This window comes from Talpa europaea, assembly GCF_964194135.1.
Source record: "Talpa europaea genome assembly, chromosome: 7".
Classification (NCBI taxonomy): Eukaryota; Metazoa; Chordata; class Mammalia; order Eulipotyphla; family Talpidae; genus Talpa; species Talpa europaea.
Genome location: NC_140074.1, coordinates 54,615,103 through 54,667,751, shown reverse-complemented (window position 1 = coordinate 54,667,751; position 52,649 = coordinate 54,615,103). Strand labels below are relative to the sequence as shown.

The 52,649-nt window shown below is 37.6% G+C and overlaps 1 protein-coding gene across 1 annotated transcript; it reads right to left on the bottom strand.

Annotated features, from left to right (window-relative positions):
• Positions 1 to 3,721: 3,721 nt before the first annotated feature.
• On the bottom strand, positions 3,722 to 32,219 carry STX17 (syntaxin 17; the record flags this gene model as incomplete). The annotated part of the gene is made up of 7 exons (XM_084237498.1): positions 32,062 to 32,219; positions 28,211 to 28,276; positions 18,881 to 19,106; positions 10,451 to 10,566; positions 10,322 to 10,372; positions 4,669 to 4,755; positions 3,722 to 3,961 (listed from the first exon to the last, which is right to left on the bottom strand). Exons 1-7 carry the CDS (start codon positions 32,182 to 32,184, stop codon positions 3,722 to 3,724), a joined length of 909 nt encoding a protein of 302 aa, XP_084093624.1. The 5' UTR covers positions 32,185 to 32,219.
• Positions 32,220 to 52,649: the final 20,430 nt, after the last annotated feature.

Here is a 52,649-nt window from a genome sequence, read left to right as displayed (position 1 = left end):
GTAGACTCACAGGATTCTCCCTTCATCACACTAAGCTTTAGCATAACCTAAAAGTTCTTCCTCCAGGAACTCTGGCCAGCAAACCCCACTCTTAGGCATCCTCAATTTTCTGGCACCAGCATAAATAAGAATTAAGTTAGCAAAATAAAAGCAAAACTGAGGAAGGAAGGGAGGAGAGGTCATAAGGACAGGAGCATAGTCTGTGACAACTTAACACTGAGATGGCTTTTTCATGTGGTTTGGAAAAGATCTTTGGCAGCAGCTCCAAAAGAGAAGTTTCAAAAACGTTCTAAGAAATACCAGTGTCACTACAGTAAGTGTATGGCCACCTCCGGTTACCATTTTAAAGGGTAATAATTTGATTCTGTGACTTAGGATGAATTTGTTTTTAAAAGCACTTCTTTAATCTTTCAATTAAATATAAAAAGCACTACTGAAGTGATGGCTATAAACCAGAAATACTATCTATATTACATATAATACAGGAATATCAATAATAAATTAAGGTATGTGGGTAAGATGGAAACATCTTAAATTTTATAATCTATTGACTGAATTCAGCTCTATATACTTCCGCATTGGCCACCATTAAAAACTGAAGCCATTGGATTTGGTGAACAAAGAGGATTCTTTAAAAAGTGCAAATGAATGCATGTGCAATCTCAAAGTAAGCTTGCCTTAAAGAATGGGTGGATGAAGCAAATTGAGTGGCACACTTCAATTTTGTGTAGAGAAGCAGCATTCTATGAGAGTAGTAAGTTTTGTAGTTCAGCAGACCTGGTTGACATTTTAGCTTCACTCTTTTGTAACTGAATAACCCTTTACTCTGTGACTCAGTTTCCTTACCTGTAAAAGGACTAATGAGCTCCTGGCAAACAGAAGGTACTAGTACCAGTTCTTCTCAAACTGAGGGCAGTAACCCATTGGTAAATCATGAAAGCAAATGTAATAAGTTGCAACCAACACATTTTTGAAACTGGAAAAAATCAAAGTGTACTAAGCACAACAGTAAGCATTCTGTTATGCATGTGCTGAGTTTTACGAAAACATTTTTTTCGCTATGGGTTACAACCAAAAAGATTCAAGTTCTCAGCTCTAAAAATTCTCAGGTCATTATACCAAAAGTCTTTAGATGTGCTGCCTTTCTCCAAAATGAGCCTCTGTAAATTTTAAGACCTTAAAAGAGTTCCTTACCGTCAACTTGTTGCAGTAAAAATGAGACATGAATCTAGAGAAGATGAATTTAATTTGATACTGCAGGGTATTTTAAGATTGGTTTCTATGTCACATTGACTAATTTCTACTTTTAAATACTTTATCACTTATATGTATAATTTGCAGTTGATTAAACACCTAGAAATTTCTACAAAATTTGGTGACTGGGATCTATTATTGGGAAATTAAATATCATTTCTAAATTTTAAATCATAAAACTTAAAAAAAAATCATGTAACTTGCCTAAGCATGAAGACTGCTGGGGTAACATTTCAGTCCTGATGAGTAGTAAAAATAAAGGCCTCGATGAACGCACATAATGGTGCCCCACTCTGGCTCAGTAGAAAGCAGAGATCCCAAAACAAAACATGAGCTTCAACTACAGGCCTCCTCCATCGGGTGCTGACATAAAACCAGCCTGACGTTCTAATGAGTCCCTACTGCTGCGTGGATGCAGGCTAAAAGCACAGTCAGTCGGGTGGGCAGCGTGGGGGTGATATACAGTGAAGATTGGACCACACCGAAGGGTGGAATATTAGCAATCTCTGACATCAATGATACAGCTAATCTTGATGTGGCTACATCTCAAATTTATCATTTCAACAGACTGGGCTGGACGGGCCATTATTAGGATCTTACCTATTGGACTGACTTTAGGAATCCTGTTTTAAATAAGCATCCTGGGTGATTGTGATCCTCATTCAGCTTTGAGCACCCTTTGTTAGAGGTTCAGAAAACAGAAAAAAAGTTGAGTTCAAAAGTAATTGTTGTAACCTTACAGGTAATCTAATATCAAACACTGGATCAAAATGTGACACTTAACTCAAAATACTTCCTTCTTAGTATTATATTAAAGATACAAGTCCACATGTAGCAATACTTTGATATTTTCCAGTTATTAAATGACAATAAGAAATGCTGCTTTCTCTCATTGAAATTCATTGGTGAGAGTCAAAAAGTATGAAAGAGAAAGGTCTTTTTAGATTAGACACAGAAGTAAAAGGTAGCAATCAATAAAAGTTGTTAACAGTAAACTCAGCAAGAGAGAAGTGATAAGCCATTCAAATGCCTGATGAGTCTGTGTGGCTCCTGCTCAGAGATAGTTCATACCTTTTGTGGTGCGGGTGCCTATTCCAAGTGTCCTCAAAAGAGTAAAGAGTAAGGCAGAAGGTGGTTCCTTCCTATTTCGAGGTTATGGGATGATTCTGCCTGTAAATTATTTTTTTTTCCCCCTAAATTTAAAAGCTTTCTGCTGTTTAAGTAGACATTGTGTTGGCTGGACCATGCTTGCTGTCAATGTCAAGTGTTGGGATTAGTACCACAAATCCTTCATCAGCACTGAGTCACGGCACCAGGCTTTGTTTATCATCATCTTGAATATAAGAAAAGGCATGAACGTCTTCACATTTCACAGCAGCTGTGAAAAGTGAAGGAAAACACAGGAGATAGCAAAATCGGGGGATAAAGGGTGGTAGTAACAGAAATGAGGTAGTTCTTAGCTCCTGCCAGGGGCAGCTGAAAGAATTTAGGATCAGAAACACCCAGTGTGGGGAGGAAGATGCCCCAAGAAATGACCTCATGGTCCCCCCCTCACCTGCTTAACTTTTCATTCGAACTCTAACGATGCTGGAAATAATTGTAGCTTTGTTCCTTCCTTCTTTCTTCCTTTCCTTTCCTCTCCTTTTTTTCCCTACAGATTTCAGGAAAGGAAAGGGTGAACATAGATGGGAGATAACAGAAGGAAATTGATTATGAGGAAAATCCTCATTCCACACGGGTAGAACTCACCCCACAAATCAAAGAACTAAAAATTACAAGGGAGGGAAGGCAAAGGACATTGGATCTTTGAGGCATCAGGAGACAGGCTGACAGAGCAACCTTAACGACTGGCTTAATAAATCTTCTACCACTTGAGGTTCTGTGTCCTTTATTTAGAGGGGCAGAAGAGCTCAGAAAACAAGCCAGTGTCACAAATTAAGATATCTGAAAGATGGGCCTCGCTTTTCATTTTCTTACTAATTTCCTTCACCAGAAAATATGGCTGGACCAAACTGTTCACCAAATGGACTCCATTATGCAGTTCACCTGTCCCCTTACAAAATACGAATTTCACTATCTGATAAGAAAGGCTCCTGCACCCCCATTCTTTTCCTTGCTGACAAGCCTAAGTAATCTCTTAGAAATATGGTTAGTTTTAGGGTGTCCAAGTCCACATTTCCACACTCACGTCTTTATCAAAGTTATGGGTCAGTCTTCACGTTTCCAGGCAGAAAATCAGCTCCCTGGCAGTCTTTAAACTTTACCTGATAAACATCATATATCCTCAATCTCTAACACCCCAGCACACAACAAAATATATCCACTCGTCACAGTTCAATCCTACTTGAGTGTCTCTAGCCACTATCTTGATATAATCATGTTGCAAGGGCTGACTGAGTGTCCAACAGCAGCACAGGTCCTCCTTAGGACAGACATGTTGGTGCCATTAAAAATGAAGTTTGGTTTTTTAACTGCATTTTTTGTCAGTCTGGCTGGAGAGATCTGGACAGCTGGAAGTGAGCTTCTCCATCATTTTCTGTTTCTTTCTTTGTATCAATTTTCCACCTGTGAAGCCCAACACCCCACCACCAAGTGCAGCTGCAATTCCTGCCACTTTGAAGCCTGCAAGGAGGCCAATCGGACCCCCTACCACTCCTCCGATGAGTGCACCTGCCACAGGCAGAGCTGCCAGCTTGTATTTTGCAGCCTGTAAAAAAAAAAAAAAAATTCAATTTAGAAATTGAGTTGAGAATATCTGCCTGTGGTGATGTGCATTTTCCTCTCATTACTCCTGGCAATGCCTCTTTAACTCTTGGTACATAATTAACCTTAGAGACTGTACTGGGGGAGGGAGGATGACAGGGTGGGGGAAGAAAGTATTCCACAGGTAGTACAATTGCTCCAGATCTCAGAAATGAGAAAAGAGGGGTACGAAGAGCAGGCTGCAAATTGATTTTACTTGCAAAACAATCAATCCACTAACTATCTAGCTGGCTTATTTAAACAGGTTCAGCAGCCACAGATACCTCAAGCTTTTATGTTGGACAGAGATCATTCCATGCTATGTACCTGGTGTTAAAAACAACATTCTATGGAAAATAGCTGGTCCCACTGCACATGTGCTGTCACTTTTGCTCCTACTGGATTTTACCCACATTCTCTTGTAACATGAAATGCTTTATAGTGGGTTTTGGTTTACTGTCTCTTTGAAAAAATTTCTCTCCCGACAGAATGAATCTTAGAGTAGAATATTACAACAGCCATTGATTTCTTGCACTACCTATGTGTCATTTCTTCCTTATTTCCTTAATTGCTGGTTCCCTCAACATTAAAGAGAGCAGATCAATTGGGTTAATACTAGAGATTCCTGGGAGCCAGAGTACCATTGATTTGTCAGCGGGAGCAGAATCTTACCTTCCCCAAGTTTTTGGTTCCCTCTTCAACATTCACAGCAGCACTGTTGACATGGTCTTCAATGCTGTCAATCTTCTCCTGCTGAGACTAGATGCAAAGGAATTATGAGTGAGCGGTCCTGCTGGGGAGCAGCAGTCAGCCAATACACACTATTTTAATTCCTGTAATCAGGGCTCCGTGTACTGCAGTCTTGCAGTCTTAATAGCAGTTCATTAATAGCAGCTGATAAACCATGTCGAAAGTACAAATTCACTTGCGTGAAGAAAAAGGAGGGCAACTTAATTATTAGGTAATAAAAGGGTGGCACCTTTATAGTGAAAAGCATCTCACACTAAAATTCATTCAAACATACAAACATAGTATTCTCCAAATGAATGTACTTTCTAGGAGGAAAAAAAATGCAAAAAGGCTTTTACATGTCACATTGGGGCTGACGGACAATAAGAAAAACAAATACAAAACCAACCAACCAACCAAAAATCTTTCTAACTTTACTTCTTTGAAGATTCTATTTAATACAGGCAAATTTGCCTTCGGAACAAAATGTCCTTGATCCTGTAAATACGAATTACTGTGTTTCAGGAATAAGAACACAATATGGTTTGATATACCAAGAGATCTTTCCACTTCTGATATGCAGTGAATGAATTTACTGTATTTCACACCTGTACATTTTAATAGGCTTTAAAATCACAAGTTACAGTGTTCCAGATGAAATATATTAATAAAACATTCTACATAAAACAACACCTGCACTGATACAGCAGCTACTGTGGCTCTGACTACAAGGAGTGTGTAGGTGGTTAGTGTGATTCCCCCTCAGATGTGTGACGCTCCACCACTACTGTTCTGAAGTGGCTCCTGAACTTCTGCTCAATACCTTCAGCGACAGGAACTCGTTACTCACCACAGGTTCACATTCCCATTTTAAAATAAGTTTATTTAGCCAGAATTTTATAGAATTTATATACAGTGATATGCATTCACTTTTAGGGTACAGTCTGAGGAGTTCTGACAAACGTATATGCCTGCGTGACCATCATCACATCAATACATAGAGTACTTTTTCAATTCACAGAAAAAAAAGAGGAGACTCTCTCTTTGACCCCAGCTAAATGCCAGCTTCTACAATGATTGTGAAATAACTCAACTTCGATTCTGAAATATCTGATTGTCCTTATATAACTGACCTCTTTGCTTACAGTGAAGCAGATAACACTAACACTCATTCTAATGCCAGTTACATCTTGTTTGGGAATATGAAGCCTACACAACACCATTCATTTCCCCCCAGTTGCTTCCTATCCGCAGCACTGACATTGCTTCCCTCCCCACATGTCCAGTGGGCACCTTTCTCTGTTAGCCCTTTCGCGGTATTCCTTCACTTCTGTGTTCTCTATCATATCTTGCCATCTACACACAATTCCTCAAGCAGTCCTTTATCAGTTTTCCTTCCAACTCCAACAGAGGTTCTCTGTTGAGTGGGCACCAGAATCACTTTGAGGACTTCTTAAAAACACTGATTTCTGTATCCCACTCTTAGATTTTCTGATTCAGCCGAGATGGGATGAGGCCTGAGAATCTGCATTATTTCTATTGAGTTCCGGGGGATGCTGATGCTGCCTGTTCATGATTCTTACACTTTGAGAACCACAAGTATATGTCATATATACGAGATAGGTTGATGGGCACAGTCTCTGGTCAGATGTCCTGCTTCTTGAATAAGGAGGACTCAAAGGCATGACAGTGATAGTTAGGCAGCAAGCTGGTGTTAAGTGCTGTGCATCGGGCCTCCCCTGGTGGCGCAGTGGTTGAGCGCTGGGTTGCGAAGCTGCCTGCAGCCTCTGCAGCACTGGTTCGACCCCTGGCCACTGATGAGGGTCCCACATGGTGTGCAGACCTCTCCTGCCGCAGCTGCTCCCCTCAGCAATGTATTTCGTCAGTCTGCCTGTTCTGCTCCCCGCTCTGGCTCTGGTGAATTCTCTCACCCTCCCGTGCTTCTGACTGTACCCAGTGCTTGTATAAATAAATAAATATATAAATAAATCTTTAAAAAAAAAAAAAAGAGCTGTGCATCATTGGCAGCAGCACGCCAAACTAGATCCCATCCAGAGCTGAATCTGGTCACCACTTGTCTAGTCTTGGCTAGAATGCTGGCTCTGAATGCTGGGCCAAACCACACACACAGCCTGACCCCAGCACAGGACACCAAGTCAACAATAATAGCACCAAAGAGCCGCCTCAACTCTACCTTTCTTTTACTCCTATTTGCTTATGCTTGTTTTCACCTACCTGGGCATCCCATGTTCAACAATCTTCAAACTCCCTGACACTTTATGCTCTGACGCTTCATATGTGATCTCGGTATCCCTTTAACAAAGAGTCAAGCCATTTATGAGGGACGCACAGTGTTTCTCAAGCTAGAGTAATGTACACTTTTTTTAAAGGAAAAGAATTCTCAAGACTCTAAAAATGTGTGTATGGATTTCATTTTAAGAAACATTGATCCCTTTATCTGCCTGAAAAATAAATGAATCCTAGTGAGCAGTTATAAGAACACCTAAGATTCTGAAGACAATGTGATTCATTAAATTAGTATTTGTCAGATAGAAAGCAATTTGGGCATGTGAAGTGAAGCTAATGAAGAATTGTTTTCCCCTTGCATGTAAATGGAAGAAGCAGACATGCAGTTGAGGTTAGTGGAAAGGAAGGGGGTGGGAAGTAACAGACATCATTTCATTTAGTCCTGTCATGATTTTTACAAAGCTCATTGTAGTCAAATAACAGCCTAAGATCACATAGGTAAAAGATGGAGGAATTGGATATAATACATTACAACTCAATATTGATGCATACAGAGTAAAACTGAGTTCTAAAAACCAAAGGGAATAGAGTCAGAGACAAAACGGGACCAGCAGCAAGGGTGGCGTTCTGTCGAGCAACTAGTTCAGAGTTAAGTTTCCCTGGATTAGAAGTAAGGCTGGCTCTAGTTATAGGAAGAGTGTACTTTAAAAAATGGAAGAAAATTGCCACAAAGTGCCTAGCAGATGGTAATTCATTGATATCTACTGGATTACACCCGGACTTTCAATGGCTTTGTAGATTCTACTACTAGCGTGGTAAAACATACATACCATAAAATTTACAACTTTAACCATTTTTGAAGTTTGTAATTTAGCGACATTAAGTACATTCACAATGTTGTACAACTATCACCACTGTCCTACAGGTTGTTTTATACTGTTCTTCATTCTTCATTGATTTGACTTAGCATGGTATCATGCTCCATAAATACATGGTTAATTTGTCTAGTTGCTATCGTGTCCATGTGATGGTAATGAGAGGATGTGGTGATTCTAGTTATGTTCCCAAGTCATTCGGTGCCTAAATGGAGCTTCTGTGAGTCCCTGACCATGTGGTCATGAGAACACAGTCACCCCGGAATAATAATCAGGGGTTCTCCTTTGAGCTTTTGCCTGATAGCATTGTTTCATGTCCTGACACAGATTATTATAAATAGGACATTTGTATATAGCTATGGCTATATCTAAAGTTCTCCTGCATGAATCTTTCTTAGGTTAAATGTTAGAAGCTGCTTACAAAACTCAATCAGATAATAAACTGCTAAATAAACATAAACACTTAATTTTCTTTTCACATACCTATCCCATTGGAAGGGAAATGTGTTTGTCTTGAATGAAAAGAATGCTGTACATATCTTATTTTTAAATCAATTTTATTGAAGTGTACTTTACATGCATTATTAGCGCATATATTTTGAAGTGTACAACGTATATATTTGTGTAACCATACATGATGAGTTACAATAATTGAATAAATTTTGAAGCTACTTTGGGATTCTGATTCTTATTGTTTCATTCCTTTTTCATGTAAATAGATTAACAGGCTATACAGATAGCTAATCCAGAAACTTCAAGCATTTTACTTTCTCTGACTTAGAGGTGTCAAAAAAGAAAATGCTTCAAATAATTTACTGCATTCAGTGTTAGTTATTACACTTCAACAAAAAGAATCCACAAACTAGAAAACAGAGTAAGGAAGTAAGGAGCTAGTACTGAAAAGCCTAGAAATAATGAATTCCAGAAGGAATGAAAACATTAGAGAATCAAAGGTTTGTAATAGAAGGAAATATGGTAAGGTGGAATAGGGTGACTAGAACTGACGTTTACAGTGAACTTAATGCAGAATATGCACATGTTGATTCTCAATGATGTACTCCTGAAACTTACATAATGTTGTAATGCAATGTTACCTCAATAAAAAAAAGTTGAGGAAAAAACAACTTTTATATGGAAAACAGACAAAACTTGTCAGCATTTAGTTTCCACAAGGAAGAATGTGTAAGAGTTAGAGTCTTCAAATGGAACTTCAACATTAAAGTATGAATTATGCTCTGTAAATGTTAAAGAGGCAAAAGACATACTAGAGATCTATATGAGAAGTTGGGGAAAGAGGATTAGATTAGCCAGCTTCTTAAATCCTTTCTAATCCCAATTTTGAGGTTTTATGATCTAGGAACTTGCCAGGTGTATAGCTCCCAAATGGCTTGATCAAGAACAAAACCTAGATAGAAGTATAAACAGAAACAGGTTTGTGCCTGTATGTACACTACATATCTAACTTTCTCACAATTCCTGGGAGGGAAAAATAAAAATAATTAAAAAAAATGACAGAATATTTTATCTTCCCTACTAACACTACTTTGTGTTCCCTAATCTATGTTAACCTTATCTCTGGTTCCCCAATTATATGAAATAAAGCCTTAATGTTTCCTAGCTGTGGCTCTTCCATATTTCTACTAAGTGTACCCCATAAATAACTCTCAGCTCTCCTTTACACTTGTTGGCATTGCTTTCAGTTAAACTCTTGCAATTAATTTCTAACTAGTTGTCTTGCTTATAATCTCCCCTTCCCCAAAGCCCATTTTTCACACTGTGATCATTCTGAAGCACAAACTGCATCACATTACTCTAACCTGCTCAAAAATTTGTATTGGCTCCTTAATGTCTGCAAAATGAAGTTCAAATTAGTATGGCCTCCAATTCCATCATAATCTGACCCTCACGCTCTTTGCTTTGCTTTTCCGTGGTATCTTATGCTGTGGACACACTGTGGTACTTGTCATTTCTGAGAGCCCATATATACTCTTCTCTATAGTAAGTCTTGTTTACCTGCTCTCAAATGCACCTGTGGACATTTCACTCATTTTTCAAGGCTCAAGCAAATACTATCTATTTTTTGACACTATCCTTAATGTTTCTACCTCATAACTCCTGTCTCCCTCTCCTGGAATTAAAAGCATCTCCTTGGAGCTGATAATATTTTAGATCCAAGCTTACTTTTACTGACTCTAAATTCTTGAAGGCAAAAAGCAGGCTTCATTTATTTCCATATCTAACCTCAGCAGACCACAAATACCAGGGATCTAACACTGTACATTTTTATATAATACATGTTTAATAAATATTTATTAAACTGATCTGCAAATTGAGAACAATCAGACTTCCATCTATGACTCAATAGCAGTCTGAGAAAGCATAACTTCTATTAAAGTTCTAATTAAAGCCCAGTGATTGATGAAAGTCTTTTATCCTATTAACCCAACAGTTCTGAGCCCAAAACAGACACTTACCATCACTAGTACGGAGAAATCAGTGACCAGTTGACTAAGTTCAATTAAGTCCTTAAAAAAATAAGAGAAAGGAGTTACTCACTTCTATGCCTTTTATTTTTCCAAAAGTAAAAAAAATTTCTCACATACCGCTTCTAAGTTTTCCCATGATTCTGCAGCATTTTGGTCTCGGGGAATTTCGGGCAAGGCATACACCTGAGTCAAACTCTGGGTATCAGCTTCAGTTTCAGTGGTGTGAAGTACTCCTGGATGAACACAGCCCCATATTTGGAGTTTATTTGCTTTGTTAGAAAGTCAATAGCATGAATCAATTTCATAAAACAACTGCTATGCAAAATGCTTACCAGCTAAATTCAGACTAAAAGCAAATTGATTGTTCTGCAAAAATAAATTCATCCACAGGCAGACTGTTTTGAGGTTAACAAATATTTTTTCCTTAATTATTCTACAAAGTCAACTCAAAAAAATGGCTACAAATACTATCTGTTCATTCTGAATAATTCAAGGTATATGTAGAAGAAATACCACCAAAAGAGAACTATTCTGTCTGGCTAATGTAAAGAAATGTTCAGTAGAAATAGGGTTAACACTTTTCTTTGCTAAATCATTAACCTCTCCTCTGACTATTTTAGTCATAAATATCAGCTTTACAAGTTGTTTAAAGTAGGAAGTGATAGGTTTTTATCTATGAAAGTAAGTACTAGTAACAATTTGTTATCAAAGTAGCTCCTCTGGCCCTGTATCTTTCTGTACACATTGTCACCCTTTTTCTGGTCCATGCCTCCACTGCTTCACTGTCTTTTGAGTTCAACCCAACAGGGCTTTCCTCATTAAACACTGCCTTAATGATGAATTAATTATGCTCCAAACTCTACCTTCAAGCATTTCTTATTTTCTTGTACTGACTTTATCAATCATTCATTTATCAAACTGATAGTTACTAAATGCCTACTCCATTGCCAAGAAATATTCTAAAGTGTTGGGGACACTATGGCAAACCATAAAAACAGTTCCAAGGAGTCAGCTCTGCATACTGATTAGTAGCATAAGCCTAGTCAGAAACCAGACTTAGAATCCTCGTTTGGTTATTTAACTAGCTCTTTAACTCAGCCATGGATTCAAGGTCAAAGACCTCCTTGACTTATTTTTCCTCATTTTTAAATAAAGTGATACTTACTTTGCACTGTGCCTCGCTTACATATCAAGTGAACTTGTTAGATAAATAATTACTACTGCTGCCATTGCTTTGAGAATTGAGAATAAATTTGAATTTCAATTTATCTGAAAACATTTCTTTATCTTAAATACCAGATACAGAGTAAGTTTCATATTACAACATTATGGCAAATATCCAACTTTTTTTTTTTAAGATTTTTTATGCATACAAGAGCTGGGGTGTAGGCCAGAGGTGTGGGAGGTGAGAGGATTCACCAGACACAGAGTAGGGAGCAGAAAAGGTGGAATGACTGAAATACACTGCTGAGGGGAGCAGCAGGCGAGACAGAAGAGGTCTGCTGTGCCATGTGGGTAGCTCCCTGGCTGGGGATGGAACTTGCTGCAGTGGATGCAGATAGCTTCACAGTGCTGAAATTTAACCCCTTGTGCCACCAGGGAAGCCCAAGTATCCAACATTTTATTTATTTATTTATTTATAGATTTATTTATTTATTTGTTTGTTTGTTTGTTTATTTATTTATTTATACAAGCACTGGGTACAGTCAGAAGCGCGGGAGGGTGAGAGAATTCACCAGAGCCAGAGCAGGGAGCAGAGCAGGCAAAAGGACCCAAGTACACTGCTGAGGGGAGCAGCGGGCGGCAGGAGAGGTCTGCGCGCCATGTGGGACCCTCCTCTGGTAGCCGGGGAGCACCGGGGATGGAACCGACTGGCGCTGCAGAGGCTGCGGGCAGCTTCGCAACCCAGTGCTCAACCGCTGCACCACCGGGGAGGCCCAGTAGCCAACATTTTAAAAGCTCGCTCTGATTTTAAAAAATGCTTAAAAGTGTTGTTTACCCTATGTCCTAAGTTAACACAGAAGAACTTTCATTCTTGCTTTATTCAAAATTAATATTCTGATTATAGAAAGAATTCCAGCATCTTTAATATGATGGTTAATAATGATAACTTTGCTAATTGTTATCATAAACAGAAGCTTTATAATGGCTACATCCATAAACTTTATAATGGCTACATCCACCTGAAGATTTTTTATATCATAATCTTAGTACTATTAAAGAGAATCTGAATGAAGTATGACAGGGAATATAACAAAATAAACAGAGATTGCCATGCATAAATTCTTGATCTGAAAAATAAAAGGATGGGAAATGTTTGACATTTTAAGCAAACATAAAAGATTTTCCTCAGTCAAAATTAAGAAATGTTTTAAGTCATTCACATCTCACTTGAAACCAAACTACGTCTGCATCTTAGTTCAAATGGAGTCTTAAGACAAAGAGATCTATTCTCTTGCATGGAAAGTCTTGCTGTAAACTTACAACTCTGAACATCACTAATCAATTCAAGGCATGACTAATAACTAAGAAAGGAAACTCTTTAATTTCTACAACTTTCATAAATAATATATTCCAGCCCATATTATCAATTGACTCTAAACTTTCATATACTGCTACAGACATGAGGTGGCAAAACACTGAAACAGATTAGAGATGCAGGAAACAAGGCTGAAGAATTCTTATCCTGTCTATATTAGTCAAAGTTGCCATTGTTTTACAAGACATATTTTCAGATAATTCTATCCATATGCAAATAGTCTAATCACTATGAAATGACTTTTAAGTCAGAAAACTTAATTTTGCTGCAAAAGAGGACATTTATGAAAACTAAAGTTAAAAGAAAATACATTTTCTGAATAATACACAAAACCTTCTACATGTTTCACAAACTGTTCAGCACATGTATATACTTGTGATATAATCTAATATTTCATCAAACTCAATATTCTAGACTGAAATTCCCAGCAGTTTTAAGATTGGATTCTCTATTCTTTTGTGAATATTTGTTTAAAATGTAATAAGATTCTGCTCCTATTGTGCTGGTGAAGTGTGTGTGCTGGATGGCGAGTAAGAAAGACAAAGCTGAAGAGAAGCACTGACTCACTCTGTATGACTTTATATACCTTTCTAAACACAAATCAAATTTGTAGGCTCATCACTTCTCTTGGTGGGAAGCAATATGCTAAAAATGAAACTAGATACACAAGTGAGACAGAAGGGAGTTTCTCAGATCAAACAAGATTGGCAGAGAAGATTTACTTCAGGAACTCTCAGAATCTGTACAAAAGAAACAGCAAAATCATCACAGCTTCCCCCCCCCCCAAGTTTAATAAGCTTCTTTCATTCTCCAGAGAACATAAACCATCCTATTCCATTTGTTATTTCTATCTGTAAATGAAAAACTATTTTTGTATTTTGATTTCACTCATGGAAATCTGGCAACACTGCTTCTGAATCTTTGCTGATGTTTCCAATCAATTTATTTAGAATCAGATTGAATTTTTAAAGGAGAAAAGTATTTTAAGGTACCTCTATGCAAATAAAACACTTTTTTCTGTGTAGGCTGTCACTACTATAATGAATGCCTAAAGTAAAAATAGGGAAGACCAGAGTGCATAGGATAAGAACGACAGAGAAGTCCACAGCTTAGAAAAATACATATGGAGCAAGCCCAATGCCTATCCTACTATTAAAGTCTTTTGAAAATTAGTTACTTTCTTTTTATTGTTCTTCTTTACCATTCTCTCAATTATTTGTTACTAAAAATATTTTAGAATTTAAGGCACCCGAGAAGAAACTTTCACCCTTGGAAAAATACTTAGGCACATAGGTTCAAAGTCAAAGCACAATCTAACCAGCATGTTATCTGGAATATGAAATTATACCCACTGTTTTAGGGGTAACTTAGGTAGGTGATTTTATAAATGAAATAACTATCTTACTAAAAATCAGCACTAGTGTTAAAGATTTGATTTTGTAGCTTTCTCCCGGTGTCAGCTGCTTAGGTCTTTAGCCAATTTGGTGTTATAGGAGCCAAGAAGTATGAGATGAAATAGTTGTAAAATTAAGTACACCTGCTATTTCTTCTGCCTTATCCCCTGGTTCTGACCCGATATATATTTTTATTTCCTTTTTACATGTGTCCTCAAATTTTCCTGACATCTTTGTCATAGCAGTCAGCTTCTTACAGAGAAAACTGCCAGCAGAATGGGTAACTGCCTCCTTCTAATAACCTTATAGCCCCCGCCCCTGAAGATATATAAACCCAAGTTAGCTGAGCCCAAACTGTTCTGTTGGTGGAAACACAATTTTAAAAAGCAAGTATTAGATATCACAATATTGTAATAAAACTCTCAGAACACAAATTTTTTGTTTGCTAGGGTACTAGTGATGATGGGCAATTCAAGGCTAAATAGCAAAAGAGTGATGCTAGAGATTCTTTTTTTTTTTAAAAGATTTATTTTTTTTTATACAAGAACTGGGGTATAGGTCAGAAACACAGGAGGGTGAGAGAATTCACCAGAGCCAGAGTGGGGAACAGAACAGGCAGATGGACCGAAGACACTGCTGAGGGGAGCAGCGGGCAGGGCAGAGGTCTGCTGTGCCATGTGGGGTTCTCCCTGGCCGGCGAGAAATCGAACCAGCACTGCAGAGGCTGCAGACAGCTTCACAGCGCGGTGCTCATCCACTGCACCATCAGGGAGGCCCAATGATGCTAGAGATTCTTTCCAGAAAATTCAGCTTATCTTCACTGTTATTACTGCCTTGACAAGTGTCACAAAGTCTGGGTAGATAGGATGGCCCCTAGAATAACATGGAACTATAAATGAAAAGGCCACTTTCTCCGTACATCCACATGAAGTGTCAGTTTGCACCAAATAAAAAGAACAGCATTCAGTCTCATCAATATAGTGGTAACTATATGAACAAAATAATGTAAACAGCAGCTCTAAAACTGCTGAGTATTTGCATTTCCTCTTCCCCAAAACATTTTATGGGTATTTACACACAGAGTGGAGTGATTACAGCACATCTGAAATTACCAAATTGATTTGGAAAAGATGCATTCATTCATATTTGTAAAACATTAATGATCCACTATGTGTCAAGCACCATGTGCTATGTACAAAGTACTATGGATACAATAAAGCAAGATTACCCAGAAACTCTGGATGGTGGCCTAAATGCTTTTTCCATCATTATTTTTTAAATTTCCCTGTAAATGACTAGAACATCAGCACTGAAAATATAAGTTGAAAACACCTGGTTTTGTAGGACAGAAGTAGTAGAGGAGCATCCTGGGTAAATAAAAACAGAAAAATTGGGCAACTATAGGATCTCTCAAATTCTATTCTAATCTGTAATTTATTTATACCCTATCTTTTCCATAAAGATTTAAGGCAACTTAGATTTATGAAATGTTAACAAGATGAGAGTCCAGGAGGATGGTGGTAAGACACTAAGTAAACCTCCTACCAAACACACAAAATGGATGTAAAACAAAGCCCAAAAAGCCCTGTAGGAAAAACTGACTACCACTGCACATGCTGGGAACATCGGCCCAATATAAAGGGCTAGGAAAAACTTCATGTGAACTCCCTTTAAAGCGACAACAGGTGGGGAGCCTCCCTGGTGGTGCAAGGGGTTGAAGTCTCAGCACTATGAAGCTATCCGCAGGCATTGCGGCACGGGTTTGATCCTCTGCTAGGGAGGGGACCCACATGGCATAGCAGACCTCTCCTGTCTCACTTCCTGCTCCCCTCAGCAGTGTATTTTGGTGGATCTGCCTGTTCTGCTCCCCACTCTGTATCTGGTGAGTCCTTTCACTCCCCATACCTCTGGCCTGCACCCCAGTTCTTGTATGCATAAATAAATAAATCTTTAAAAAAAAATAAAGTGACAACAGGGTAGTACCACCCACAAGATGCAGCAGTGGCTGCAGTGCAGAGCCCACTACAGCCATGCACTTGGGCACATGCCAACACTGGGTGTCCTAACAATGGTACTGGGAAAGCTAGAAAACAACACATAAAAGAATGAAGTTGGGTTACTTGCAAATGCTTTACACAAAAGTAAATTCCAAATGGATTAACAAATTATATACAAGCCTGCAACAATAAAATACATTGAAGAAAATAGTGGTGCTATGTTCCATGATATCAACAATAAAGATATTTTGGTGACTTAACCCTTATGGTAAGGGAATTAAAACCAAAAATAAACAATTGGGATAACCCTCAAATTAAAAAGCTTCTAAGCAGCAAAGGAAAATACAAGATGATTAAGTAGAGAATGAGAGAAAGTATTTATATAATATATAAATGATAAGGAATTAACATGCAAGATATATAAAAAAGCTCACACACTTCTACAATAAAAAAATAACCCCATTGGGCCTCCCCGGTGGCGCAGCAGTTGGGCGCTGGGTTGTGAGGCTGCCTGTGGCCTCCGCGACGCCGGTTCGATCCCCAGCTGCTCCCCGGCCACCAGAGGAGGGTCCCACATGGCGCGCAGACCTCTCCTGCCGCCCGCTGCTCCCCTCAGCAGTGTACTTCGGTCCTTCTGCCTGCTCTTCTCCCTGCTCTGGCTCTGGTGAATTCTCTCACCCTCCCGCGCTTCTGACTGTACCCAGTGCTTGTATAAACAAAAACAAACAAACAAATAAATAAATAAAGCATGCCTCTATTAAAAAAAAAATAAAAATAACCCCATTAACAAATGGACAGCAACTATAAACAATTCACCAAAGAAGACATCCAGAAGGCCAAAAGACATAAGAAAAAGTGTTCATCATCACTTCTAATAAGAGAAAGGCAGATTAAAACTACAATGAGATATTCACACCTGTGAGAATGGCAAATATTAAAAAGACCTCCAACAACAAGTGCTTGAGAGGATACAGAGAAAAAAGGAACCCTATTACATTATTGGTGGGAATATGAACTGGTGTAAATATTATAGAAAACAATCTGGACTTACCTTAAAAAAATAAAAATGGAAATACCATACAACCTGGCAATCCCACTTTTGGGCATATATCCACAGAATCTGAACACATCAACAAAAATCCATATGTTCCACCATATTCTCAACAACATTATTCACACTATCTAGAAGAGAGAAGCAGCCTAAATCTCCTTTGACAGATGACTGCATCAAAAAGATGTGGTACATATACACTATACAGTGTAATATTGCCATGAGAAAGGTTGAAATGCAGCCATTTTCAACAACATGGAGGGAATTTGAGTGAATTAAGTAAAGCAAAGTAATTCAGAACAATAAAAACAAATACTGGACACTCACACAGCAGCACATATAGCTCACATCTGATAGCATAAAACACTTTTAAAAACTACTTGATATCAATAAACATCCTGAGGGCTCTGAGGTTAAGGAGGGTGGGGAGAGAAAAGGACAAGAGGACACAGGAATGGTGGTGGGGAAAAAACATTTATAGCAGAAATTACAGGACAGAATGTAAACATTTTCTCTACACTGCTATAAAGGAGACAGGTAGGTAGATAAGAGACAGGTAGATGAGAGATTTATATGTACACACAATGACTTCGTCAGTGACAATTTGCTTTGGCAAGTGTATCACAGGGAACCATACTTAAAAATACCCTCATTTGCATGCAAATAAAAAATAAGAAAAAAATGGTATTTAAGATTTCTGTGCTTGGGAGGAGGAGCAGGCAAAAGAGAAAGCTTTAATGCTGCACCAAGGATCATTCTAAGAGCCTAAGCCAGAAAAAAAGTAAATAAATGGCAAAAATCAAAAATAAACCTTTAAGACCAAAAGGAAAAACATAAAGCCATAATATTTAAAAATTTTAATTTCTAGTAAATTTAGACTTAAGTTTTCTAGTAAACAACTCAAGTAGAGAAAGAAACTTTATCAGTTATGCCACACAACACTTCTAAGATTAAAAAAAAAAAAATCAATTGCTTTGAAGTACTACTATGCATTAAACCAGCAATTATTTTCAGGATTCCTTATAAAGTTATTCACATAATATAATCAACTATTATCAATGACATCTTTGAAAAAAACATAAAGGCAAATTCATAGGATTGTCTCTTGGACTATCACTTCATAAAAGCTGATGGCATGACTCCCAAAACATATTTTTTTATGTTGTTATTTAAATTTCAAAAACTGAGCATGGAGATAGAGCTAACAACCCTGGTGAAAACCAAAATGCCTAAGAAAGAATCAAGTCTATATTACCTGGAGTTGAGGGAGAAGTACTCTGCAGACAAAGACGACATTTACCTTAAAAAAAGCTTTAAAAATTTATGCTCATTATATAGACAAATAGGCACCTGAAACCTGTACTCTATATGCATAGTCACACAGTTTTTATCCTGCAAACTTTCATGGTATGTAACTTTCAGGCATACTCAGGGCCCAAGAATTCAACATACTGGAATAGGAAGTGAACCCCTGAGATTTATATGTCATCTGCAGTATCTATACAAGGAGCTTAGCTTTATTTAATTAATCACCATGATCAAGAGTAAGACAGAATAATACATTACCACCAACAGTCATGGATCTGGTTAAAGAAGGCTGTAACAAAGTTTGTTCATCATTAAATTGCTTCTTAAGTTCTTCTACAGATTCCAAATGGAGTTGGAGAAATTCTGCTGTTGCTGCTGATGCTTCTGCCTTAACAGGATCTATCATTCTCTTCAGAAGTCCTAAGTCATCCTTTCGGACTTTCAAACAAAGCTTCTCCATTTCTCGGATATTGGAGCGGAGTTGCTATAAAAGAAAAAAAAAACATTAAAGCCACCATCTCTTAGATATAAAATACCTTTATTTTTAGAGGTAATTTGTGATTATGGTTGTGAATGGAAATGATTACAGGATTTTCTACAATAGAAGGCATGCATAATACTTTTTCTATTTTTCAAATCTCTGATCAAGTCTAGTTTTTTAGAACTGACATGCTCTACTTTGAACTTATTTAGCATTTTTACCTTCATTTGATTATGACAAAGTAATGCTCTTCATAATAAATCAAACAATGCAGAAACATATCAAGAAAAATTTAATTATTCCCCCACTCACCAAACCCCTTACTTCTCTTAACCCAATATGTCTACACATTTCTCACTGGGCATACAGACATTAATATATATGTTTCTTTCTCTTTACAAAAACATTGCATTATGTCTAATAATCTATAACTTGTCATTCCACACACTAGCTTTACAATACCATCATGGATCTCCCTCCTAGTGAATAGCTACATCGTATTTCATGGTATGGATATAGCATAATTTATTCAATCTCTCCTCTAGTGATCAAGTCATTTATGTTGTTTCCAGTTTTCAGTTATTACAAACTATGAAACATGTCCTTGACTATATAAATATATATGTATTATACTACATATAATTATATTTTGTAGGAATGATTCCCAAGAGTGAGAGTACTCAAAGGATAATGTGCATTTTTGTATCAACAACTACTGGGCCTCCCTAGTGGCGCAATGGGTTGAGCACAGCACTGTGAAGCTATCCACAGCCTCTGCAGCACAAGTTCAATCTCCTGCTGGCCAGGGAGCTACCCACATGGCGCAGCAGACCTCTCCTGTTTTGCCTGCTGCTCCCCTCGGCAGTGTATTTCAGTCAATCTGCCTGTTCTCTTCCCTTCTCTGTCTCTGGTGAATCCTCTCACCCCCCTGCACCTCTGGCCTGTACTCCAGTTCTTGTATACATAAATAAATCTAAAAAAACTATTTGTTTTTTCCCCACAAGGCTGTATACCAATGTACTCTACCACCAAAGTATAAGTATCCATTTCCCACACACTGCCAGTAGTACATGTTATTTCACTGTAGTTTTACTTTGCACTTCTCTCCAGTGAACTTACTGAATTTTTGTCAAATGATTTTTTCTGTCTTTTAAGATCATTTAGCAAAATCATAAAATTTCCTATAATGAATTATGAGGTTTCGTGGTATAGAATCATCTTTATATTTCTGAGATAAGTTCTTTCTGGTCAATAAAAATTTAAGTATGCTGTTAGATTCATTTTGCTAATATTTTATATGGAATTTTAACATATATGTGTGTGTACACATACATGCATATGTGAACAGTGTGTGTATCTGTACTATCTTTAATAGGTTTATACTCATTTTAACAGGTTTGTGGTGCTAGATTCATAAAATGAACTGGGGAGTTTTCCAATTTTTTTAATGGTTTATACTTTGAAAGACATAGAAACCAACTATTCTTTGATGATAAAACAAATCTGCAAGAATGATATAAGTATGGCACTTTAAAAAGTTATAGAGCTTCAAAGAAAAAGAAAAATACTGGATGGTCTCACTCATTACAGGAATCTAGAAAACCTAAATAAGGAACCAGGAATAGGTTGTCTATTTCTTACCTGAGTAGTAGTGGTTCCATGAGTACATACAGCATAATTTATTTAGGTGTATATTATGTCTTATTCATTCTATAATGTCACATTTTACAAAACAAATCATTTAAATAATATCTTTACAAAAGAATATTATATTGAGTGGACAATTAGCCTACAGATAGAAATAAGTTTGAAAGAATCTGGATAGGGGAAAAATTGACTAGCAGTCTCACTATGGAAGAATACTGGCTACCACTTTGCTGGATAAGCATAATAATTCACTCATTTCACTAGGTTTCAAAGTTTACGGGACCAGAGACTATGTATAATCTTTGCACCATTATATACTAAAGGCCATATTTGGCCCCTGATACACAGTTTGAGTCAATAATTTATGTGAATGAATGCTTTCTTAATATTTTCCACCAAGTGGCAACAGTGATCTCCAACCAAAAAAAAAAAAAAAAAAAAAAACCCAGCCAGAATTCTTCCCTGGAAAGCATAAGTCGCTAGCATATGAACTATTTCATATGTCATTAGATGGAAGAAATAATGAAAAAACTCATTTTTGGAAATAATTCTGACATACAAGCATAATATAGTGAAGTAGAAATCAAACTCATGAGCGAAAGCAATCTTGCCATCGTGGGAGTTCATAATAATTATAAAAAGGAATACTGGAAATAGTGACACATTATGGAAGTGATTCAAGTTTAGAGAAAATAGTTGTATGATGTAGCAGAAATTATATTGTGATAAGATCATTTTTAAGAGTTTCTAAAAAGTGAAACTCTGACACTATAAAAACAAGTAAATCTGATAAGAAAGTGGCATCTTAAGAATCCAATATGGTTGTATAAGAAGTGCTATGATAAGCTCTGCATTTTAAGACTTCTTTTAAAAAAAGGGGAGGGGGGTGATAAAAAGAAAGCCATGTGAACAACCAATATGAAAGAGTGGTGTGAAACAAGGAGAAACATGTAAGTAAAGTAAGCCCAGAATGAGCGGAGGCTGGTGAAAAATGTTAAGAACAATAAAAAGGATTTAAAAAATATATGAAGAGCAAGAAGAGCAAGAAAGAAGGTTTGGACCTACTGCTTAGGGCAGATGGTATAATGTTAACAGATGATGCAGAAAAAGTAGAATTTGCTTAACTTCTATTTTATTTTTGATTCTTTATTAAGGAAAAAATACTCAAAATTGAAAGGGGCATAAGAAACATGCTCAAAGAAAATCTGAAATATACTAGAAGGATCTAGACAATCTTCATGAAGGAGGTGAGATTTATCTGAAAATTAATAATGGGAAATATAAGACACTAAATAGAAAGAAAAGACTGGGGGGAAATAGGTGGAATAAAAGGATAGAAGCTTTCTAAATAATACATCTCATCAATTTTAGGACAAAATATCTTTCCACATTTTAACATCTCTGAAATTTGAACATTTCTTGAAATATATAGTTTAAAAGACATTGTGCCACTTCATTGAAGCCACTTTTTCTTTCTTAAAGGCATAAAATAATGGTGAGTCTTATAGCTGATGGTTCTATAGATTTAATCTTCTCCCTGTGATTTTTCAGTATCTGTCAATCAGATTTAGGATGTTGATTTATCAGATCATTAATATTTCAAGGCTGAATTTAAGTTTATATTCCTCTCAAGCTCATAATAATCTAAAACAATTAACCTTTTAATAGCATATTCATTTTAGGAAACTACTATCTTCTCTTCCATTCTATAACTGGTCTTGCTTATTCTTAATCTTTTCTCCTAAATTTGCTCTATCTGTGATTCTCCTCGCTTCCTCATCCTGTCTTTTCTATTGTTTCTCCCTTTTAAGCTGTCATTTTTAAGGAAAAAAATTAAAAAATAGCGCAAGTGTTCTAGGTTCTGTCAAGTAAAATCATGAAAGTCACATTTTATTTTACGTTCCATGGCAGATTTTATTTTCGTAAATTTATGCTACCTATGGAACTGGGACAGGACAGTATCTTTCCAAATGTGGTCTGAACTGGACTGAATCAGAATCTCAAATAAGAGCCCCCAAAATTTGCGTTCTCAATGGCTTCTGCATCACCACTGTTGTGCAGACCTGGCTGATCAGGTTTCAGTAAGTTAAGTTAATGTTCTTCAGTGAATTACAGAAGTAGCAACAATTTCCAAGTCTTCTACTTAGTTTCAAAATTTGACCACAAACTCCTCCTTAACACTCATGTTTTCTTTCCACTTGCAATTAAAAACTTTAAAAAGCTTAAAAACAGAGTTAACAGAAAGTGCTCGCTTTAAAAACAGAGCACTGGATAGAGTACTAAGGAGGAAGTACTGCACAGAGAACCCTGGAGATGTACAGGAGTCACCCCTGAGTACTCAGCAAAGAACTGATCAGAACAACTAATCAGAACAAAAGGAAACCACCCAAGGCTGGAGTAAAAAACACCCAAAAAGATTAGCATGAACAAGTGCCAATCATTCATTTAAAGCTGGAAAGCAACAGTTCCCACCAGCTAGACTAGAAAAGCTAATTCACAGGGCACTGGGTAGAGCACTCGGAAAGGTTTTGCCTCAGTAGTGGGGAAATAATCAGTCCTAGACTTTAGCACTACGCCAGTCAAGTTTAATAAATCACAAAAGAAAGAGTTAAGAGGATCAAACTGTTACTGAGTAATTAAATTCCTTCCAGAACAAAGTTCAACAAGATTTATGGGAACATAAAATATCCATCACTCAGTCAGGCAAAGGCCACCCAATCAAAGATTACTAGATCTACAAAGAAACAGGAAAACACAACTCAGAATGAGGAGAATAATCAATTATAATTGATCCATAGTTGACAAAGATATTAGAATTAGCAGAAAGGATATCAAAACAATTACAGTTGCATTCCATATGCTCTAAAAGTTAAAAAAAGATATGGAAGATAAATTAAAAAAGGCCATAAATCAAAATCCTAGACATAAAAAAAATAAACTGAATGGATTAAGAGAGATTAGACATTGTTGCTGCTATGACTAGTGACTATAAAGCTACAGAACTAGAAACTTGCCAAATGAAACAGAAAAAAGTAATTTCCTTTTCCAGATTTGGGACATATTCTCTTATTTCTTTAAATGTTCTCTGTTCCTTATTGTTTCTCTTCCCCTTTTGGGATAACCATTATTTTTATATTGCCCTTCCTTATGGTGTCAGTTCACAAAGTGTTTCTTCATTTTCATTTACTTTGATTCTCATTTTCTTCTTTCATTTTGCTTCTTTGTAAATTTGTATCTTCACATTCACTGATTTGCTCCTCTTCCACTTGGCTTGTTCTAGTTCTGTTGCTTTCTATAGCATTTTTTCATCTCTTCAATCTTTTTTTTTTTTTTTTCCATTCTGAAATTCCTTCGTTTCCTTCTTTAGGGTATCATTTTCGATCTTCTGTTCATTGATTGTATTTATGAATCTTCTTGTATATCCTTTATCCACTTTTCTGCATCTACTCTGAGTTCTTTGAGTTCTTCAAATTTCTTTATGATGGCATCTTTGAATTCTGTATCTGATAGAAGGAATAGATCTTCCATTTCTTTGTGTTTGGTTTTGGAGATATGTTCTCCATATGTGGTGTTACAGTCCCCTTTTCACTTTTGCTGCCATTTGTTGTGTTATTCCATCTCCCACCCCCTTTTTTTCAGGATTTTACTGCTGTGGGTCCTGCCTCTGTTAACCATATCTCCACTCCTCCCACACTGGGCCAGGGCACTGAACAGAGGGCAGCTAGGGATTGCTGCCATTGTGCAGGGCCCTGTGTGGCCTGGATTTGAGTGTGCACTGGTTCCCAAGGTGCTGGTGACTGACCAGGGGGTGGTAGAGGTAACTTCCTGAGGGTGGATGGGGGCCACTGTTAAAGGTTGAGTCCCTGTGCAGCCCAGTGGGACCTGCCTCTGCTCTTGATGTGCTGGTGGGTGAGCGGGGGGTGACAGATTCTTACTGAAGGGTAGCTGGGCCACCACTGAAGGGTGGTCTCTGTGTAGCCCACACTTGGGCCTGCATTTGCTCTGAGGCTCTGGTAGCAGAGCCAGGGATTGAAGAACTTCTGAAAGTGATCTTTTAAAGCCATATCAAGTCATCACCTGTTCAGAATCTATCCAAAATTCAAGTTACCACATCCTGAAAGGGTTAGACCCACCTCTGATTTCATCTCCTTTATCCTCTTCCTCATACCAGCTAAACTTATCTCCTTACTACCCCTTGATTATACCAAGCATCCTCTCACCTCAGAGTCTTCACACTTGATTTTCCCTCTGCCTTGAAAATTTTCTCATGACTAATGCCTTTAATTCAAGTTTCTACTTAAATGTCATCAGAAACCTTCCACAACCACCTATATAAAATAACATCACCTTCTTTGATTCTCTGTTCCCTTTAACCTGCTTTACTTTTACTACATGACACTTATACCCATCTAAATATTGTATGTTTACTTTAAAAAGTTATCTATGTCTTTCCACTCACCATTTTCAGAATATAAGTTGGATGAGAACAAGAATTTTCTTCTGTCTTGCTCACAGCTATATTCCCTTGTCAACAATAGTATCCAAAACATAATAAATGTTCAAATGTTTCAGCTCTTCTAATAATCAGGTCAGAAAGGCAGATTTTCTGCCAAGTTTTGAAATATTGTAGGACTATACACCAAATAAATGGGTCTATAACCAATGTATTAAGTCTAAAAAAAGAAAGCATACTAACGTAGTAATTAACAAGCTTTGCAGTATTCAAGTAGTTAACGGAAAACTACGGTCAAACTTTCAGTAAAATTAAGTGACAAAATTCTTTACTTTTGTAACTAAGTTTAATAACTAGTTATGGCTTCCGCCCCTTCCTACTGAAATATCCTGAAATTTCTTTCTAAAGATTAAAGATGTTTAAATATATAATTGTCTATACTGATAATTGTTAAAAGTAATTATTCTGAGTTAATTAAAATTCTGAAAAATAGTTAATTATGTATTTAATGATTAAAAGAGTGGCTATGCATATATTTGCCTTTGTTAAATATTGATTTAAGGATTCCTAATGTGTTTTATAACATGCAATTTTGAGAGTAGACTGTGTACAGCAGAAAACATTTGGTATCATAATAATCTGATTTCTTTACAAACACAGAGCACAAGTCCACTGGTAAACATTTAAACAATTTAGAGTAAATATATTCTAGACATCATATAATTTATTACTATGGGCTCCAGGATCATAACTATTTAATTAAAATAAATCTGAATTATTCTTTTCTTGTATTACCTAACTACTACACTAAGGTATTGATAGTATTGTAATGACTTCACATGTATTTCAACTTCAAGAGGCAGCAAAAACTGAACTATCAAAAGGAGTACAAATAAAGGGAGAAAAAGGTTTCCATTTATTATTCAACATACATCTAATGAGCACCAACTACATAGTTATTAAATGCAGTACTCCAATTTCTATTCACCTGTTAATTAAAGGTATTTCAGATTAAAAAGAAAACATTAAGAGACAATGTTGTAATTCATTCTTTTAAAGGATTTTCACTAAGTGCCTGCCAAGAGCATTGACATTATGCTAAATAAACTGGATTCATGCAGTACCACTTATTAAGACCTTGCCCTTATGCCAGATAGCAGGCATTATATCATTTATTAGTCTCTATAGAATATTTGACTATTAATAATACACTGACATCTATTAGCTTTTTTAGTAAAGTTTTAAGCTATTACTTAAATAATTTGATAGTTTTCATGAATTCATGCCTAGGTAAATTCCTTCAAAACAGAAATTGTGATATATTTTTCAGAACCTTCTATTATTAGCTTACTGCATTACTGTATCTTAAATATTTGGGAAGGAGATAGGAAGACTGAGCTTTTGTAAATACATATTTTCTACTTTTGTATGAAAAACCAACCAATTTTTAGCTTGATGTACCAGTTAAAAGTGGGAATATAAAATCAAACATTACTAATTCCTCTTACTTAATGAATGTCTATTATATGACAGGGGCTATGTAGGCACTTTTTACCCAAGATCAACAATCCTTCCAAGCAAACTGCAATACAGTAGAATGAGATTTTCCTTGCAGAAATAAGTCACAAATGTATAAAATAGTATTGTGAATTCTTTCACAGAGAGAGCTTTTTGCAGAAAGACCTTATCCAAAGGTCTTTTTATCCAAAGATAAATTTGAACACAAGCTTGTTTATAACCAACTTTTTTTTTTCCCAATAACCTATGAGCAAGATTGAAAGAAGTCACAAAGAATCAAAACAAGAAATCAAAAGAACGTGTGATATTATAAGAACTATTATTACCATAAAAAGACATTTCACATGACAGTTGTGTTCCTCCAACACAAGCATTCTGAGAGAGCCAGTGCAAGCTAGATGGCGTTTTCTCACCTATCCTTAGAAGTCAAGCAGCATTACTGCTGGCTTAGCCAAGATTTAATGGGAGGAGAAAACGACTCTACTTGATAGGGGTGAAAACATCCACATTAAGTAACAATCCAAAGAGATTTAGAGTAAATATTAGAAATAACAATATGAAGCTAACTGGTCATAAGACCTACATATGAAAATAAACTATACTTGCATATATACCACCAAAAGTCAGAAAACATAATTTAAAAGATAACATTTAACACCTCCCCCAAACACACACGCATGGTTGCGCACATGTGCAAACCAACACACACACAGTATTTAGTAGATTAATGAAATAGATGAACAAAATAAATGAAGGTTGTATTTCAGCCATCTGTTGCTATATAACACATTCCTCTAAAACTTAAGAGCCTAAAACCACTATTTGATTTTGTAGATCAAAAATTTAGGAAGGCTTAGTTGGGTAGTTTTCACTTAGTCTCCCATATGGTTGAGTCAGATGTCAGCTGAGGCCACAACCATCTGAAGGCTTGGATGCACTGGATGTCCAGGATGTCTCACTCCTATGGCTGGCACTTGATGCTGGCAGTTGTTAGAGCTCAGCTGTGGCTGGGGCAATCTATTGCATGCGAGTCTCAGGCTACTTGGACATTTCACATGACAGCTGTGTTCCCCCAACACAAGCATTCTCAGAGATCAGTGCAAGCTAGATGGCCTTTTCTTACCTATCCTTAGAAGTCAAGCAGCATTATTGCTGGCTTAGCCCAGATTTAATGGGAGAAGAAAACGACTCCACTTGATAGGGGTGAAAACATCCACATTAAGTAACAAAGCAGCATTATTTTATAGCGCTAGTGTTGGTGTGGTTTCTTAGAAAGTTCACTGATAGAGTATAAGTCAATATATCATTTCTAGAGGAAATTTTAATAAAAGGAGTCAAAACTTTAAAAATATACATGACATCAGAGTCAGTAATTTTTGCTGAAAATGTATCCTTAAGGAAATAGCTAGTAGGGTATTTATCTTTGCAAAATTTTCTTAAAGCTGTTATTTCTCATATTGAGCTACTAAAAACAATACAATAGCCTTACCTGAACTGTACGTCCTGCATTGATATGCTCTTCGTGTAACTTGTCCCAGATTCTGCATCTTTGATACTACATAAACAAGACGGGAAAAGATTTTTTTGAAGGGTTTTTAAATCACTAGAGTGATTATTTCTAGTTATTTCAGAAATACCCACTCACCTAACAAAATTTAAATAGCCTTAGTAGTGGCAAGTAACAATCCAAAGACCACATAAGTGGAAAGTTTTCAAAAACATTACATATGAAATTCTGACACATACAAAATGGCCATCCTACCCAAAGCCTTTAGATGGCCTATAGAAAGAAGCATGGAGATTCCTCAAAACACTAAAAATGGCTCTGCAATATGACCCAGCAGTTTATATATATATGTATATAGATATATTTATATATATGTGTGTGTGTATATACATACACACACAGATAAATACATATACATACACATATATGTGTACACATACAAGCCACTGTATAAGTGTGTGTATATATATACACACACACATACATATATATACATATATATGGCATTTCACATGACGGCTGTGTTCCCTCAACACAAGCATCCCCAGAGAACTGTGGAAGCCAGATGGTCTTTTCTCACCAATCCTTAGGAGCAAATACCTTCCCATTAGCACTCTTAAAGATCAACAACTAGCAAGGAAAGTTTATCATGCTATAGTTTAACACAAAACAAGGAAGGAAAGAGGAAAGGGAGGGAAGAACAAGACAGTAAGAGAGGAGGGGAAAGTATAGAGATAAGAAAGCAGAAGAAAACTTAAAAAATAATAATACCACCACCACTGAGAGATGATGAGATGCTATATCCATCAAACAAGAACAGAAAGATTTTGTTTATTTATTTTTAAGTGATATGTTTAATAGGATGGTTTCCACAAACTACACTCTAAGTTTCTAACCATCACAATTCTGTGAAGTACAAAACATTAAGTTACAGGCTATGGGGTGAGAAGGCAGCATCCACGGTGGCACCTTTCAATCCTGCCTGGTCTAGGAGTGGCTGGTAGAGGAGGTTTCTTTTTAAACCAAGTCCTCATTTCAATGTACAAAGGAATTTCTCTGATCAATATTAAATTAAATTGAAAACAAAATGAACTAAAACAGCAACTACTACTCTACAGTGGGGCAGAAATGGAAGGAAGGAATGAGTTCATCAAAGTAAAAGGGAAGAAATCAGAGGGAAGGTCCTGTGGCTGTGGCCACTCACACTGTTCCGTTTTTACTTTTGGTGGTCTTTAAAGGGAAAAAGAAAATAAGAGAGAATTAAGGAAAAGGAACATAGTTAGAAAAAATGTGATTCCGGTTATTTCATCTTAGCACATAGCAGGAAGGTGGAGATGACAGGTGGAGCTGATGCAGTCATATCACATGCAAGATAGAAACAAGTTGAGGATCAGAGAACAAGAGAGAAGGAGCATGGCTCTTTAATGCCTGTTGAGCTGCCACTGTCACCCTAGATGACCCCTGGAACTATGAGAAAGTAAAAATAACAGCAAAAAAAAGCCAAAAACTTCTATTTAATACATTATTTTGGGGTTTTATGCCACTTGCACCTTAACGATATGCTAACCAATACAGCATGTGCTACACAACAAGTTTTTCCCTTAACACCTACAATATGAAACATAGAAAATTGTGTTCCGAGCTTACTATCTTGTCATTCTTAGCAACTATGCTCAAGTCTATCTTAGATTAGCCAAAAAAAAAAAAAAAGGCTGCATGCTAACACTTCAAATTTCAGGATTATATTCTAATCAAGTCTATCTTGTGTAATAAAACGTAATGCTGAAGGACCTATGGAATATAGTCCCAGGTGTCCACAGCACACTACTCTCATTGTTTTCAGATATTGCAGAATCACTCCACTGAGGCTTACCTTCAATTTCCCTTCAGTCTTACTTTTTTCTTTTAAATTCATATTGGATGACTGATGGCTAACATAATAAATATTTTATCTTTCTACACCCTTCCCCCAGGAAGAATATGCCTTTTTGAAAGTGAGGCATTGTCAGACACCTGGAGTCCAAACAGTTCTTAGCTCTTTTGTCCAGAATAAACATGGCAGCTTTTAAATGTTTTTACATTGTCATAAAGTAGCTATTAAAATATGCTATTCAATGTTATATAGATTAAAAAGTCACTTTCATAATTAAACTAGAAATCCTAGACAGTAGAATGATCACAGACATGGAATAAAACAGATCAATGTGAGTTTAGCTGCTGAATTTCAGACATCACCTGTTCTATAAATTACAAGTATTCTAATATAGTATGGAAACTTCCACAATAAGTGAAAATTTTACAAAATGCTAAAGGAAAAATGTTCTGGCAGAGAGACATCAACATAATTCTGGAATAATTGTCTTATGATGTGTAGCACAACTAAATCAAATCATTAATGGACCCATTCTCTATTTCCACCCACTCTCTCCCTGGGTTCAGACTTATCAATTCATGGGTGACTGGGTGGTATATATGGGTAAGATCTGAGGGTAATGGCTTTTGTATAGAATAAATATAACAAAAGGGAAATCTAAGATATGGCAAATCTCAAAGGTAAAATAGGACAATAAGGAAAAGACATTTTCCTAACTCTGTGAATAAATTCATTGGCCAAATTCTTGTTATCCTTTGTAACTGAGCATTTTAATGTGAGTTCAGAACTTTGAAACACATCTTATCAAGCCTCTTACCTGGATAATATAAATTGAAAGTAAACAACTCAACTGCTGTTAGTTATAGAGCTAAAAGAATGAGGCCTCCCATTAATCAAAGAACAAGACTCTTTAATTTGTTTATGTTCATGACAAGAATAACCAGTTTACCACACAACCCTGCAGCCTTAAGCATCATAGTACTTACTACTTATGGATAAAGAAGAAAGAAATGAAGGAAAGAGAACATACTAATGTTGAATTCTAATATTCTTGGCACTTATTTCCTATTATGTCTCTAAAAACACTTAAAGACTGATGGTAGCTATAGGAGAAAAAATTGACACTCTTCTTACTTGCACAAGGTGACAGTGTTGATACTGAAAGGCTGCATGACCACTTCTACACCCATGTTCCCGAAATCAGTTGATGGCCACACACCTTAAAATTTATCCTGGGGGGCCAGTGGAGTGGGTGGGGGAGGTCCTTTTGAAGCAAATACCACTGACAGTCCCACAGCAAGTGAGGTAGCATATTCTGCCAAATACATGCTTAGTACACCTGATGGCCCCACATATGCCACCAACACTCCGCCAGCTTCCGGCCAGTACAGTTTCTATGCAACTTCCACCATTCCTTGAAACCATTTCTTCCCTCACCATTTCCTATACTGACCTCTAGGCAATATTTCTCAATTTTGAGTTTTCCTCAAATGGAAGCAATAAAGTTGGGGATTTTCCCTCATATAACACAATGATTTCACACTTTATCTATGCTTACCTGAAAAGGATATGAGTGACTAATAGACACTCAAAGTGCAAAAACCTTGCCAAAGTGTGGAAAAATTAAGGTAGGATCCTTAGCCAAAGTTCCCCAACTTTGTATCATTGTGCACTATCAAACAGTTAGTATTTTAACTATTAACTGCCGAATAAGCCAGTATGTACAATTTAAAAGGTAAATGATTCTATTCTTTTATCCCATTGTAAAAAAAGCAATGAGCAACATATTTGTAGAAAGTAAAAACCAGGTGGAAAAAAAAATAAACAGCATTGCTAATCACAGTAGGAGCTAGATATTTTAGCAAAGCCTCTTATCTATTATTCTAAATTTAACTGAAACTGCAACAAATAATATGTAACTGCTTGTTGTATTATAAAATGAAAAAAAAAAAACCCTCACCTTCTCAATATTTATCTGGTGCTTTCTTAACCTTTCCAGGTCTGTTGGAATTACTATCTTTGTAAATTTCTGGATAGCTGGTTCAAGACGGCGTAATTTCACTTTTTCTTCATCTTCAGACATCCTAAAAAAATGTTGTGTCACTTCTACTTGCAACAACTGACTTCTCCACTCATACGGAAAAATCTAAAAGGGAAATATTTAAGAATATTTTAAAATCAGCTTACCGTTATTTATAAAAGCCAACAATTAGGCAATTTTATAATTTATTCTAAATATGTATTCAACTTAATGCTGAACTTAAATGACTTGCTTTATGTTTATGAAGTCTTTTATTCTAAACCCTTTTTCTCTCTACAATTCTAAGGTATGTTTAGAGTGTTTAGAAAATATAAAAAAGAAAATAAACAATTATCTCTTCACCTATAATTAACTATTCTTTCCACTTTGATGTCTGTCTTTTCAGGTCTTTTTCTACCGAAGGGTGTATATATGTATGGACTTTTCTCCCCCCAGTTTTTTTTCCCCTTTGTTGAAGTAACATTGGCTTACAACATAATATATGATTTAGGGGATCAGGTTCACACTTCTTCCCACCCCCTCCATGCAAGCAGCCACATTCCTATACCATAGAACACTGAAAGCCCCTTGCACCTTTATTCCTACCCCCACTCTCCCACGCTCCCTCCCCTTCTAGCAGCCTCAATTCTACAGTCATATTTCTAGGGTTTATTTTGGCTTAGTTTTGTCAGCTCCTTTGTGTGTTTTTGTTGTTGTTTTCTCTATATTCTACATGAGTGAAACCATCCAGTACTAAATACCTTTTTTTTTAAAAAAACTAAGAGTCTACTGTCCAAGCTTTCATTTCCCAATGTATCTCAGACATTGAAACATTCTTTTAAAAAAGTATCAAATGGCAAAACTGGCAGAAAAAATTCATTCTTAATGTTTTGGCTTGTATCATACTCCACTTCTAATGACATCATAATGTAACTATATAATGATATACTTCACATATATTATAACCTAGGACTCTTCTCATTTATGTTAAGTTGCCTCTTCACCTTCTTACAAAGTGATTAGCACTCTACAACTGATGGAAAAACTGTGAGTTGCAAGTTATTTCCAATTTCCCACTATTATAAACTGCACCACAGTATAAATGCCCTCATACATAAATCCACACTATGATTAGTTCTTTAAAATAAATGCCTGGATGACACAGAAACATTAATTCCAAAGGGCACCTGCATCCCTATAGCAGCACTATTTACAATAGCTAAGCTATGGAAGCAACCCAAATGCCCAAAAATAGATGACTGGATCAAGAAGATGTGGTGCATATACACAATGGAATATTACTCAGCAATCAAAAAAGATAAACACATGCAGTTTGCAGCAACATGGATGGAGCTAGAAGGGATCATGCTCAGAGAATTAAGTCAGAAAGAAAAAGAGAAACACCGGATGGTCTCACTCATAGCAGGAATTTAGAAAACCTAAATAAGGGACCAGGAAAAAGACTAATTAATTAATACAAAGTAAAAATCAAAATCAACAAGGAACTATAAACCAGAGACACACTGGGAAGGAAGGGGAGAAGAAGGACTAGGGTCAAAATTAGGTGGGGGGGTGCAATTGTATGGGGAATATAACCAAAATGATAATGCATACATTGTGCAAAAATGAAAAATGATGTAAGAATTATATAAAATAAAATATTAATTAAAAAATAAATAAATACCTGGAAACAGAACTGATACACCTTTTTTAATGATTTTGATAGGAAATGTCCCCCAAAATGATTGTGCCTATTTATATCTCCATGAGCAACATATCAAAATGTTCTTTTATCTATATTCCAAAAAATACTTTATCATTCTTAGACATTTGACTGGCGACAAATATGCATGTTATTTTACATTATTTAAATTACTGATGGGATTGACTTACTAGTCATTTGTATTTCTTTCTCCATGAATTAGTTGCTCATGCCATGATTCTGTTTACTATAGGGTGTGTCTTTTTCTTATTAATATATAAGAGTTTATTATATGCTACATTCAATTATTCCTCTCACATTAATGTGTCCAGGTTTATCACGGTCTCTTGCATTTTTTCACTACTATGCAGATGACAAACAACAGGAAGATATCTTCATATTGCCACCATTCCTACCAAAATGCTTTTGAACATAACCAATGCTTAAGAGAGGCTGTCTTTTCATATATATATATGAAAAGGTTTGATCTCAATGATCAAACCTGGGACAGTCTGAGACAGAAAATAATGAAAGTGTAGAACCACCACCAATAAAAATAAAAACAAGTCCATACTGATGCAAATAAATAACTGAATAAACAAATAAATGGAAAGGGGCATTCTTTACAGAGCTCCAATAAATAAAGGTGAGATAAACAGGGAATCACCATTAGAATCTCTCAGTGATAACTACTGAGGGCAAGATCCATCAGTGGATGCTAAAAGTAGCAAATAAAAATTTGAGAACAGGACATTCACAAAGTTTAAAAGTTCTCCCCAAAGATACAAATTACAAAGGGAAAAACTATAACTTTAGAGAATCCCAGTAGCTATCATCTTAACCAAGTGATGGAGAATAATATCAAAAGCAGTAAGTCATATATCTTTTTAGATATGAATTCAAAAGGCACCTAAATATCCACAATATGGGTGAAAATGCATGACCTTAATCTATCATGAGAAATCATCAGACAAACCCCACCTGAGGGACACTACAAAATAACTGACCAAGACTTTTCAAAAGTATAAAGGTCATGAAAGACAGAAAAAGACTTAGAAGCTGCTCTGGAACAGAGAAGATTATGAAGCCATAACAACTAAAGGCAAGATGAAAGATCTTAGACTGGATCCTGCAACAGAAGGACATTAGTAGGAAAAAAAAAAGATGAAATCTGAAGAGTTGGTTCTATAGTTAATATTGTGCTGATGTTAATTTCTTTCTTCTTAGCATTCTTCAGAGCAGCAATAGTTTTATTTACACGATCTTACATGCGCCTCAAATACATGTGTGTGTATATATATATATATATATATATATATATATATACAATTGGAAAATCAATACAATTTGAAGGGAAAGAAATAAAGGCAAGGATAGTTTTCCGGGCAGATCCATATCACAGAAATTGATGTCATCTCACCCACCTAATTTTCAGTGATATTTACAAAAAGATAGTCTATCACAGGGAATGATGTTAATTTCTTGCTTTTGATTTTAATAGTTAGTATATAACTATAGTTACATAAGGTGTTACCATTAAAGGCAAACTCCACTTTTGTAACTTTTCTGTAATTATAAGATTTTTTTTAATGTATGAATTGATGTATCACATATGACAGGTGAAAGAAACATTTTGAAGTCAGAGAACTGCATTCATATTTGCTTGCACTGAGGGGAAAGCGTGTGTGCCAGGTGCTTTACAAACTTTATCCTGGGGTGCTTACAACGAGTATCAGCTGAGCATCATCACACTCACGTTTCCAACGAGGCCAATAAAAATACTGAGAGGTCAACTAAACTACTGAAGAGGGTGTTTATAAGTGAAAAGCCGTATTTCTCAAAATAAAGCGTCCAAAATCGCTGGCAACCCCACCTCGCAGAACTTCCAGCAGCCTGGAGAGCCCACATTCCGACACTATGGAGGTGCCCGAATGCCTCAGGCCGGGGGGCCCGGTGTTCTGACTGCGGGACGGGGTCCAGTGCTGACCCGGGAGAGAAGGGTCAGGGCCTTGGGTCCTACCGTATAGTCACTTCTCCGGGTCTCCCATCCCGAATTCACACAAGGAGGGAGTTAGATCTGGGACCTGTCGCCGGGTCTGGCCGGCGGGGGTCGCCCCCCCCAGGGTCTCCGGCCTGGCGGTCACCCTCCTTCGAGTCCCGGGAGCACCTGGGCCACACCTGCCAGCCCGCCCCAGCACCCCAAGACGCGCGGCCCCGTCCCGGGACGCGGGCATCCCCGCCGAGCCAGGGCCCACAGTGGGTCCCCCGCAGAGCCGGCGCCGCCAACTCTCCCGCCCCGCGATCCCGAAGGGACCCTGGTGCTCGCCCCACCGGCAGCCCCCCAATATTCTCTCCCACAGGCGCTTCCAAAAACGAAACCGCCACTTCTTGGAACTGGGAGGAGCCACCTCGGCGCTCGCTCTTCCGACCTGATACCCCGCTTTTCGCAGGCGCCGAGCCAAAGCGCCCATTGGGCGCGACGCCCACGGGGCCAGCCACGGCCTGACGCCCCCGAGGCGGCCGCCCCCGAACCCCTTACCTCCCGCCGGGCCGCCCGAGGCCGGTCGGTGCGCAGGGCGCAGGCGCACGCGCGGCGGGGCGGGGCGATGGGCGGGGCTTCGAGGGTCACGCCCCCTTCCGTCCCGTCCTGGCTTCGCCTGGTCTGGTCCAGGTTACAGTGAGTGGGAACACTGTTTTGCCTCTGGACCTGGGGAATCTTTTTTTAGCAGCTATAAAACAGAGACACACTACGGGGGCGGGGAGAGGAGGGATTAGGGTCAAAATAAGGGGGCGGAACCGCATGGGGAATATAACCATAATGAAAATGCATACATTGTGCAAAAATGAAAAATGATGCAAGAATTATATAAAATGCAATATATTAATAGAAAATAATAATTATAGAAGTGTTCTTAATTTACTTAATGGTGGTGTAACCCCGAAACCTGGAGGCAAGAGACGCACAAACCCTTGTTGGGTCTGTTTGTTTTGTTTAAGGTGTGAGACAATTCACATTTCATTTTGCAAAACTGTGCAGTACATTTTCCTTTATTCGGTCAGGGATTTTATGGCAGGCTGGCCTATATTCTTAGCATTTTAAACCAGTAGAAACAGAAAGGTTGTGGCTTCTCTCTCACACTCCCCAAAATCTTGTGAGTTGAACAATGCTCAAAAAGTGAAGCTCAAACAAGTTGTGATATCCCCTCCAATATCTTGTGGAGCCCTTATGCCAATGACTTATACCGATTTTATTGATAATGACATGGAGTGGCAAAGCTTTTAAATGACTCACTCCAGTCCAACCGGTTAGCAACAGAGTTGGAACTCCAACTGGGTTTAATTTCTGTCCCAAGATCTTCCAGTTAAACCACCTGCTGCCAATGAACAAGCAGATGGCTAGCTTTGAAGCCCTGTTCAGGTGACAGATCCTCCTTTCTGAGTAGCCTAACTCCCCGACGCAGTCTGTTTTATGTGCGTGACTCATATTATTGTCGTCAGGAGTCACAAGGATGATCTTCCAGTAGAGTGGGAATAGAGGTAGAAATTGTGTGCCAAGGAAGATTAAGGGCCTGTAAGAATGCTTTGGAAGGTAATTTTAAAAAAATTATTATTTTTTAATTTAATTTTTAACATTTTCTTACATTGTTGTTCATTTTTATATAGTATTTGATTTCTCCCTTCAGAATGTAGTCTCCACATTTCTCATACTATCTTACCACCCATATTCCCTGTAGTCTTCTCTCCGGTTTTGACCCCCTCTCCTTGCCGTATGCCTCAGATCCATGGTCAGCTTACTGGTTTTGTCTTTTCTTGACTTTTTGTTTGGTTTCTCTATATTGTGCATATAAGTGAGACCATTCAATATTTATCTATTTCCTTCTGACTTATTTAGGCCAGCATAATCCCCTCCAGCTCCATCCAGGTTGCCACAAATGGCATGGGTTTTGTCTTTGTTGGTCACTGAGTAATATTCCATCATGTACAAATACCACAGCTTTTGATCCATTTGTCTATTTTGGGGCATTTGGGTTGTGTCCATGTTTCAGCTGTTGTAGATAGTGCTGCAGTAAACATAGGAGTGCAGGTTTCCTTTTGAATTAGTGTTTTCGTGTCCTTTGGGTAGATTTCTAGGAGTGGAATCACAGGATTACATAATAGATCTATTTTTAGTGTTCTGAGAGTCCTCCACACAGCTTTCCCTAGTGGTTGGACAAGCTTACATTCCCACTAGCAGTGCCAGCAGTATAAGGTGGTTCCTTTATTTCCAATCCTCTCCAGCATTTGTTGTTTCCAGTTTTTTTTTTAACGTGGGCCATTCTCACTGGTGTGTGGTGGTATCTCATTGTGGTTTTGATTCGCATTTCCCTGATAACTAATATTGTTGAACATTTTTTTCATATGCCTGTTGGCTGTTCCATATGAAGGTAATTTCTAATATAAAACGCAAAGTCTAAACAACTGGGAGGAGGGAGTAATAATGAATGCTGATGTTTGTTGCACAAACTCCAGGAATTAGCTCTAGGAATGGGGTGCTAATAAATTTCTAATGTAAAGGAGAAAAAATAGGGGATACCCTGGGGAATATTTTTTTAATGCAAGGGCCAGTTAAAGAAGGTCTAAAGTACAGGCCATTGATGTTAATTTCTGAAAAAGCTACCACAAGTGAAATGGAGGGGTGGGGGTTTGGTATATAAGAATTCCAAATTTGGGTCAAGTCTTATATGTTATTATGTGTGTGTTTGTTATAAGTAAGGTGTGTCAAGATAGCTGCATAGAACTTTTTAACCTAACAGTTGGTGAGCTTGATTTATAATCTTTAAATATTTAGACATATGGTGTGTGGCCCTCCTTTTGTACTCTTGCCCTGGGCCCTGAAGTTGTTAGAGGCAGACATGCTATAACTAGCCAACATTTTCTTGAGGTCGAAGGTCAAACAAAACAGTAAAAATTAAAATATATAATAATGAAAATATCGTAAATTATAAATATAAATTCGCGTATATAGTTACTATTTCATTTGACCTTCCTGAGTCAGTGTTTAAAAACCACTTTCACGTATATACAGACCTATGGGGATGAATTGAAACAAATTCATAGAGAAATAGTTTTTCTAAGCAACAATCACCACTTTAAAAATATAGTAGGGGGAAAGAGCATATTCAAAACCAGTAGAATCAAGTTTGTGTTTATAAGGAATTACAATCCCTATTAAAGAAATAAGAATAATAGATGGGGAAAGGGAGGATGGTGGGACTAACAAAGTTTATTGTGGCGCTGGCTGCATGTATATCAAAGATTACAAAATTGTACATTTAAAATATGTGTATATGTGTTTGGTGAACGTCAGTTATGCTGAAATAATGAATTGCTCCAAGAGCAGACAGTTGACTCAAGATGGAACAAAATAAGGTATTATTCTAGAAATTTGGGATCAGGACTAAGATTCTAACTTTAGTCTGGTTGGTTCCTTGAAAGAATATTTGTGGCAGAGCTCCTGGTATCTATACTTTTCACACCATATTTTGGTGAATGAGAGGAAGCCATGGTGCATATAGATCCCATTTACATGTATAGAGAGATGCCATATGTATTCCTCAGTCATTGTGTGTAAAAAAGCCGGGGGATGGCTTTTTACCATAGTTTATGTTCGCAACAGCATTGAAAATCTACTACCTTCACTGAGTTCTTGCTCTAGTCATAGATTATGGAAATATCTACTGCAGTTCTAAATGCATTTTGTTTCCTTGTGCATTCTATCATTCCAACCATTTTGTGAACTGAAACAAAGTTAAAAATAAAGTGACAATTGTGGTTACTTTGGGGATGGGATTAACTGGAACAGGGAATCAATAGCTTTCTGGGTTGTTGAAAATGTTCTATATATTGATCTGTTCTGATTACATATGTGAAAATACATCAAGCTGTACACTTAAGATGTGTGTGCTTATGTTACATACCACAATACAAACAGAAAATAAAGAACCAGCAATTCTTGATTTAAAACAAACAAAACCTCTTAGTAAACTTCCTTAATATAGTTAAATACTATAGGAATTCTTCCTTAATAAAATTTCTATTGCCTCTCTGAAGTAGTGGTGAAATAGTAACAGTAATCCCTACCCTTTGGCCACCTTTGAAAAGATAGTGAAAAACCACGAAAGAAAGTGGAGGGAGGTGAGAATGATTAGATGCACAAAAAAAGAAAGAAAGGAACACAATTTGGAGCACATTTGAATTCTTCATTCTAGTAGACTCCTGAGGTTTAACTGCACCCCAACACTTAGGTCTGGTTACATACCCAAGCCTTCTAACTCCTCACCTAGCCCCCATCTCTGCTTTCTGTTTAATTGCATATTAAACAAGCTCAGGTGAACTGTTGTATGACTTTCGATCAAAAGAGCTTTAAGGCCCCCCTGTCCCCCCCCCCCCGGTGGTGCAGCGGTTGAGTGCTGGGTTGCGAAGCTGCCCGCAGCCTCTGCAGCGCTGGTTCGATCCCCGGCTGCTCCCCGGCCACCGGAGGCGGGTCCCACATGGCACGCAGACCTCTCCTGCCGCCCGCTGCTCCCCTCAGCAGTGTACTTCGGTCCTTCTGCCTGCTCTGCTCCCTGCTCTGGCTCTGGTGAATTCTCTCACCCTCCCGCGCTTCTGACTGTACCCAGTGCTTGTATAAATCAATCAATCAATCAATCTTGTATAAATAAATAAATAAATAAATAAATTAAAAAAAAAAAAGAGCTTTAACTGGTCCTCTCTGGTGGCGCAAGGGTTAAGTCTCAGTACTACGATGTTATCCACAGCCACTACAGCGTGGGTTCGATCCCTGGCCACTGCTCCACTAAGCAGTGTATTTCAGTAGATCTGCCTGTTCTGTTCCCCACTCTGTCTCTGGTGAATCCTCTCACCCCCAACCCCCGCACCTCTGGCCTACACCCCAGTTTTTCTATGCATAAATAAATTTTCTTTAAAAAAGAGCTTTAACTATTGTGGATACAAAATCCCATTTATTTCTACTATCTTATGATATAATTTTAAATTTATATCACTGAGTTTGGTACTTACACCTCTCCACTTTCTGCTTTACTGTCTGTCCTCCATCACACACACACACACAAACACACACACACACATATCCCATCACCACACAGTCTGTTCTCATATATTAAAATAATGCAGACTGGGCCTTCCCAGTGGCGCAGTGGTTGAACGCTAGGTTGCGAAGCTGCCCGCAGCCTTTGAAGTGCTGGTTCGATCCCCGGCTGCTCCCCGGCCACCGGAGGAGGCTCCCACATGGCGCACAGACCTCTCCTGCAGCCCGCTGCTCCCCTCAGCCGTGTACTTCAGTCCTTCTGCCTGTTCTGCTTCCCACTCTAGCTCTGGTGAATTCTTTCACCCTCCCGTGCTTCTGACTGTACCCAGTGCTTGCATTAATAAATAAATAAATAAATAAATAAACAAACAAATAAATAAATAAATAAACAAATCTTAAAAAAAAATAAAATAATATAGACCTTTTAACAAACCAAAAGGGATTTTTTTTTGAGAGCCCAGCATGTGAGCCATTCCTGTACATGGACTTGAGGTCTGAGGGAAGTCATCTGCTGTGAAATAACAGAAAATATATATTGGTCTCTGGTTCCTGACAGAGAGCTAAATCCTTTGGAATTTCCTGGGTAATAGGATTGCCTTTTACTTTTAATGAAGCTACTCTTGTTTAACTCCTGGATAGCACCTAGATAGCACCAGAAAGACCAAGTCACGATTAAAAGTCTGGAGCTTTCAGCCTCACCCACCCCCCCACCCACCCTCCAGGAAGGGGCAGAAGAGTCAATTCAAGATTGCTCCTTCCTATTTTTTGGTACCTCCATCAAAATTGTAACAGTAACACTAGAAGGCCAACAGTAACACTAGAATACTCCACTCATTAGTCATTCACCACTTAGGAATGAATGCCCAGCCATCTGCCTATATACTCCTCACCCTCCTTTTAAATTTTTATTCTTTTAACTACCTTAATTCTCAAAACTTACTGTGACCAATTATGGTAGCACTATATGGGCATTTTAAGCAATTTTGAAGAGTAAATTTGACTAAATTTTGCTTTATTCTGTGACTTTATTTTTTTATTTATTATTTTTTTAAAGATTTATTTGTTTGTTTGCTTGTTTGTTTGTTTATACAAGAACCAGGGTATAGGCCAGATGCTTGGGAGGGTGAGAGGATTCACCAGAGACAGAGCGGGGAACAGAACAGGCAGACTGACAAAATACGCTGCTGAGGGAAGCAGCGAGCGTGACAGGAGAGGTCTGCTGCACCATGTAGGACCCTCACCGGCTGGCTGGGATCAAACCGGTGCTGCAGAGGCTGCGGACAGCTTCACAGCATGGTGCTCAACTGCCTGCGCCACCAGGGGAGGCCCTATTTTTTTTATTTTTAATGACAATATTAGTTTATAATATTATCACTCTCTGTTTCCTCATACCCACATTCCTTGCCATCCAGTTTGCCTTCAAAACTACTATACTTGCAATTAAAACACATAAGTTGTGTTAACTTAGGCAGTTTATAAGGCACCTTGAATTTTGTGGTATTATTATCATGAATGTCAATATCACTTCATAGAAGTACAGACATGCAAACTGATAAATATTCTACATGGGCCCAGTCTCTCTAATTTTATCTCCCACTACTCAGCCTCACACAACCTCTTTCTTATATAATCAAACTCAGCCTCAGTATTTTTCATACCAGCCCTTTTCCCAGTCTTACCCTTTTCTTCCCACTGGAATATTCACCAGTTGCCGCTCTGTTTATACATCCAAATCCTACTCATCTTTCCGTGTTCACTCCAAATGTCACCACTCCTAATATTTCTAGGATTTTTAGATTTAATGCCTTTTTCCTCCAAACACCTGCTTTGTAATCTGATCCTTTTTTTTGACATTTCATTCTCTATATTTTATTACAGTAACTTGATTTGTGTCCAAATTGCCACCTCCAGTGCTTTTCAGCTTTTTTCCTGTCATGGCATAAATAGAAAATGATAGGTGCAAGGCAAACCTGAAAGAAATCTTCTCAGCCTCTGTCTGTGGCTCAGTTGCACAGGTTACTGGGGAAGTCAATGCCTCCACATAGCTGTAAGAGATTCAAGCAATGGGGATTCAAGCAATGGTATAACCCCTTGTTAGAATATAGACTCCCAGAGGGCTGGATCCATGTTTTCTTATTTGTGTATGCACTTACAGAGTCTAATTCAATGACTTATATCTACAATACGTGATTGTAAAGTGAATAAATGTCAATGCTATTTAGTTTGCTTCTGCGGGGTTCTGAGACTCTCCATTTTCAACGCTGACATGTAAAAAACTTGAAAGTCATCATTTCAAGCTTACTATGTTACTTTTCCTGGACTCAAAAAAACCAAAGGCAATGAGAAAATCCTGAAAGAAACAAGAAGGAGAAAAATGCCTACTTATAGAGGGATGAGGATAAAAATGACATCAGAATTCTTATTAGAAACCATACAAGCAGCAGAGAGTGGAGTGGAATATTTAAAATGTTGGGGAAGGAGAAATCCAACAAAACACAAGTCTAGAACTTGATAGCCAAAAAAATGATCCATTACAAGTGAAGAAAGAATGCTTTTCCAGACAAAAAAGGTCAGGGAATTTACTTCCAGCCATATTTTCTGCAAGAAATGTTAAAACAAGCTCTTCAGAGAAACAGAAAATGATACAGGTCAGAAATTTGAATCCATGTAAAGAAAGGAAGATCCTACAGAGGGGATAAATAAAGTTGAGATAAAATCTTTTACTTTTCAAATTGTCAGAGGAACAGTGAGGACCAAACTCTGGGCCAGTGAATAGTGTGCTGAACAGACTCTACCCCCATTTCCATGCCAACAAGATCCCAACCGCCTTGGATTACAATTCCCAGCATGTCATGAACTGGGCATCCTGAATGGGGCTGCTGGGAAGGAGGAAGGAGCAAGGTGGTTATGCAATTGGTGTGGCATGAGGAGGAAGGAGGAGACACATTGGAGAGGCCAATCCTGAGACTTTAGTGATTTGTCAGGTGGGCAGGATGGTGACAGTCATCATCTTGACCTCATGGTGGATTTTATGATCCATGGTGCATGTATGTTATGATCCATTGTGAAATTTGGTCTCTCCTCCTATTCCAGCTCTCTGGGAACTACCTAACCCCATTTTTGTAGTTCCCCCCAATGGGTTGTACCTTAGACTTCTGGCAAGGCTTTGGGTCTCAGCCATGTCTCCCTGTGACCAGCCTGTTTGCCTAGGCATTTGCCCATCAGAGACAGGTGATTTTTGGAGTTTGATCAGGAGGCTGTTATTTGAAATCTTTTCTTCTCTCTCTTTTTGCCCTTTGATTTTCACACCAATTAAAGATCTTTACCTTGATGCACATAGATAGACCCTTTGAAAGGGTAAAATGATTTTATTTTTCCTTAACAGCTTGGAAGCCTTGGGGCATGCCTCAGTTTTGCCTAGTTTCATTCTTGTTCATTGAGTTAACAGATAAGTGTTCAAAATACTAATAGTGCTAAGTATTGGGTAAAATAAATGGTAGCAATATTTTAAGGGACAGGAGGGAGGTATTGGATATATTCTGTTGTAAGATATTTGTGCTACCTGAAAGGTGGTAGAGTGATATTTAAGATTAGTTGTAAATATATATTATAAACTCAGAGTAATCACTTAAAAAAGCTTTAAAAGAAATATAATTGATATACCGGAGAAGGCAGAATAATAAGAAACAAGTGAAACAAATAGAAAGCACTTACAAACACAGTAAATATTAGCCAACTACATCTTTAAACAAGAATGCTCTGAATATACTAATTTTTTATCATCATGATTTCAGAATGAACAAAAAACAAGACCCAACTTTATGTTTTATACAACAAACCTACCTTAAAATAACGACAGTAAAGTTAAAAGTAAAGAGATGGAGAAAGATATACCAGGCTAATATTATTCAAAAGAAAGTAGTAATAGCTGCTCTAAAAATAGAAAAAATGTCCTAAAATGCAGTCATTTATGCCAGACACCCCCACCTAGATTAATATTTAATATAACTGTAGTTAATATTTAACCTAACCTCTTCCAAAAGTGTATTCTTTAATTATGTTCATTGAGGTAACACTGGTTTACCACACTGTATATGTTTAAGGTGTACAGGTTCCCAACTCTTCAAATATGTATTACCATATACCACACTAACTACCAAAGCCCCAATAATCTGCTGTAGTTCCTTGGGCCCTCTCCCCCATTTCCTATGCACCCACCCCCCCACAACCCTGTGCCTCTGGGAGCCTCAGTTGTACAGTCAGATTTCTAAGGTTTGTTTCCTAAAAGTATAATCTTAATTCAATCAATCTGGAGTTCCCAGATCAGCCCCAGTGGGGTAACTGAGGGGCCTTTCCAGAGAGGGAAGGTGATTTTACACTTAAGAATCTTTTATTTTGCTAATAACCCACCTCTTTCTGTCTATAAAAGCCATGCATATTTGTAAGCCCTTGCAGCAACTAGAATCATTTAATAAAGCCAATGAGATCTTTAAATTTGTGAATTTTGTTTTTTTAACAAATAGCTGTATTAATTTCAGAAAAAGCAGACTGTGTGCACCTGACTACATAAAATATGACGGAAACCGATAGAGCTGTAAGAAGTGGGCAGAGTGCCTTACAAATAGAATATGAGAACAACAGGGCCAAAATTAAGATCATGAAAGTTACATTTCTTCAGGCAGCAAGACTGTCACAGAAGAACTAAGGAAGTATAACAATAGGGCAAAATGATTTACAAGATACTAAGTACTTCCAGATTCCTGTTGGAGAAGATGCCAGGAGCTCTCTTTTACAGGATTATAGAATCTATCCTCAATCCTTTGACAAGTGACACTCTCACCAGTGAGCCCTCTAATCCCTCAACTAGTGAAATACATTTACGGAATTGAAAATCAACAAAATTCACAAAGAGCCCCACCTTCCCTCTTCTCAACCCAGCAAGCCCCCAAATCCCATTGTCATACCCCTTAGGGGACTTTTTCCCCTGTCTGTGGGCCTCAATGAATTGCAGGGGGTTTTTTGAGTGATATTTATATTTCTTATAACCAAAGACACATTAACTTTATGTTTCTTTGGCAGATTACTACCAAAGAAAGAAATATTGCTTGCTCCATGGAAATAAATTGATAGGTTCAGCAACTATTACTTTGCTTTTATAAGTGAACACTTCAGAAGAGAAATGCTTCAAAACTTTACAAATGGTTTTAAATAAGGGGGGAAAAAGTCTTGAATCCCCATACTTCAACATTAAAGGACATAATTGCTAAGTCTGAATCTTTCTTCCAACATATGGTGAGTGCTTTCCCCTGCGGTCAGTCTACACGACCAACATTCCAGCAACTGTGCCAGACCTGGTGATTGAAAGTTTAAAAAGATCCCATTCCTGTCCTCCAGGGACAGGACTAGACAGAAAGACAGACAAGTCAATAGGTACTATAAACAAGTGCTATATTAGCTACACTTACAAAAGTTCTATAGAAAGGAGCACAGAAAAGGTAGCTTAAGAATTTAGTTAATGTAGGATTATCAAAAATGGGAGGAAAAGAAATTGTGAAGAGAGAGAACATATATAAAAGGCACAAAGAATGTGACAGTGTTATGTTCAGGTCCCCAGAGTAGAGGAGGCAAATAAGTAGAAAGAAGGTTGCCAGAAAGCAGGAAGACTAATGTATTTTTGTTTGTTTTTGGAGATGGAGGACAAGTAATGATAAAAACAAGATTCATCTGAATACATTTCAAGATCTAATCAGCTTTATGGAATAATTCATGAGTCCACTGCATTCCATCTAGCATGTAGGAAGGTGCTCAAGGAGTTGTACAAAATATAAGGTTTTCATAGACAGAAAGAGGATGAAAGTAGAGAAGAAAGATTATTTCAGATGCTGGGGGGAAAAGGGAGTTTCTCTTACCTCAGATAACCGTACTATGTTGACCAGGAAATTTCTGATTGGTTGGTTTTAAATTCCACATTTGGGAGAGGCTGAAATTAAATTTATGTTAGCTATTAAGGCTTGATGGGAATTGGCATAAATGACTCATTTTGGGCCTGTTTCTTTTAATAGTAATATTTGTCAAATCTCATATTGATCTGTTCCTATTTCAGATCTGGTTGTGGCATTGTTTAATTTTAAACCTTCCTTGTGAGACCCCTCCATCTATGAGAAACATCATACAGACTCCTTGTGAGGGCTCAGAGGCCCTCCATCAAGTATTAATTTTAATTTCCAGACTCATAGCCCACCGTTTTCTGAAGAACCATTGGAAGAACCATCAGGTTCCTATAATTTCCTATTATCCCATCCACTTTCTTGCTTCTGTGCCTTTTTTCTAACTATTCTTCTCTTTAGAATGACTTCTACCACCTTTCCATTGATCAATATTTCACTTCTCCCTGAAGACCCGCCTCAAAACCCCTTTTCCCCCAAGAAGTATCCCTATTCTTTCAGCCAGTGCTCCCACAGTACCATGATTTAATTTTCTTCTGCAGTGTAGTTGTTCACACATCTGTCTTTCCATCCAAAGCAGACACTTACTGAAGGCAGCACCATGTGTTATTTATTGTGTGTTCCCAACACCTACTACATGGCCTGGAATGTGGGCTTGATAAATATTTGTCTTAAATGACACATTTGTCTCATCACCTTTGTGATCTCATCAGTCACCTCTAGTTTCACAACTGAGTTGCTCTAGCTGGAGAAACTTTCTGAAACTCAGTTTGCCAATGAGATGAGATTAGAGATAAAAATAAGAAAACCCCCTGAGGTATATATTCTCAACCCCGAGGACACGACAAAGCCACTTGGAAAACATAAAAAATATAGTTGCCTGGGTCCCACATTCAGAGAACCTAATGTAATTGGTGTGGAATGGAAGGTAGGCATGGATGTATTTTTTTAAAGTTGCTTAGGTAAGTTCAGTCAGTCAGTTTTGAGAACCACTGACTTAAAGAGGAAGTGAAAAATATATGAGCTACAGTGATTTCTAATTCACTTTTCTCAAAAGGTGATACTTTCCTCAGGAAAAGATAGCTGATATATTGGAGGCCACACAGTAAGTCAAACTAACAACTTTCTAGAGAGATTTTTGCTACAAGAAGTCTGAGTTATACTGTAAGAGGATTCACATTTTGGGCATGATTCTGGCCTTCATGTTCCTACACAGCATGCCTAGAGAATCTTGTCATTCCTACCCAGTCATCTTTAATATGAACTTGATACTGAGCCAAGGGACTGCTGCCTGACTCACATAAAGCCAATATTATGAGTTGTAAGTGCATCTCCATAAAAGGAGGAGCATCAGAGCACAGTGAATTGGATGCCATTTTCCCCACCCCCACTTCCATGTAGCTGCCTTGTATTACAAGTTCCAGTGTGCCGTGAACTGGACTTCTGGAGGAGGGGAGCTACTGAGCATTCATGTGGCCCTATGCAGGCAGGCACACTCTCTTGCTTTTTTGGTTTTGACTTGCCCCTAGGGACTTAAGGGAGACCCTTGGAATGGGTACTTGGAAGAAACATATGGGTGAGAGACACATGGGGAGGCCGTCCTTGGCAGAGATAATGGCAGCTGTTATTTTGATTTGTACTTTGGTTTTGAATCTTGACTCCTTTTGTCCCAGCTCTCTGGGGCCTGTTTAATCCCTTTGTTTCTTTCTTTCCTTCCTTTCTTTCTTTCCTCTGGCAAAAAGAAAGGAAAGAAAGAAAGAAAGAAGGAAGGAAGGAAGGAAGGAAGGAAGGAAGGAAGGAAGGAAGGAAGGAAGGAAGGAAGGAAGGAAGGAAGGAAGGAAGGAAGGAAGGAAGGAAGGAAGGAAGGAAGGAAGGAAGGAAGGAAGGAAGGAAGGAAGGAAAGAAAGAAAGAAAGAAAGAAAGAAAGAAAGAAAGAAAGAAAGAAAGAAAGAAAGAAAGAAAGAAAGAAAGAAAGAAAGAAAGAAAGAAAGAAAGAAAGAAAGACTTGTGGTAGACTTTCAGTCCTCAGTGACCCCACTTCAGGATGAGCTTGTTTGGCTGGGCATTTGCTCATGAGGAGGAGGGTAATTTTTGGAGTTTTATTAGGCATATCCTTGCTTCTCATCTCTCTGTATGTGTGCTAATTCTATTAAACTCCATGAACACTCATTCTGTTAAAAATAAAGGAGATTTCCATAGTGGCCTCCATCTTGGTTCTGTTTCCCAGTCTTTCCTGGCTTGCACTGTCACTTCTGGTGAGAAATGAAAAACCTTCTCATCAAAATACCTCCACTGGAGTCTTTGCCTACCTGATGATGTCTTATCAGAAATTCCCCTAACTGGCAACCCTTGTCACATGCTTGCTACACTCACTATGTTACACCATCCTGCTGAACTCCAGCTAGAATTGGTCCTTAAATTAGTCACTGTAGCAGTTTCAGAAAAGGTGTTAGTTCCTCCTCAGTATCACTACCCTTTTTATTTTTTCTCACTAGCCAAAGTATCTACAGAGAAGGAAAGTACATATTTTGTGTCTAGAATTTGGCTGTTTTTTGGGGGGTGGTGGAATCAAATTTGACAATATAAGAGCAAAGGAGAGGTTAATTGCAGTAGTGCTATCCATAAAAATTTATCCCAGCACCTGGCAGAGAGCAGGAACCTAAAAAAATGTTAGTTTCTATTGTTCTCGGAGGGTGGTAAAATGTGTGGTATCGGTGATGGGTGGTATAATCTGAGTAGTTTTCTCTTTTTACATTTTTAGAGAGTGTGGAGAGAGCAGCAGGGTCCTCGAGGTTAGGAGAGGATTATTTTTTTTTCTCTCAATGAAATTGTTGTGAAATGAAAAGGAAATAGTAGTTGAGCATGAGAGAATGTTGTATAAACTACAAGGCACTATAAATATATGGCACTATTATTAAGTGTCATAAGAGATGTACAAGGCAAATGCCATGAGGGTTTGGAGAGAACTTATCCCATTGTGGAATTTAGGAGGAAATAGCATCTGCTGCTTAGTAAGGATGTTCTTCTACAGAGAATTGGTTTCTGCACTGCATAGCAGAAGCAAACTGGTTGTGAGAACAGTTGAAAATTTTGTCTGCACTTTGTTAGCTATAGAATAGTAAACAAATACAAGGTGGTGTTATCGTAGGTATTCCTGGTGATGGCGATGTTATTTTTGAATTTGAAAATATTGATCAGAATTTAACAGGTAGATCTGGCAGGGAAAGGTTGCATGGGAAGAGAAATGAGGGCTGGGTTGGTTTCCACCAACATTCTGGGCTGACTGAGAAGCTCTGTAACATCTGTAACATCTGTAACAGATTTTCTCTTTGAGCATCTGTTGATATCTATTCTGTCACATAAACCTGTGACAATGCTGGTAACACAATATTGAATAAGAAATGTAGTCTGCCCTTCAGGGAGCTCACCTTGATTTGCTTTTGAGGATGACAAAATATCAGATCAAGAAGTCTAGAGTTAATCTATAGGCAATGGAGAGCCCCTGCACATTGTGGCACAGAGGAGTGATAGGGGCCTGGGTTGCATTTCAGGTACTTCTAGAAAAGTGCTTCCCCTCAGCAGTGCTTTCGGTCCGTCTGCCTGTTCTGCTCCCCACTCTATCTCTGGTGAATCCTCTCACCCTCCTGCACCTCTTAACTGTACACCAGTTATTGTATAAACAAAAAATAAATCTTAAAAAAAAATCCCCTATTTCTTTGGGAAAAATAAAAGTACTTAAAACAGCTTTCAACCGGTTTGATTTACTATGGGGAAATAATGTCGGGTTAGCAAGTGATTGAGGCCTTCTATACTCAGGATTTCAAACATAGAATGTTGCCCCTCCTCTAGACTTTATATGGGTGTGTGAGTGATTCAATGGTAGAATTCCAAATAAACTTTATTTTTTTAAAACTTCATGTATCATGGAACTAATTATTTCCTTTTTCACTGCAGAGGCTAGAAAGTGCAAGTCATATTTAGCAAGTACATAGGACTTCAAAGCATGCATGAAAATATTTACTCCAGCCCCACTACTTTCCCCACATTCATCTTTTTAACCTTTCCTTTGCTTTTAAAAACATTTCATTGAATTATATATAGTTTTATAAATAATCTGTAACCCTTTCTGGAATAAGGTTAAGTAATAAATAGATGATGGTTATTGCTTATTCTTCTTATTTCATTTCTTAATTCAATTTTTGGTGAAGATTATTTAAAATGTCCACTGGGGAAATTTGCACAAATATGGTATAATTGGAAAAGTGACATTACAAGCATACTTTCTGATACTACTGCTTATCTCCTAACTTTTAAAATATACAAGTCATAACCATGTTATGAATGGTTGTAGTCATGTATAACCTAACACTTGAATATAATGTGACTCCATCAGTAACTGAATATTTTTGCATTTAACGTTTGGATTTTGTTTTCAAAAGAATTTAAGAAAAGATACAAACTTAAAACTACCTAAGTCTTTGTTCCTGTATGTTTTTAAAATTCTATTCAAGTTCAAATAAAAGAGCCCATCGGGACATTAGAAGATAAAATCTGTTATCCTGATTTTTAAAAATCATACATATAAAAATGCATTTGAAACGGAATGAAATCATTCTGTTACTAAGATATTTGTAATGCTCTAATTACATTACTAGAGCAGAAGAAAGGCAAATATAGAAAGTGTATGTCTTCCTATTTTCAATCTCCCTTATCACTTCAAGCTTGCATTTTTGAACATTTGAAAACAAGCTAATTTTTAAGAATTTGAAAGTACTGAGGACATTTCCCTTCTGTTAAAAATCCCCTTTTAGTGATTGTCCCTAGGTCCAGTTTACCAGAACTCCAATTAAATCAAGTTTCCTGGGATTATCAGTATACCTGTGACATGTGTTTCCCTCAAGTACCTGCTTCCTCATTCAACTGACTAGGTGATGGAAGTTCTTTTTTTTTTTTATTTCTGGTAGACTTGATTATTTCTGAAAAAATAACAAATCCATTCTCTGAAGGGCAATGACTTTCTACCTGTGAAGACAAAATAGTAAACTTGGAACTGGAATCCTGAAAGAGAACTTTGAAAATGTCCCAAATAAAGGCACATTATTGGGTTGTCCTTAGGGTGACTGGAGGAGGAGCAGGAGGGGCACACGGTCAGGATGGATTCACTACTTACTCTTCTGAAGAACACATAATTATTGCTAAGTTAACTGATTTGGAACATAGAAAATTAAACACCACCCAGTTGATTTTATTATTCAAATGTGAGTTTCACCTTAATTCTGATAAACTAATAAATAAATATGTCTGCTAAAAGCACCACCTAGATCTTAAGTGACAACCAGGCGGAATGATTGTTGAGTTTGTAGTGAACTCACATTGATTCTTGGAGATCACTGCTTCTTTTCTATGCTCAATCACCTGCTACACTTTCCCTGGGGTTTTACTTCTGTCTTTTTAAGCTCAGATAATTTCCCTATTTAGGAATCAGGATACTTGCTTGTTTCTGGTGTTTAAGTACTTCTTCTCATCTCAAAATATCTCAGATATCTCCAAGGGTGATAAATGGTGTCTGTGTTTCTTGTATATTATGGGGTAAATTTTATCTGGGTCTAGAGATTAGTCATGCAGAGTAGTTAAGGGCACTCTTTCTTCCTCTCCAGATATCTTGAGCCACAGTTCTCTACTTTTGTGGTTTGTCTGACCCTTGTGAGTTCTTATTATGATTCCATTTGTACCAGGAGAAAATGGAAACCTAGGTGAAATTGAATATAAAATGTCAGAACCAGAAAAGCTATTA